Raw genomic sequence first — 72,089 nt, 5'->3', positions numbered from 1 at the left:
TGTCCAGGCTGTCCTGCCAATCGAGCTCGGCTTCTCTTTCTTCTTACATGCACACTCGAGGAGAGTCATGAATTATGTCGCAGGGCAAAACTGCCTCTGCACCGTACACCATAAAGAAGGGTGTATATCCGGTAGTGCGATTCGGCGTGGTCCGCAGCCCCCAGAGTACGGAGTCAAGCTCCTCTACCCAGTGCGTGTTAGACTCCTTTAAGGGCCGCACTAATCTGGGTTTAATGCCGCTCATGATAAGACCATTTGCTTGCTCAACATGGCCGTTGGTTTGTGGGTGATAGACGGAAGCATAATCGAGCTTGATGCCATGTTGCTGCACCAGAGTTTAACCTCGTCGGCTGTGAAGTTCGTCCTGTTGTCAGTGATGATGCTATGGGGGATGCCATAACGGTGTACAACCCCGGATATGAAGTCTATCACTGGCCCGGATTCAGCTGTTTTAACAGGTTTGGCTTCTATCCATTTGGTGAATTTATCTACCATGACCAATAAGTATCTTTTCTTATGGGTTCCCCCTTTAAGGGATCCAACCATGTCAAGCCCCCAGACCGCGAAAGGCCAGGTAAAGGGGATTGTTTGGAGGGCGGTGGGTGGCATATGGCTTTGGTTTGAAAACAGCCGGCAACTAGCGCAGCGTTTGACCAAGTCCTGCATGTCTGTCCGGGCCGTCGGCCAATAAAAACTTGTACGGAAGTCCTTGCTTACAAGGGTCGGGCTGTGGTGTGGTGGCCGCTGAGTCCGGTGTGAATTTCTGCCAAAAGCTTCCGCCCTTCCTCTCCGGAGATGCACCTTTGAAGGACTCCGGTAGTGCTTTTCTTATACAGCTCTCCCTCGTGGACCCTGTAGGCTTTAGATCGCCGCACTATGCAGCGTGCCTCATTTTGGTCCTCGGGAAGTTCCTGCCTAGTTAGGTAGGCCAGGAATGGTTCTGTCCATGGGGCGATGACGGCCATTATTACGTGGGCTGAAGGTGTTATTTCGGTGGCAGAGCCTCTGGTTATGTCAGAATGTTCGGTATCGGGTGTTTTGGCCGGGTCCGGACTATTGTTACCGGTGTCCCCTTCCCATAGCACTGATGGCTTAAAAAACCTCTCCAAAAAGATGTTGGGGGGGGGACCGCATCGCGTTTTGCACCGATGCGCGCGAGGATATCCGCCGCTTGATTGTTTTCCCGAGCCACATGGTGAAATTCGAGCCCCTCGAACCGAGCTGACATTTTTAGGACGGCATTTCGATAGGCCGCCATCTTCGGATCCTTGGCATCAAAGTCTCCATTTATTTGGGATATTGCAAGGTTCGAATCCCCACGCACCTCCAGGCATTGAATGCCCATGGAGACTGCCATCCGAAGACCATGCAATAGGGCTTTGTATTCGGCTGCGTTGTTGGAGTCTGTATACAGTATCTGCAGTATGTACTGAATGGTATCTCCATTTGGGGACGTCAGGACGAAGCCAGCCCCCAGACCGGCCAGCATTTTGGAGCCGTCGAAGTGCATGATCCAATTGGAGAATGCGTCGTACTCTTTAGGGAGTTCAGCTTCCGTCCATTCGGTGACAAAGTCGGCCAATACTTGCGACTTAATGGCTCGCCGAGGTTTGTATGTTATGTCGAACGGGAGGAGCTCAATGGCCCATTTAGCAATCCAGCCCGTGGCATCGCGTTTGTTTATAATATCATTAAGTGGTACTTCCGAGGCTACTGTAATTGAACACTCTTGAAAGTAGTGTCGCAGCTTCCGGGATGCCATGAATACCGCATAGGCTATCTTTTGATAATGTGGGTACTGTGATTTGCATGAAGTGAGGACAGTGGGTACATAGTATACCGTCTTTTGAAGAGAGAATTTATGTCCGTCAGCTTCTCGTTCGACGACGAGCACTGCGCTTACAACTTGATGAGTTGCCGCAATGTACAATAGCATTGGTTCGCCGATGTTTGGCGCGGCCAGGATTGGGTTGGTTGCCAGCATGGCTTTTATTTGTTCCAATCCGGCTGTGGCAGCGTCCGTCCACTCGAAGTGTTCGGTGCGCCGAAGGAGGTGATAAAGGGGTAATGCCTTTTCTCCTAAGCGGGAGATAAAGTGGCTTAGAGCCGCCACACATACAGTTAGTTTCTGGATTTGTTTAAGGTCCATTAGGATAGCCAACTATGAGAGAGCTCGGATTTTGGCCGGATTAGCTTCAATTCTTCTACTGGAGACAATGAATCCCAGGAGCTTTCCGGTTGGTACGCCGAAAACGCATTTTTCCAAATTGAGCTTCATGTCGTATGTTCGGAGGTTGTCGAATGTGAGCCTCAAGTCATCTATTAGAGAGTCGACGTGTTTGGTTTTAACGACCACATCATCTACGTATGCCTCTACTATTTTGCCGGTTTGTTTCTCCAGACATGTCTGGATCATGCGCTGATATGTTGTGCCGGCGTTTTTGAGCCCAAAAGGCATTGTGTTGAAACAGAAAGGGACATATGGTGTGATAAATGTCGTTGCAGCTTGGTCGGACTCCGCCATCTTGATTTGGTGGTATCCTGAGTATGCATCGAGGAAACACAATGACTCGTGTCCTGCGGTAGCATCGATAATTTGATCGATGCGGGGGAGGGGGAAGGGATCCTTTGGGCAAGCCTTGTTGAGGTCCTTGAAATCGACACATAGGCGCCAGGATTTGCCCTTCTTTGGTACCATCACCAGGTTTGCTAGCCAGTCCGGGTGTTTTATTTCTCTATTGAATCCAGCCTCCAATAACTTGGCTAGTTCCTCTCCCATAGCCTATCTCTTAGGTTCAGAGAAACGCCAAAGAGCCTCCTTGACTGGCTTGAGTCCCTTTAGGATATTGAGGCTGTGCTCGGCCAGCCTGCGTGGGATTCCTGGCATGTCTGAGGGGTGCCAGGCGAATATGTCCCAATTCTCATGCAGGAACTCTCGTAGTGCGGCGTCCACGGCGGGGTTTAACTATGCCCCGATGGAGGCTGTTTTTGTAGGGTCCGTTGGGTGGACTTGGAATTTGACTGTTTCGTCCACTGGTTTAATAGAGGTGGACTTGGATCTCTTGTCAAGTATTACGTCGTCCCTGTCCACCGTGGAGCGTAGCGCAGTTAATTCCTCGGCCGAGAGGGCTTCGGATAATGCCTCGAGGGCCAATGTGGCTGTTTTGTTTTTGGCGCAGAGTGTTCTGTCCGGATCACTAGCAAGAGTGATGATTCCGTTGGGCCCGGGCATTTTGAGCTTCATGTACCCATAATGGGGTATGGCTTGGAATATCATGAACGCCTCCCGTCCTAAAAGGGCGTGGTATCCACTACTGAACGGGGCCACTTGGAATGTAATTTCTTCGGACCTACTGGGGATGATTCCTCTGAAGGTTCTGCTTCTTTGCTCAATGCGGTTCCAGTCTATTTCCATTTTTTGAAGGGTTTCCTCATAGATGAGGTTTAATCCACTGCCTCCGTCCATGAGTACTTTGGTTAGTCGAAAGTCGTCCACAATTGGACTGAGGACCAGTGCAGCTGGTGCTCGGGCAGTTCAGAATTTAGGTTCCTCACTGGCATTGAAGGTAATAGCCGTGTCACTCCATGGATTCCTTGCCGCTGCGTTGCAGATTTCAGCGAGGCAGCGGAGTGTTCGCTTGCGCCTATTATTTGATGCGAAGGTTTCAAAACATGTTAATACTGTATTGTTATCCACGGGATGGTACTCTGTGGCATTTGGGATAAGAAGATCCTCACCACTTTTGGCCACCTGCCGGAGTATCCAACATGCTCTAAGGTTGTGCATTGTTATGGTATCCGATGTGCTATGAATTTTCCAGGGTCCGTTAAGCCATCCCTCCAATACGGTTCCATGCCCTGTAGAGGGTTTTTGTTTCTTTGTAACTAACTCGGGTGTCTTATGATAGTGCACCCTTTTACTTCGGACTGGGTGTATATTCTTAGCCGGATTATCCCAAAATTTTGTTTCGGTTTTCCAGGCGGTTTCCATCGCACAGTACTTTCGTACTATGGACGCCAAGTGAGCGAAGCGTGATATGTCACGGAGACTTAAGGCATTAAGGATTCCCTTGTCCGTGCAATTATTGCAGAAAAATGAGACTGCGTCTTCCTCGCAACAGTCCTTAACCTTGTTCATCACAAGGAGGAATCTGGCCCAATAATGATGTACTGTTTCATGGGGCTCTTGCCTAATGTGGGAAAGATCGTTTATGTCTGGGTGGGTGGGTGGAATTGAGTCCGGACCCCTACCCAATATGAGACCCAGGGGCCGAGGTGTTTCCAATATTGGAATTTCGGGTTTCGGTACGTTGCCCGATAAGTCTGGCCCGCTGCCTGACTCTTGGTTCAGGGCTTGGGTGATGTCCTCCCGTAAACGAGTATCCGGCTCGGAGAGCTCGGGAATCCGGACATGGTTAGTCCTCAAGATAGAAGAGGAATCGCTGCATTGTTCCTCCACCACCGCAACATGGTGGGTGACCGGTGGAGAGTTAATCTCCCTTTCATCGGGTTTAAGCCCAATCCGATCATAGTCCGTATCGACTCCCAAGGTGGCGATGCAATCCAAGAGCACGTTTAGGGAAGAGAGCTCTATTGGATCCATCTGCTCGGCGAATTCCGAGCCGGCGTGGAGGTTGTTTTCGATGACCCGAGAAGTCATCGTCGGGGCAGCAGCCGAACGGGCGGTCATGATGAAATTGCCTAGCCGGAGAGTTTGGCAGACAGCCAGGGCTACCCCGGCGGTGATGTTCTTCTTAACAACGAGACGAGGCATCCTTCCTTCTGGAGATGGCACAGAGGAACTCTCAATGAAAGCACCAATGTCGGTGTCAAAACTAGCGGATCTTGGGTAGGGGGTCCCGAACTATGCGTCTAAGGCGGATGGTAACAGGAGGCAGGGGACACGATGTTTTACCCAGGTTCGGGCCCTCTTGATGGAGGTAAAACCCTACGTCCTGCTTAATTATTCTTGATAATATGAGTAGTACAAGAGTTGATCTACCATGAGATCGGAGAGGCTAAACCCTAGAAGCTAGCCTATGGTATGATTGTATGTTGTCCTACGGACTAAAACCCTCCGGTTTATATAGACACCGGAGGGGGCTAGGGTTACACAAGGTTGGTTACAAAGGAGGAGATATACATATTCGTATTACCTAGCTTGCCTTCCATGCCAAGTAGAGTCCCATCTGGACACGGGATGAAGTCTTCAATCTTGTATCTTCATAGTCCAATAGCCAGCCAAAGGATATAGTAAGGCTGTCCGAAGACCCCCTAATCCAAGACTCCCTCATCCATCATTGGAATATACAAGCCAAGTTCTATAATGAAAGATGCCCGCTAGTATATGAAGTGACAACATAGGAGACTCTCTATCATGAAGATCATGGTGCTACTTTGAAGCACAAGTGTGCTAAAAGGATAGTAGCATTGTCCCTTCTCTCTTTTTCTCTCATTTTTTTGTTTTTTTGGGCCTTCTCTTTTTATGGCCTTTTTTCTCTTTTTATTTATTTTTCGTCCGGAGTCTCATCCCGACTTGTGGGGGAATCATAGTCTTCATCATCCTTTACTCACTTGGGACAATGCTCTAATAATGATGATCATCACACTTTTATTTACTTACATCTCAAAAAATTACAACTCGATACTTAGAACAAGATATGACTCTATATGAATGCCTCCGGCGTTGTACCGGGATTTGCAATGACTCATGAGTGACATGTATGAAAGAATTATGAACGGTGGCTTTGCCACAAAAATACGATGTCAACTACATGATCATGCAAAGCAATATGATAATGATGAAGCGTGTCATAATAAATGGAACGGTGGAAAGTTGCATGGCAATATATCTCGGAATGGCTATGGAAATGCCATAATAGGTCGGTATGGTGGCTGTTTTGAGGAAGGTAATGGTGAGTATACGGTACTGACGAAAGTTGCGTGGCACAAAAGAGGCTAGCAATGGTGGAAGGGTGAGAGTGCGTATAATCCATGGACTCAACATTAGTCATAAAGAACTCACATACTTATTGCAAAAACCTATTAGTTATCGAAACAAAGTACTACGCGCCTGCTCCTAGGGGGATAGATTGGTAGGAAAAGACCATCACTTGTCCCCGACCACCACTCATAAGGAAGACAATCAAAAATAAATCATGCTCTGACTTCATCACATAACGGTTCACCATACGTCCATGCTACGGGAATCACAAACTTTACCAAGTATTTCCCAAATTCACAACTAGTCAACTAGCATGACTCTAATATCACCATCTTCATATCTCAAAACAATCATCAAGTATCAAACTTCTCATAGTATTCAATGCACTTTTTATGAAAGTTTTTATTATACCCATCTTGGATGCGTATCATATTAGGACTAAATTCATAACCAGAGTAAATTACCATGATGTTCTAGAACACTCTCAAAATAATATAAGTGAATCACTAGAGCAAATGACAAACTATTCTGAAAGATATAAGTGAAGATGAATGATTAGTCGAATAATTACGCAACTATGTGAAGACTCTCTAAAATTTAAGAATTTCATATCTTGGGATATTATTCAAACAGCAAGCAAAATAAAATAAAATAAAATGACGCTCCATGCAAAACAAATATCACGTGGTGAATAAAAATATAACTCCAAGTAAAGTTACCGATGAACGAAGACGAAAGAGGGGATGCCATCCGGGGCATACCCAAGCTTAGGCTCTTGGTTTTACTTGAATGTTCCCTTGAGGTTCATTGGGAATCCCCAAGCTTAGGCTCTTGCCACTCCTTATTCCATAGTTCATCGAATCTCTACCCAAAACTTGAAAACTTCACAACACAAAACTCAACAGAAAACTCGTAAGCTCCGTTAGTATAAGAAAATGAAATCACCACTTTTGGTACTATTGTGAACTCATTCTTTATTTATATTGGTGTAATATCTAATTTATTCCAACTTCTCTATGGTTCATACCCTCCGATACTACTCATAGGTTCATCAAAATAAGCAAACAACACATAGAAAACATAATCTGTCAAAAATAGAACAGTTTGTAGTAATCTGGAAGTTTCAAATACTTCTGTCACTCCAAAAATTCTGAAATAAATTGTTGGACCTGAGTAATTTGTATATTAATCATCTTAAAAAATAATCAACCTAACCGCACTCTCCAGTAAAAAATGGCAGCTAATCTCGTGAGCGCAAAAGTTTCTGTTTTTTACAGCAAGATCGCAAAGACTTCAGCCAGGTCTTCCCAAAGGTTCTACTTGGCACAAACACTAATTAAAACATAAAAACACATCTAAACAGAGGCTATATGAATTATTTATTATTAAACAGGAACAAAAATCAAGGAACAAAAATAAAATTGGGTTGCCTCCCAACAAGCGCTATCGTTTAACGCCCCTAGCTAGGCATGATGATTTCAATGATGCTCACGCAAAGGATAAGAATTGAAACATAAAGAAAGCATCATGAATAATATGAATATAATATTTAAGTCTAACCCACTTCCTATGCATAGGGATTTTGTGATCAAACAACTTGTGGGAACAAGAATCAACTTGCATATGAAGGTAAAACAAGGATAACTTCAAGATTTTCAACACATAGAGAGGAAACATGATATTATTGCAACTCCTACAAGCATATATTCCTCCCTCATAATAATTTTCAGTAGCATCATGAATGAATTCAACAATATAACTATCACATAAAGCATTATTTTCATGCTACAAGCATAGAAAATTTACTATTCTCCACAAAAGCAAAATTCTTCTCATTCGGAATAGTGGGAGTATCATAAGAAACTCGAATACTATAAATTGTTTCCACATTAAAAGAGTAATGTTAAGAAAAAGGGTAATCATAATCATGACAAGTTTTATAAATATAATCATCATTACTTTTATAGCATAAGTTTCATGAAAATAATCATCATAAGTAGTAACTTTGTTCTAATCATAATCAATTGAAACCTCTTCCAAAATAGTGGAATCATTACTAAATAAAGTCACGATCTCTCCAAATCCACTTTAATAATTGTCACAATAAGATTCAACACCCTCCAAAATAGTGGAATCATTTCTTCCTAAAGTTGAAACTCTTCCAAACCCAGTTTCATCAATATAATCATCATAAATAGGAGGCACGCTATCATCATAATAAATTTGCTCATCAAAACTTGGGAGACAAAAAATATCATCTTCATCAAACATAGCTTCCCCAAGCTTGGGATAAACATTAATTGCAGCAAATAAATTCTCAAACATGTCACTCTCATCAAACATAGCATCCCCAAGCTTGGGCCTTTTCATATCATAAGCATAATCACTCTCATCATTAATACTATGTATAGCACCAATAGTATAGCAATTATCATCATCACAATTCATAATGAGTAATAGGAGCAACATCATTTGGGAGGGATACCTTTTTGCCTTTGCTTCTATGTCTTTTCTTTTTCTTCTTCGCATCATATGTGGGTTTAACCCTCTTTTTGGAGCTCCTTATTAATGAGATTGGGTTGATAGAAGGCTCCTCCTCGTTACCTTATTCATCATAAGAAAAAATAGGAGGATATTGGTAAATCTCTTCCCTTTCATTAGCATTCTCTTCATCTTCTAATTGTTTTCTTGACTTTATGTAATTGGAAATATAAGGATTTTCAATGCAATTCACCGCACAATACATATAAATTTCCTCTAGATCAAAATCAAGAACTTTATCAAGGGCAAATTCTGGAATATCCTTAGTTATATGTTTCATTTCTTCATAACCCAGAAGAAAACTAAGTTCATTATGATGCGTAAGGGAAATCAAGTCATCACAATTTTTGGACACGATTCAATCGTGAAACAATTTGCATTGGATATTTAAATGACCATGTTCATTGCAAAGTTCACAAGGATGGCTAAGAAATTTTAAATTTTCAGCACAAACATCTAGCCTTCCTTGCAACCATTTAGTTTCTAAGTACTTTTGCCTCTTGCAAAATCTATCTTCCCTATTTGGTGTGTACTTGCAAACCCTATGCACTCCACAAAAATTGACATGCTTATAACAGACAATTTCATCATGACTAGTGCAATCATCATTAGTACTATGGATATTCAAAGAGTTCGTACTAACAACATTGCAATCATGCTCATCATTGAAAGATTTAGTGCCAAACATTTTAATGCATTCTTCTTCTAGCATTTTGGCACAATTATAGGAATCCTTATTTTCATGAAAGATATTAAAAATATGAAGCATATGAGGTACCCTCAATTCCATTTTTTTGTAATTTTCTTTTATAGACTAAACTAGTGATAAACTAAGAAACTAAAAGATTCGATTGCAAGATCTAAAGATATACCTTCAAGCACTTACCTCCCCGGCAACGACGCCAGAAAAGAGCTTGATGTCTACTACACAACCTTCTTCTTGTAGACGTTGTTGGGCCGCCAAGTATAGAGGTTTGTAGGACAGTAGCAAATTTCCCTCAAGTGGATGACCTAAGGTTTATCAATCCGTGGGAGGCATAGGATGAAGATGGTCTCTCTCAAACAACCCTGCAACCAAATAACAAAGAGTCTCTTGTGTCCCCAGCACACCCAATACAATGGTAAATTGTATAGGTGCAGTAGTTCAGCGAAGAGATGGTGATACAAGTGCAATATGGATGGTAGATAAAGGTTTTTGTAATTTGAAAATATAAAAACAGCAAGGTAGCAAGTGGTAAAAGTGAGCGTAAACGGTATTGCAATGCTAAGAAACAAGGCCTAGGGTTCATACTTTCACTAGTGCAAGTTCTCTCAACAATAATAACATAATTGGATCATATAACTATCCCTGAACATGCAAAAAAGAGTCACTCCAAAGTCACTAATAGCAGATAACAAACGAAGAGATTGTTGTAGGGTACGAAACCACCTCAAATTTATCCTTTCTGATCGACCTATTCAAGAGTCTATAGTAAAATAACACGAAGCTATTCTTTCTGTTCAATCTATCGTAGAGTTCGTACTAGAATAACACCTTAAGACAGAAATCAACCAAAGCCCTAATGTCACCTAGATACTCCAATGTCACCTCAAGTATCCGTGGGTATGATTATACGATATGCATCACAAAATCTCAGATTCATCTATTCAACCAACACAAAGAACATCAAAGAGTGCCCCAAAGTTTCTATCGGAGAGTCAAGACGAAAACGTGTGCCAACCCCTATGCATAAGTTCACGAGGTCACGGAACTCGCAAGTTGATCACCAAAACATACATCATTAGATCACGTGATATCCCATTGTCACCACAGATAAGCACATGCAAGACATACATCAGGTGTTCTCAAATCCTTAAAGAGTCAATCCGATAAGGTAACTTCAAAGGGAAAACTCAATCCATTACAAGAGAGTAGAGGGGGAGAAACATAATAAGATCCAACTATAATAGCAAAGCTCGCGATACATCAAAATCGTGCCAAATCAAGAACACGAGAGAGAGAGAAAGATCAAACACATAGCTACTGGTACATACCCTCAGCACTGAGGGTGAACTACTCCCTCCTCATCATGGAGAGCGCTGGGATGATGAAGATGGCCACCGGAGAGGGATTCTCCCCTCCGGCAGGGTGCCAAAATGGGTCTAGATTGGTTTTCGGCGGCTATAGAGGCTTGCGGCGGCGGAACTCCCCATCTAGGTTTCTTTTTGGAAGTTTGGGTATATATAATAGGTGTTGGATGCGGGAACAAGTCAGGGGGGCCCCGAGGCGGCCACGAGGTAGGGGGCGCGCCCAGGGGTGTAGGGCGCGCCCCCACCCTTGTGGTGGCCCCGGGACTCTTCTGGCCCATCTCCGGTACTCCGTGGGCTTCCTCTGGTCCAAAAATGATGTCCGTGAAATTTCAGGTCAATTGGACTCCGTTTGGTATTCCTTTTCTGTAGAACTCAAAAACAAGGAAAAACAGAAACTGGTACTGGGTTCTAGGTTAATAGGTTAGTCCCAAAAATCATATAAAATAGCATATAAATGCATATAAAACATCCAAGGTTGCTAATATAATAGCATGGAACAATCAAAAATTATAGATACATTGAAGACGTATCGAAGTGATAAAGAAAAACTTCTACAAACTATGTTTGCTCTTATTTCTGTAAATATGTCAAGCCAGCATTCAAGTCTTCAGCAAAGATTATGAACTAAACATATTCACAATAACATTTAGGTCTCATGTTTACTCATATCAATGGCATAATCAACTAGCGAGCAATAATAATAAATCTCGGATGACAACACTTTCTCAAAACAATCATAATATGATATAACAAGATGGTACCTCGCTAGCCCTTTCTGAGACCGCAAAACATAAATGCAGAGCACCTTTGAAGATCAAGGGCTGACTGGAAATTGTAATTCATGGTAAAAGAGATCGAGTCATAATCAATGTAAACTAATAATAATACATGCAAATGACAACAGTGCTCTCCAACTGGTGCTTTTTAATAAGAGGATGATGACTCAACATAAAAGTAAATAGATAAGCCCTTCGCAGAGGGATGCGGGGATTTGTAGAGGTGCCGGAGCTCGGTTTTGAAATAGAGATATATAATATTTTGAGCATTATACTTTCATTGTCAACATAACAACCGAGAGATCTCGATATCTTCCATGATACACACATTATAGGTGGTTCCCAAGCAGAATGGTAAAGTTTATACTCCCCCTACCACCAACAAACATCAATCCATGGCTTGTCTGAAAAAACGGGTGCCTCCAACTAACAACAATCCTAGGGGATTTTTGTTTGCAATTATTTTGATTTGATTTGAGCATGGGACTGGGCTTCCCGGTTACCAGCCATGTTCTCGTGAGTGAGGAGCGGAGTCCACTCCTCTTGAGAATAACCCGCCTAGCATGAAAGATATAGACAGCCCTAGTTGATACATGAGCTATTCGAGCATACAAAACATAATTTCATTTGAAGGTTTAGTGTTTTGCACATACAAATTTACTTGGAATGACATGTAGATACCGCATATAGGAAGGTATAGTGGACTCATATGGAATAACTTTGGGGTTTATGGAATTGGATGCACAAGCAGTATTCCCGCTTAGTACAAGTGAAGGCTAGAAAGAGACTGGGAAGCGACCAGCTAGAGAGCGACAACAGTCATGAACATGCATTAAAATTAATCAACACTGAATGCCAGCATGAGTAGGATATAATTCACCATGAACATAAATATCGTGGAGGCTATGTTGGTTTTGTTTCAACTACATGCATGAACATGTGCCAAGTCAAGCCACTCGAATCGTTCAAAGGAGGATACCACCCTATCATACCAAATCACAACCATTTTAATAACATGCTGGCACGCAAGGTAAACCATTATAAACTCCTAGATAATTAAGCATGGCATGAGCAACTATAATCTCTAGTTGTCATTGCAAACATGTTTCATTCATAATAGGCTGAATCGGGAACAATGAACTAATCATATTTAAAAAACAAGATAGATCGAGTTCATACCAGCTTCTCTCATCACAATCAGTTCATCATATATCATCATTATTGCCTTTCACTTGCACAACCGAACGGTGTGGATAAAAATAATAGTGCACATGCATTGGACTAAGCTGGAATCTGCAAGCATTCAATAAAAGGAAGAAGACAAGGTAATATGGGCTCTTGGTAGATCAACAATAATGCACATGAGAGCCACTTAACATTTTCTTTAAGGTCTTCTCCTCTCGACCCCCAAAGAAAAGAAAAGAAAGGAAACAAAACTAATTACACGGGAAGGCTCCCAACAAACAAAAGAAGAACGAGAAATATTTTTGGGTTTTCTTTTAATTATTAGTACTACATGAATGGAAAGTAAACTAGCTAAGAGCTAAAACTAATTTTTTTGGTTTTTCTTATGGTTTTTCAAACACACAAGAAGAATGCTTAAAACAGAAAATAAACTAGCATGGATAGTACAATGATAAAGCATGAGCACCGAAAACTGGCATGAGTGTGTGAACATGAATGTAATGTCGGTGAGAAATACGTACTCCCCCAAGCTTAGGCTTTTGGCCTAAGTTGGTCTAGGGCCACGGCTGGCCTGGTGGATATCCGAAGTTGTAACCGGGGTGGTACTGAGATGCAACGACTATTGCCTCATGAGCTGCAGCTTGGAGGCGAGCTGCCTCTGTCCTCCTCTCATACTTGTTCGCCTCCTCCCTGGTTATAACATATCTCCTTTTTTCCTGAAAGTCAAAGAAAGCAGGAGCAGGGAGAGCAACATGGACGGTGCGCCTTTTCTTTTAATTATTTGTACTACATGCATGGAAAGTAAACTAGCTAAGAGCTAAAACTAATTTTTTTTTTGGTTTTTCTTATGGTTTTTCAAACACACAAGAAGAATGCTTAAAACAGAAAATAAACTAGCATGGATAGTATAATGATAAAGCATGAGCACCGAAAACTGGCATGAGTGTGTGAACATGAATGTAATGTCGGTGAGAAATACGTACTCCCCCAAGCTTAGGCTGTTGGCCTAAGTTGGTCTAGGGCCACGCCTGGCCTGGTGGATATCCGAAGTTGTAACCGGGGTCGTACTGAGATGCAACGACTATTGCCTCATGAGCTGCAGCTTGGAGGCGAGCTGCCTCTGTCCTCCTCTCATACTTGTTCGCCTCCTCCCTGGTTATAACATATCTCCTTTTTCCTGAAAGACAAAGAAAGAAGGAGCAGGGAGAGCAACATGGACGGTGCGCCGTCTAACAAAGATTAGTCGGTACTGGAAGAAATGTTCATTCCTCTCAACAAACTAATGACAAACCATAGCATTATAATCTAGATAAGCAGGAGGCAACTCCATATCATTTTCATGTACGGGTACCTCGAGAAAATTAGCTAAACGGGCTGCATAAATTCCACCGAACAAATCTCCACTTAAACCATTAAGATGCAACCTACGTGCAACAATAGCCCCCAAGTTATATTGTTTATCTCCTAATACAGCACTCTTGAGAACACTAAGATCGGGAACACACATGTGACATGCCTCATCCTTACCATTAATGCATCTACCTATAAGGAGAGCAAAATAATGTATGGCAGGAAAATGAATGCTCCCTATGGTAGCTTGTGTTATTTCTCTAGATTCCCCCACAGTGATACTAGCAAGAAATTCTTTAATTCAGATTTGTGAGGTTCACTAACATTACCCCACTGCGGGAGTTTACAAGTAGTATTAAAATCTTCTAAGTCCATGGTATAAGATTTATCATAGAGATCAAATAGGACAGTGTGAGAATTGCGTGATGATGTAAATTTAAACCTTCTCACAAGGGAATTAGTTAGGTGATAATATTGGGGGCACTTATTTGACATGAAGCTCTCAAGTTTAGCATTATGCACATACGTGTCAAATTCCTCCTTAATTCCTTCCTGGACCATAAAATCTTCTGACGGCCATTCACAAGGCCGCACTTGAGCTTGTCTTGGTAGTTCATAGTCAGGCTCATGTATCACAGGCCTGGGTCCTTGCTTCCTTGAGGAACCACCTTGGTACATTTTCCTAAACATATTTCTTCCTTTGAAAAATTTCTGAAAGTTTTAGTAACTCAAAATAAAAGTGAACTAAACTCAACAAGCTTGATAGAAACTACTCCCACAAGTGCCTAGAGGCCATATCATGCATTAAAACTACTTTTGACCACATAAATTTGACATGCAAGCTCAAGAACAAGGGTCACCTAAGCAGCAAAAATTTGCAATAAATAAAGCACTAGAAAAAAAACTAATTGGATCACTGGAAGAGTCACATACCAAAGAACAATCCCCCAAAGCAGTTTTCTGAATGGAGATTTGAGCAAGGAGATCGAAAATGGTAGCAAGATGAGCTAGAACTTGGGTTTGAGCTGGTGGAGCATTTTTTTTCTGGAGGAAGACGAAGTGTGTGGGTACAAGAATAAGTGGAGGGGGACCATGTAGGGTCCACGAGGCAGGGGCGCACCTAGGGGGTAGGGCGCGCCCTGCACCCTCATGGCCAAGTGGTTGCCCCCTCTGGTGTGTTCTCAATGCCAATAATTCTTAAATATTATACAAAAAATCATATTTCATTTTTGGGGTATTTGGAGAACTTTTGTTTTTGGGGTATTTTTTATTGCAAGGATAATTCAGAAAATAGACAGAAAATACTATTTTTGCTTTATTTAACATAAATAACAGAAACTAAAAGGAGGGTACATAAAGTTGTGTTTTCTAACTTCATCCATCGCATGCTCATCAAAAGGAATCCACTAACAAGGTTTATCAAGTCTTGTTAACAAACTCTTTTCGAATAACATGAAACCAGAGAATTTTCAAATAACACTAGGTTACCTCAACGGGGATATGCACATCCCCAATAATAAGAATATCATATTTCTTCTTGACAGAAGGAAGAGGAAATTCAAAACCTCCGATAATAATCGTTGAAATTTTCCCAATGACACCATGGACTTGAGGTTGTTTCCTCAGAAAGTGTACCGTATGCTCATTACCATTAACATGAAAAGTGACATTGCCTTTGTTTCAATCAATAATAGCCCCTGCAGTATTCACAAAGGGTGTACCAAGAATAATAGACATACTATCATCCTCGGGAATATCAAGAGTAACAAAGTCCGTTAAAATAGTAACGTTTGCAACCACAAAAGGCACATCCTCACAAATACCGACAGGTATAGCAGTTGATTTATCAGCCATTTGCAAAGATATTTCAGTAGGTGTCAACTTATTCAAATCAAGCCTACGATATAAAGAGAGAGGCATAACACTAACACCGGCTCCGAGATCACATAAAGCAGTTTTAGCATAGTTTCTTTTAATTGAGGATGGTATAGTTGGTACTCCTGGATCTCCTAGTTTCTTTGGTATTCCACCTTTAAAAGTGTAATTAGCAAGCATGGTGGAAATTTCAGCTTCTGGTATCTTTATTTTATTAGTAACAATATCCTTCATGTACTTAGCATAAGGGTTCACTTTAAGCATATCAGTCAAACGCATACGGAAAAAGATAGGTCTAATAATTTCAGCAAAGCGCTCAAAATCCTCATCATCTTTTTTGTTGGATGGTTTAGGAGGAAAAGGCATGGGTTTCTGAACCCATGGTTCTCTTTCTTTACCATGCTTCCTAGCAACAAAGTCTCTGTTATCATAACATTGATTCTTTGATTGTGGGTTATCAAGATCAACAGCAGGTTCAATCTCTACATCATTGTTATTGCTAGGTTGAGCATCAACATTAACATCATTATTAACATTATCACTAGGTTCATGTTCATCACCAGATTGTGTTTCAGCATCAGAAATAGAAATATCATTGGGATTTTCATGTGTGTCTACAACAGGTTCACTAGAAGCATGCAAAGTCCTATCATTTTTCTTTTTCTTCTTCTTAGAAGAACTAGGTGCATCAACATCAGTTCTCTGAGAATCTTGCTCAATTCTCTTAGAATGGCCCTCAGGATACAAAGGTTCCGCAGTCATTTTACCTCCTCTAGTCACAACTCTAACAACATTACCATTTTTCTTATTATTTAATTTATTGAGCAAATCATTCTGAGCTTTAAGAACTTGTTCTACTTGAGTGGTAACCATAGAAGCATGTTTACTAATAAGTTTAAGTTCACCTTTAACTCTAGACATATAATCACTCAAGTGTTCAATCATATAAGCATTGCGTTTGAATTGTCTACAAACATAAGCATTGAAGTTTTCTTGCTTAACAATAAAATTATCAAACTCATCTAAGCATTGGCTAGCAGACTTATAACAAGGAATATCACCTTCATCAAATCTATAGGGAGAATTGACCTTTACTACCCGTGTCGGGTTATCAAGATCGTGTATTTCTTCAATAGGTGGTAAATTCTTAACATCTTCAACTTTAATACCTTTTTCTTTCATAGATTTCGTTGTCTCTTGCATATCTTCAGGAGTGAGAAATAGAATACCCCTTTTCTTCAGAGTTGGCTTAGGAGTTTGTTTAGGAAGTGTCCAATCATTTTCATTACTCAACATATTATTCAATAGCAATTCAGCTTGATCAACAGTTCTTTCCCGGAAAACACAACCAGCACAACTATCTAGGTGGCCTCTAGAAGCATCGGTTAGTCCATTATAAAAGATATCAAGTATTTCATTTTTCTTGAGAGGATGATCAGGAAAAGCATTAAGTAATCGGAGAAGCCTCTCCCAAGCTTGTGGGAGACTCTCTTCTTCAATTTTCACAAAATTATATATTTCCCTTAAGGCAGCTTGTTTCTTATGAGCGGGGAAATATTTAGCAGAGAAGTAATAAATCATATCCTGGGGAGAACGCACACAACCAGAATCAAGAGAATTAAACCATGTTTTAGCATCACCCTTTAATGAGAACGGAAATAACTTAAGGATATAATAGTAGCGAGTTTTCTCATCATTAGTGAATAGGGTGGCTATATCATTTAATTTAGTAAGATGTGCCACAACAGTTTCAGTTTGATAACCACGGAAAGGATCAGATTCAACCAAAGTAATTAACTCAGGGCCGACAGAGAAATCATAATCCTTATCGGAAATAAAGATAGGTGAAGTAGCAAAAGCAGGGTCATATTTCAATCTAGCATTCAAGGATTTTTCTTTCAGCATAGCTAATAATTTCTTAAGATCATATCTATCATTGCAAGCTAAAAGGTCTCTAGCAGTTTCTTCATCCATAACATAACCCACAAGCACAACAGGCAATTCATATCTAGGGGGAGAATCTTCATCATCACTTTCATCAATATTATCAGTTTCAATAATTTCATTCTCTCTAACCCTAGCAAGTTGTTCATCAAGAAATTCACCTAGTGGCACAGTATTATCAAGCATAGAAGTAGTTTCATCATAAGCATCACGCATAGCAGAAGTGGCATCATAAATAACATGCGACATGTCACAATGAATAGCAGGAGTAGGTGTCGCAAATTTACTCATAACAAAAGGTGAATCAAGTGCGGAGCTAGATGGCAGTTCCTTACCTCCCCTCGTAGTTGAGGGATAAATCTTGGTTCTTTCATCTTTCAAGTTCCTCATAGTGATCAGCTGATATAAATCCCAAGTGACTCAAGGAATAGAGGTATGCTCCCCGGCAACTGCGCCATAAAATAGTCTTGGTAACCCAAAAGTGTAGGGGATCACAATAGTTTTCGAGGGTAGAGTATTCAACCCAAATTTATTGATTCGACACAAGGGGGGCTAAAGAATATAATCAAGTATTAATAGTTGAGTTGTCAATTCAACCGCACCTGAAAGACTTAATATCCGTAGCAAATTATTTAGTAGCAACGTAATATGGAAGTAACAGTAACGGTGGCAAACATAATAGTAATAGTTTTATAGTGATTGTAACAGTGGCAACATAAAAGTAACTAAGCAAATATCAATATGTGAAAAGCTCGTAGGCAATGGATCAGTGATGGATAAGTATGTCGGATGCGATTCCTCATGCAACAGTTATAACATAGGGTGACACAGAACTAGCTCCAGTTCATCAATGTAATGTAGGCATGTATTCCAAATATAGTCATACGTGCTTATGGAAAAGAACTTGCATGACATCTTTTGTCCTACCCTCCCGTGGCAGCGGGGTCCTATTGGAAACTAAGGGATATTAAGGTCTCCTTTTAATAGAGTGCCGGAACAAAGCATTAACACTTAGTGAATACATGAACTCCTCAAACTATGGTCATCACCGGGAGTGGTCTCGATTATGGTCACTTCGGGGTTACCGGATCATAACACATAGTAGGTGATATTGACTTGCAAAATAGGATCAAGAACTCACATATATTCATGGAAACATAATAGGTTCAAATCTGAAATCATGGCACTCGGGCCCTAGTGACAAGCATTAAGCATAGCAAAGTCATAGCAACATCAATCTTAGAACATAATGGACGCTAGGGTAAACTAACTCGATTACATGATAAATCTCATCCAACCCATCACCGTCCAGCAAGCCTACGATGGAATTACTCACGCATGGCGATGAGCATCATGAAATTGGTGATGGAGGAAGGTTGATGATGACGATGGTGACGGATTCCCCTCTCCGGAGCCCCGAACAGACTCCAGATTAACCCTCCCATTAGGGCCTGGCGGCGGCTCCGTATCATAAAACGTGATAAATCCTTCTCTCTGATATTTTTTCCTCCCCGAACGTGAATATAGAGTTGGAGTTGAGGTCGATGGAGCAACAGGGGGGCCACATTGCTGGGGGCGCGCCCAGGGGGTAAGCGCGCCCCCACCCTCGTGGACAGGGTGTGGGCCCCCTGGCCTTGATTCTTTCGCCAGTATTTTTTATATATTCCAAAAATATTCTTCGTTGATTTTCAGGTCATTCCGAGAACTTTTATTTCTGCTAAAAATAACACCATGGCAATTCTGCTGAAAACATCGTCAGTCCGGGTTAGTTCTATTCAAATCATGCAAGTTAGAGTCCAAAATAAGGGCAAAAGTGTTTGGAAAAGTAGATACATTGGAGACGTATCAGGGGCCTGGACCAGTCCGGCCCCCAGCCAAGCACTATTCTGGAAACCCAAGAGGCTTTGGAATCGAATAAGCTATCTCCCTCAAAGGAGGGGGGAGTACTAATGCCAGCGGCAACCTTCGCTAATCTAGAGGTGCCAAACACGTTGATGGAGGCACTACAATGTGCATCCATCGTGGAGGAGCACCGCACCCTGATGGGTGTGGTGATTGAAAAGGTTCAGTCTGCCAAGACCAGGCTGAACGAGGCCTTCACTAGCCTGCTAACAGGCTTCGAGGTATATAATGTAATATCCCTGACCGCTTTTCCAATGAAAAAGATGCCTATGTATAGATAGTAGTGTTGGGGAACGTAGCAGAATTTAAAATTTTCTACGCATCACCAAGATCAATCTATGGAGTCGTCTAGCAACGAGGGAGAGGGGAGTGCATCTACATACCCTTGTAGATCGCGAGCGGAAGCGTTCAAGAGAACGGGGTTGATGGAGTCATACTCGTCGTGATCCAAATCACCGATGACCTAGCGCCGAACGAACGGCACCTCTGCGTTCAACACACGTACGGTTGGGAAGACGTCTCCTCCTTCTTGATCCAGCAAGGGGAAGAAGAGGTTGATGAAGATCCAGCAGCACGACGTCGTGGTTGTGGAAGCAGCGGTGATCTCGGCAGGGCTTCGCCAAGCTCCAACGAGAGAGAGAGAGAGGTGTTACGAGGGGAGAGGGAGGCGCCAGGGACTTGGTGCGGCTGCCCTCCCTCCCCCCCACTATATATAGGGCCCCTAGGGGGGGCGCCGACCCTAGGAGATGGGATCTCCAAGGGGGGGCGCCGGCCAAGGGGAACTTGCCCCCCCAAGCCAAGTGGCGCGCCCCCACCCGTAGGGTTTCCAACCCTAGGCGTAGGGGGAGGCCCAGGGGGGGTGCACCAGCCCACCAGGGGCTGGTTCCCCTCCCACTTCAGCCCATGGGGCCCTTCGGGATAGGTGGCCCCACCTGGTGGACCCCCGGGACCCTTCCGGTGGTCCCGGTACAATACCGATTACCCCCAAAACTTTCCCGATGGCCAAAACTGGACTTCCTATATATAAATCTTCACCTCTGGACCATTCCGGAACTCCTCGTGACGTTCGGGATCTCATCCAGGACTCCGAACAACTTTCGGGTTACCGCATACTAATATCTCTACAACCCTAGCGTCACCGAACCTTAAGTGTGTAGACCCTACGGGTTTGGGAGACACACAGACATGACCGAGACGACTCTCCAGTTAATAACCAACAGCGGCATCTGGATAACCATGTTGGATCCCACATGCTCCTCGATGATCTCATCAGATGAACCACGATGTCGAGGATTCAATCAATCCCGTATTCAATTCCCCTTGTCAATCGGTACATTACTTGCCCGAGATTCGATCGTCGTTATCCCAATACCTCGTTCAATCTCGTTACCGGCAAGTCACTTTACTCGTACCGTAATGCATGATCCCGTGACCAAACACTTTGTCACTTTGAGCTCATTATGATGATGCATTACCGAGTGGGCCCAGAGATACCTCTCCGTCATACGGAGTGACAAATCCCAGTCTCGATTCATGTCAACCCAACAGATACTTTCGGGGATACCTGTAGTATACCTTTATAGTCACCCAGTTACGTTGTGACGTTTGGTACACCCAAAGCACTAATACGGCATCCGGGAGTTACACGATCTCATGGTCTAAGGAAATGATACTTGACATTGGAAAAGCTCTAGCAAACGAACTACACGATCTTTTGCTATGCTTAGGATTGGGTCTTGTCCATCACATCATTCTCCTAATGATGTGATCCTGTTATGAATGACATCTAATGTCCATAGTCAGGAAACCATGACTATCTATTGATCAACGAGCTAGTTAATTAGAGGCTCACTAGGGACATGTTCTGGTCTATGTATTCACACATGTATTACGATTTCCGGATAACACAATTGTAGGATGAACAATAGACAATGTAGCGACCAGACCATAAACAGTCTGATCTCTGTGCTCCGGTGTCATCCCTGGATCAGTAATGCTGACACTGCACAGTACTCGGAGGATTTATAGCAGAGTAGCAATCACACACTTATTACATCGAATGTCTCAAAAGAGAACTTATTACAATAAATATGGCTTAAGGCCATCTAATAACGATAACAACGGAAGGCTTGGAAGATAAGTGAGTCCATCAACTCCAACGGCATCACTGAGTATAGAACCACGACCTAAAAACTCCTTAATCGTCGTCTGAAAAGTCTACAACATTAACGTTGCAGCCCGAAAACGGGTCAGCACATGGAATATGCAGGCAAGGTAACACATAGAGAGTAATGGAATGAAACAGCTACACTATATGCATATTTGGCTGGTGGAAAGCTCTATGGTTACAGTTTTGCGTAAAGCCAATTTTTCCCTACTTCAAAGGAATAAAATTTTAATTACTATCAAGGTGGTTGTTAAACATTGATAATGGTTGACACCATTCTCAATCCCAATTAAGCATCTTCATTAAACAAAACCCAACAAAATTAATTTAGAGTAACATGTTGAGATTCACATGATAATCCAAGTACTAGATACTCAAGATGTCCATAACCGGGGACACGGCTAACCATGATTAGTTTGTTACACTCTGCAGAGGTTTGCGCACTTTTCCCCACAAGACTCGATCGCCTCCGTTTGTTTTCTCGCACTACATGGTGTTTGAGAAGACGGATGACAGAGACATAGTCTTTCAGAAGCGCTAGCACCTTACGATCGGGTAGACCGTACCACCTACATCCCCTACATCTGCTAGTCTACCACTGTAAGAGTTCGCACAACTTAGTCAACTATGCTAGAGCCCATAATAGCTTGTGGCTGCACACGGAAGTTTCTAGTATGAATAGTCTCATGATCCCTTTGAGCCTGGGTGGCGGTCCAAAGGAAAACAGGCAAGTCCTGGAATACCCAGGTGCCTCAATCCACCCAGATGTGTGTCTAAGTTGCCACCTTAGATAAACCATTAATTATCAATCTCACATCTGTCATGGATATCACTCACCCAATCCATGTCTACTAGCATAGCATGGCATAATAAGCAAACGTAGAAGTAACTCCCAAAGGTTTGATAATAAACAGGTAATAGGTACAACCTCATCTACTTCCCATCCCACAATTTAGTTAGATCCTAATCATGCAATGTGTGAGGATTGATCTAATTCAATAAAACTGGGTAGTAGAAAAGGTATGATCAAAGTGTTACTTGACTTGCTGATGATCCGGGAAACCTAGCGATTCGAAGTAACAGGCGGCGCACTCCGGATACTCTATCGTAGACAAACAAACAAGCATACAATAAGTACTCAACTAATGCACAGGTAAATCTCAAATAAGAGATCTAACCAGAAGGTTCAACTTAAGAACTCTGGTTGGCAAAAAGAATCAAATCGAACGAAGCGACGAAAGTCAAACGGCGGAAGAAAACAACTTCGTTCTAGTAACCTGGATCTAGGGCAAATTTTACAGTAGCAAAATCTTGTTTAAGTTTGTTAAACGGATAGAGGGTTTCGAGACGAAACTCTAGGCGCTTGAATCGCCTGATTCCGATAAACGAGCGAAAAGTTAAACTAAAACGAAAATCGGAAGAGGAATCGCGATCAGAAAAATCGCAGATTTAATCCGAGAAAAAGAAAAACGACGAACGCTCGCTAAAATAAATAAACCGGAAAAACCGATCTATTTAAAAAAACCGAATCTATTAAACCGACGAAAACCGCTCGGTTTTTTTTAAAAAAAACGAAGGCACGAAAAACGAGGCGCGGCGGCGAACCTCGGCGGCGGCGGCGGCGGCGTCCGGCGTCAGCGGCGCGGAGCGGCGCGGCGGCGGGCAGCGGCGGCGGCGCGGGCGGGTGGCGGCGGCGGCGCGGGCGGCGGGCAGCGGCGGTGGCGGCGCGGGCGGGCGGCGGCGGCAGCGGGACCGGGCGGCGGCTAGGTTTGGGGGTTGGGGCGGCTAGGGTTCCCGGGGGCTGGGCCTCGGCTTATAAAGCCTAGTCGGGCCAGAGTCCTAGTCGGACACGGCCCGTTAGGTCGGTTACTTTTTTTTAAAAATTTATTTCCGCTCGGAAAAAAAATAAAAAGAAATACCAAACGGACTCCAAAAATCCCGAAATAAATTTTCCCGGGCTTCTAAAATCAAGCCCGACAAAGTGAACATTTATTTGGGGCCTAAATGCAATTTTGAAAAACGCACATTTTTCCTAAATTCAAATAAAACACCGAAAAACTCCGAAATAAAATCTTGTTTGATTTTATTATTAAATCCTCAATATTTCTCTATTTTGGGAAAGTTATTTTATTCCCTCTCTCATATTTTTGTAATAGAAATAATTGATGATAAAATAAATAAAATCAAATGATCCTATTCTCAAAATTTGAAAAAACTCAAATATGAAAATAACGAAATCCCCAACTCTCTCCATGGGTCCTTGAGTTGCATAGAATTTTCTAGGATCAACCAAAATGCAAAAATAAAATATGATATGCAATGATGATCTAATGTATAACATTCCAAATTGAAAATTTGGGATGTTACAATCCTACCCCCTTAAGATGAATCTCGCCCTCGAGATTCGGGTTGGCTAGAAAATAGGTGAGGGTGGTCTTTGAGGAAATCTTCCTCTCGCTCCCAGGTGGCTTCATCCTCCGTGTGGTGGCTCCACTGAACTTTGCAAAACTTGATAACCTTGCTGCGAGTAACTCGGCTGGCAAACTGAAGGATCTTAACTGGTTTCTCCTCGTAGGTCAAATCGTTATCCAACTGAATAGTTTCCAAAGGCGCCGTATCTCTCAACGGTACGTCAGCCATCTCCGCGTGACACTTCTTTAACTGAGAAACGTGGAACACATCATGTACTCCTAACAATCCTTCGGGCAATTCCAACTTGTAGGCCACTTCTCCCATACGTTCCAAAACTCGATATGGTCCTACAAATCATGGCGCTAACTTCCCTTTAACTCCAAAACGCTTTGTTCCCCGAAGTGGAGATACTCGAAGATAAGCTCTATCTCCGACTTCGTAAACTGTCTCCTTGCGTTTAGAATCTGCATAACTCTTCTGTCTGGACTGGGCTATCTTGAGCCTATCGCGAATCAATTTCACCTTCTGTTCAGACTCTTTAATCAAGTCATGTCCAAATAACTGGCGGTCTCCGACTTCGTCCCACGACAGTGGTGTCCTGCACCTCCTTCCGTACAAAGCTTCGAAAGGGGCCATCTTCAAACTGGTTTGGTAACTGTTGTTGTAAGAGAACTCTGCATATGGCAAATTATCGTCCCAACTAGATCCATAATCTAGCGCACAAGCTCTCAGCATATCCTCCAAAATCTGATTTACTCTCTCGGTCTGTCCATCTGTCTGTGGATGAAAAGCTGTACTAAATTCTAGCCTGGTACCCAAAGTTTCGTGCAACTGCTTCCAGAACTTTGAGGTAAACTGGGTTCCTTTATCTGATATGATAATCCTCAGAACTCCATGCAGACATACTATTCTGGTCATGTATATCTTTGCCAACTTAGCACTGGTGTAAGTGGTCTTTACTGGGATGAAATGAGCTACTTTCGTCAATCGATCAACTACAACCCAAATTGAGTCATAGCCTGAATGAGTCATGGGCAATCCCGTGATAAAATCCATGCCTAACTTATCCCACTTCCATTCGGGTATCGGCAATGGTTGTAACAATCCTGCTGGCTTCTGATGCTCTGCCTTTACTCTGTGTCATACATCACAAACTACTACATACTCCGCAATATCCTTCTTCTTTCCCGTCCACCAGAAAATATCCTTCAAATCCAAATACATCTTGGTATTTCCTGGGTGAATTGAATACGGTGAATCGTGTGCCTCTTGCAAAATCAACTTCCTGATCTCCGGGTTATTGGGCACGTAAACACGGTCTTCAAACCATAGGGTGTCGTGCTCATCCTCACGAAATCCTTTAGCTTTTCCTTTGCTCAGTTTCTCCTTTATAGCGGCAATCTCTTTGTCAGTTTTCTGAGCTTCTCTGATTCTATCCATCAAAGTTGACTGAATCTCTAGTGCTGCTACATAGCTTCTCAGAACTATTTCCACACATAGTTCACGAAGATTTTCTGCTAACTCCTTGGGTATCCCTCCCATCATTAACGTATTGACATGGCTCTTACGGCTTAACGCGTTAGCTACTACATTAGCCTTTCCGGGGTGATATTGCAATTTCATATCATAATCTTTGATAAGCTCCAACCATCTCCTTTGTCTGAGATTCAACTCCTTCTGTGTGAAAATGTACTTCAAACTCTTATGATCCGTGTACACCTCACAATGGTTTCCAGTGAGGAAATGTCTCCATGTCTTCAATGCATGCACTACGGCTGCTAACTCCAAATCATGTGTGGCATAATTCAACTCATGGGGCTTCAGTTGTCTTGAGGCATATGAAACAACTCTCCCTTCCTGCATAAGCACTGCTCCAAATCCTCGACGTGAAGCGTCACAATACACCTCATAATCTTTGGTCTGGTCTGGCAAAATCAACACTGGTGAGGTAACCAAGCGTTTCTTCAACTCCTAAAAACTAGCCTCACACTCCTCCGTCCATATGAACTTGGTATCTTTCTTCAACAACTCCGTCATAGGCTTCGCAATCTTTGAGAAATTCTCAATAAACCTCCGGTAGTATCCTGCGAGTCCAAGAAAACTCCGGATCTCTCCAACTGTTGTTGGCGCTTCCCACTTGGTCACGGTTTCAACTTTAGCGGGATCTACTGCTATACCTTCTCCGGATATAACGTGTCCGAGGAATCCTACTTCCTTCAACCAAAACTCACATTTGCTGAACTTGGCATATAATTGGTGTTCTATGAGCTTTCCAAGTACCAAACGCAAATGCTCCTTATGATCCTCTTCATTCTTCGAATATACCAGGATATCATCAATGAACACTACGACGAACTTATCCAAAAACTCCATAAACACTTTGTTCATCATGTTCATAAAATAGGCAGGCGCGTTAGTCAGACCAAATGACATGACGGTATATGCATACAACCCATACCTGGTGGTAAAAGCTGTCTTCGGAATATCCTGTTCTCGAATCTTCAACTGGTGGTATCCTGATCGCAAATCGATCTTGGAAAATACTTTAGCTCCTTGCAATCGATCAAACAGATCGTTGATCATTGGTAGTGGGTACTTGTTCTTGATCGTTACTTCGTTCAATCCACGATAATCAACAACCATCCTTAACGATCCATCCTTCTTCTCCACTAGAAGTACTGGAGATCCCCAAGGCGAAGAACTTGGGCGAATATATCCCTTATCCAGTAACTCCTTAATATGCTTCTTAATTTCCACCAAATCCTTTGCTGGCATCCTATATGGTCTCTTTGATATTGGCCCAGTGCCTGGCAATAGCTCAATCAAAAACTCAATATCTCTATCTGGTGGCATGCCTGGCAACTCTTCTGGAAATACATCAGGGAAATCCCTTACCACTGGTACTTCCTCCTGCACAACTCCTATTAGGCAATTTACTTGGGTCCTCTTTGGCACATGCCAGGATACATACTTGATCCTTCTCCCTTCTGGTGTGGTAAGCAAAATTGACTTACTAGCACACTCAATATTCCCTTCATACTTTGATAACCAATCCATGCCTAATATCACATCCAATCCTTGGGATTCCAATACTATTAGGTCTGAGGGAAAAACATAGTTACCAATCCTTAATGGTAACCGATCACACCATAGACTAGCCACATACTCTGCTCCTGGCGAGGTTACTAACATGGTGACCTAAGGGCTTGGGTTGGTAGGTTATACTTATCCACAAATCCCCTTGAGATGTATGAATGTGATGCACCAGTATCAAAAAGAACGAGTGCAGTAAATGACTTAACCAAAAACTTACCTATTACTGCATCGGGCTGAGCTTCAACCTCCTCCACGCTAACGTGGTTCACCTGTCCCCTGTTGAAAGGGTTCGGCTTCTTCCCAGAACTTCCATTGCCATTTTGGCCTTCAGGAAATTCATTGGCATAATGTCCTGGCTTCGAACACTTATAGCAAGTGACTTGGCTCAAGTCCTTTGTTGGCTGGGGTTGATGGGTTGGTGCGGTTCTGGCCGTTGCTTCCCCCATTGCCATTACCATTCTTAGTGCCATTGTGATTGTGCGAGCTACCTCCCCCATGGGTATGCTGAAAATGTCCTCCCGGTCTAGGGGTAAAATGTGGCTTCTACTAAGCTCCTGAATTGTACTTTCCTTGTCCATACTTCCTCTTGCGATTCTCAATTTGCTGCTGCTTCCCTTCAATCATAAGAGCACGGTCTACCAACTCCTGGTAGTTGTTGAAGGTGGCTACCATCAACTGCATGCTCAACTCATCATTCAGTCCTTCCAGAAACTTCTCTTGTTTAGCTGCATCCGTAGCAACGTCATCTGGGGCATAACGTGCTAGCTTACTAAACTCCTCCACGTGCTGGCCAACTGTTCGTCCTCCTTGGCGCAAGTTACGAAACTCACGCTTCTTCATGGCCATAGCTCCTGCTGAAACATGGGCAGTACGGAAAGCCTGCTGAAACTGGTCCCATGTGACAGTGTCGATTGGGAAGGTGGCTGTGAAATTCTCCCACCATGATGCTGCGGGTCCTTCTAACTGATGTGCGGCAAACTTCACCTTCTCCGCATCTGTGCATCCTGCTGTGATCAACTCCCTAGCTGTCTTGCAGAGCCAATCATCTGCTACTATCGGCTCGGCGCAACTGGAAAACACCGGCGGATTCAGCCTAAGAAAACGGGCTAAGTGGTCAACAGGTGGTGGTGGTGGTGGTGGGTTGTTGTTGTTGTTCCCCTGATTCTGATTCTGGACTAGCAACTGCATCAATGTGTTCTGCTGCTGGATCAACTGGGTGAGCTCTGGTGGAAAAGAAAATCCGGGGTCACATCTCGGAGGCATCTGAGGGTTTAGAAAAGATGAGATATAAGAATAGAGAGGGTCTAAAGAGAAAACACTACCCATATGCACATGAGGCAAAAGCAAACACTTCACTTCAATCAGTCAAACAAAGGCATACAATCGATCTAACTATCGCAAAAGTGCTCGGACTACTATATTTACATGGTGGACTACTACTACTGATGAGGTGGTCTACTAGAAATATTCTACGGTTGTTGACTCCATAATTCTGCTCCAGCTTCATCAACATAGTCATCATCGCTACTATCTGCTTCCGAGTCGGTGCCGTCGATGATGATGTAGTCTTCCGGGCTAATCTCCTTGGGTTCTTCGTCTTCCTCTACTGGCGTAGGGCCTCCCATAAATATTCCAATCTTCTTTGTTAGGTCGGCATTCTTATCCACCAATACTTCAATTTCCTCTTCATAATCTTCACGTGTAGCCTTGAGTTCTTCCTCCAGTTCCTTGATTCTGGTCTTAGCCTTCTTCAGATCTATCATGTCGGTGCACATCTGGTTCTCCTGTCGTCGAATGTGCTGATTTAACTCCTGGATAAAAGCTGCGATTGACCTATCCTTCCTGGTGCTGATCCTCTCCCAGTGCTCATCTCGGCACCCACAAATCTGGTAGATAGTATCCCTGAGATCCTTGCGGTAGACTTCTCCAATGTGTCCCATGATGATGTAAGCTGCCATGCTCTTTCCTAGACTCCAAGTTGGTGCATCAAAAGAAAATTCTATGGGCTCAGTGACTGGCATGAACGTCCTTCCTGGAACTTGAACTTGAATCATCCAGCGCTCTTCTTCAGATAAAGTGGCGTTGTAGGTTCAGGTATCTAGTGACTTCCTTCAAGTGGCGTCCAAAGGGTGCATCTTCATCCGGTTGCGTAAACTTGTTCCTTGCATCCGCCATCCTAAAGAATAGAAAAGATGAGAGGTCAGAAGAGAAGAAAGTGAGTAGTGATCTAGGTCTTTAGCTTAGTGGTCATGTCCTACAGTCAGCGTATGCTCTGATACCATCTTTGTAGCGACCAGACCTCAAACAGTCTGATCTCTGTGCTCCGGTGTCATCCCTGGATCAGTAATGCTGACACCACACAGTACTTGGAGGATTTATAGCAGAGTAGCAATCACACACTTATTACATCGAATGTCTCAAAAGAGAACTTATTACAATAAATATGGCTTAAGGCCATCTAATAACGATAACAGCGGAAGGCTTTGAAGATAAGTGAGTCCATCAACTCCAACGGCATCACTGAGTATAGAACCACGACCTAAAAACTCCTTAATCGTCGTCTGAAAAGTCTGCAACATTAGCGTTGCAGCCTGAAAACGGGCCAGCACATGGAATATGCTGGCAAGGTAACACATAGAGAGTAATGGAATGAAACAGCTATACTATATGCATATTTGGCTGGTGGAAAGCTCTATGGTTACAGTTTTGCGTAAAGCCAATTTTTCCCTACTTCAAAGGAATAAAATTTTAATTACTATCAAGGTGGTTGTTAAACATTGAGAATGGTTGACAGCATTCTCAATCCCAATTAAGCATCTTCATTAAACATAACCCAACAAAATTAATTTAGAGTAACATGTTGAGATTCACATGATAATCCAAGTACTAGATACTCAAGATGTCCATAACCAGGGACACGACTAACCATGATTAGTTTGTTACACTCTGCAGAGGTTTGCGCACTTTTCCCCACAAGACTCGATCGCCTCCGTTTGTTTTCTCGCACTACATGGTGTTTGAGAAGACGGATGACCGAGACATAGTCTTTTAGAAGCGCTAGCACCTTACGATCGGGTAGACCGTACCACCTACATCCCCTACATCTGCTAGTCTACCACTGTAAGAGTTCGCACAACTTAGTCAACTATGCTAGAGCCCATAATAGCTTGTGGCTGCACACAGAAGTTTCTAGTATGAATAGTCTCATGATCACTTTGAGCATGGGTGGCGGGCCAAAGGAAAACAGGCAAGTCCTGGAATACCCAGGTGCCTCAATCCACCCAGATGTGTGTTTAAGTTTCCACCTTAGATAAACCATTAATTATCAATCTCACATCTGTTATGGATTTCACTCACCCAATCCACGTCTACTAGCATAGCATGGCATAATAAGCAAACGTAGAAGTAACTCCCAAAGGTTTGATAATAAACAGGTAATAGGTACTACCTCATCTACTTCCCATCCCACAATTTAGTTAGATCCTAATCATGCAATGTGTGAGGATTGATCTAATGCAATAAAACTGGGTAGTAGAAAAGCTATGATCAGAGTGTTACTTGACTTGCTGATGATCTGGGAAACCTAGCGATTCGAAGTAACAGGCGGCGCACTCCAGATACTCTATCGCAGACAAACAAACAAGCATACAATAAGTACTCAACTAATGCACAGGTAAAACTCAAATAAGAGATCTAACCAGAAGGTTCAACTTAAGAACTCCCGTTGGCAAAAAGAATCAAATTGAACGAAGCGACGAAAGTCAAACGGCGGAAGAAAACAACTTCGTTCTAGTAACCTGGATCTAGGACAAATTTTACATTAGCAAAATCTTGTTTAAGTTGGTTAAACGGATAGAGGTTTCGAGACGAAACTCTTGGCGCTTGAATCGCCTGATTCCGATAAACGAGCGAAAAGTTAAACTAAAACGAAAATCGGATCAGGAATCGCGATCAGAAAAATTGCGGATTAATCCGAGAAAAAGAAAAACGACGAACGCTCGCTAAAATAAATAAACCAGAAAAACCGATTTATTTAAAAAAACCGAATCTATTAAACCAACAAAAACCGCTCGTTTTTTTTTAAAAAAGAGGCGCGGCGGCGAACCTCAGTGGCGGCGGCGTCCGACGACGGCAGCGCAGGGCGGCGCAGCGGTGGGCAGCGGTAGCGGCGCGGGCGGGTGGCGGCGGCGGCTGGACCGGGCGGCGGCTAGGGTTGGGGGCTGGGGCGGCTAGTGTTCCCCGGGGCTGGGCCTTGGCTTATAAAGCCTAGTCGGGCCAGAGTCCTAGTCGGACACGGCCCGTTAGGTCGGTTCGTTTTTTTTAAATTTATTTCCACTGGGAAAAAAATAATAAGAAATACTAAACTGACTACAAAAATCCCGAAATAAATTTTCCCGGGTTTCTAAAATCAAGCCCGACAAAGTGAACATTTATTTGGGGCCTAAATGCAATTTTGAAAAACGCACATTTTTCCTAAATTCAAATAAAACACCGAAAAACTCCGAAATAAAATCTTGTTTGATTTTATTATTAAATCCTCAATATTTCTCTATTTTTGGAAAGTCATTTTATTCCCTCTCTCATATTTTTGTAATAGAAATAATTGATGATAAAATAAATAAAATCAAATGATCCTATTCTCAAAATTTGAGAAAACTCAAATATGAAAATAACGAAATCCCCAACTCTCTCCATGGGTCCTTGAGTTGCGTAGAATTTTCTACGATCAACCAAAATGCAAAAATAAAATATGATATGCAATGATGATCTAATGTATAACATTCCAAATTTAAAATTTGGGATGTTACAGACAATTACCATGAATAAGGAAATATAATAATAACCATTTTAGTATTGCCTCTGGGGCATATTTCCAACAGTCTCCCACTTGCACTAGAGTCAATAATCTAGTTACATTGTGATGAATCGAACACCCATAGAGTTCTGGTGTTGATCATGTTTTGCTCGCGGAAGAGGTTTAGTCAACGGATCTACGACATTCAGATCCGTATGTACTTTGCAAATATCTATGTCTCCATCTTGAACATTTTCACGAATGGAGTTGAAGCGACGCTTGATGTGCTTGGTCTTCTTGTGAAACATGGGCTCCTTGGCAAGGGCAATAGCTCCTTTCTTGTCACAGAAGAGAGTGATTGGCCCCGACACATTGGGTATGACTCCTAGGTCGGTGATGAACTCCTTCATCCAAATTGCTTCATGCGCTGCCTTCGAGGCTGCCATGTACTCCGCTTCACATGTAGATCCCGCCACGACGCTTTTCTTGCAACTGCACCAGCTTACTGCCCCACCATTCAAAATATACACGCATCTGGTTTGTGACTTAGAGTCATCCAGATCTGTGTCGAAGCAAGCGTCAACTTAACCCTTTACGACGAGCTCCTCGTCACCTCCATATATGAGAAACATATCCTTAGTCCTTTTCAGGTACTTCAGGATGTTCTTGACCATTGTCTAGTGTTCCATGCTGGGATTACTTTGGTACCTTCCTACCAAACTCACGACAAGGTTTACATCAGGTCTGGTACACAGCATGGCATACATGATAGACCCTATGGCTGAGGCATAGGGGACGACACTCATCTTTTCTCTATCTTCTGCCGTGGTCGGACATTGAGCTGAGCTCAATTTCACACCTTGCAACACAAGCAAGAACCCCTTCTTGGACTGATCCATATTGAACTTCTTCAATATCTTATCACGGTACGTGCTTTGTGAAAGACCTATGAGGCGTCTCGATCTATCTCTATAGATCTTGATGCCTAATATGTAAGCAGCTTCTCCAAGGTCCTTCATTGAAAAACACTTATTCAAGTAGGCCTTAATACTGTCCAAAAGTTCTATATCATTTCCCATCAAAAGTATGTCATCCACATATAATATGAGAAATGCTACAGAGCTCCCACTCACTTTCTTGTAAACGCAGGCTTCTCCATAAGTCTGCATAAACCCAAATGCTTTGATCATTTCATTAAAGCGAATGTTCCAACTCCGAGATGCTTGCACCAGCCCATAGATGGAGCGCTGAAGCTTGCATACCTTGTTAGCATTCTTAGGATCGACAAAACCTTCCGGCTGCATCATATACAATTCTTCCTTAAGAAAGCCGTTAAGGAATGCCGTTTTGACGTCCATTTGCCATATCTCATAAACATAGTATGCAGAAATTGCTAACATGATTCGAACGGACTTCAACTTCGCGGCAAGTCAACCCCTTGAACTTGTCGATAACCCTTAGCGGCAAGTCGAGCCTTATAGATGGTAACATTACCATCCGCGTCCGTCTTCTTCTTAAAGATTCATTTATTCTCTTTCGCTCGCCGATCAACGGGAAAGTCTGTCAAAGTCCATACTTTGTTTTCATACATGGATCCTATCTCAGATTGCATGGCTTCAAGCCATTTGTTGGAATCTGGACCCGCCATCGCTTCTTCATAGTTCGAAGGTTCACCGTTGTCTAACAACATGTTTTCCAGGACAGGGTTGCCATACCATCCTGGTGTGGAAAATGTCCTTGTGGACCTTCGAAGTTTAGTAGCAACTTGATCCGAAGTACCTTGATCATCATCATTAACTTCCTCTCTAGTCGGTGCAGGCACCACAGGAACATCTTCCTGAGCTCCTCTACTTTCTGCTTCAAGGGGCAGTACTTCAACGAGTTCTACTTTCCTCCCACTTACTTCTTTCGAGAGAAACTCTTTCTCCAGAAAGGACCCGTTCTTGGCTACAAAAATCTTGCCTTCGGATCTGAGGTAGAAGGTATACCCAATGGTTTCCTTGGGGTATCCTATGAAGATGCATTTTTCCGACTTGGGTTCGAGCTTTTCAGGTTAAAGTTTCTTGACATAAGCATCGCATCCCCAAACTTTTAGAAACGATAGCTTAGGTTTCTTCCCAAACCATAAGTCATACGGTGTCGTCTCAACGAATTTAGACGGTGCCCTATTTAAAGTAAATGTAGCTATCTCTAGAGCGTATCCCCAAAATGATAGCGGTAAATCAGTGAGTGACATCATAGATCACACCATATCCAATAGAGTGCGATTACGACATTCGGACACACCGTTACGCTGAGGTGTTCCAGGCAGCGTGAGTTGTGAAACGATTCCACATTTCCTTAAGTGCGTACCAAATTCGTGACTTAAATATTCTCCCCCATGATCTGATCGTAAGAATTTTATCTTTTGGTCACGCTGATTCTCTACCTCATTCTGAAATTCCTTGAACTTTTCAAAGGTCTCAGACTTGTGTTTCATCAAATAGACATACCCATATCTACTTAAGTCATCAGTGAGAGTGAGAACATAACGATAGCCACCGCGAGCCTCAACGCTCATTGGACAGCACACATCAGTATGTATAATTTCCAATAAGTTGGTTGCTCGCTCCATTGTTCTGGAGAACGGAGTCATGGTCATTTTACCCATCAGGCATGGTTCGCACGTGTCAAATGATTCAAAATCAAGAGACTCCAAAAGTCCATCTATATGGAGCTTCTTCATGCATTTGACACCGATGTGACCAAGGAGGCAGTGCCACAGATATGTGGGACTATCATTATCAATCTTACATCTTTTGGTATTCACACTATGAATATGTGTAACATCACATTCGAGATTCATTAATAATAAACCATTGACCAGTGGAGCATGACTGTAAAACATATCTCTCATATAAATAGAACAACCATTATTCTTGGATTTAAATGAGTAGCCATCTCGTATTAAACGAGATCCAGATACAATGTTCATGCTCAAAGATGGCACTAAATAACAATTATTGAGTTTTAAAACTAATCCCGTAGGTAAATGTAGAGGTAGCATGCCGATGACGATCACATCGACCTTGGAACCATTCCCGACGCGCATCGTCACCTCGTCCTTCGCCAGTCTCCGCTTATTCAGCAGCTCCTGTTTTGAGTTACAAATGTGAGCAACCGCATCGGTATCAAATACCCAGGAGCTACTACGAGTACTGTTAAGGTACACATCAATTACATGTATATCACATATACATTTAGTGTTGACGGCCTTCTTGTCCACTAAGTATTTGGGGCAGTTCCGCTTCCAGTGTCCCTTTCCCTTGCAATAAAAGCACTCGGTCTCAGGTTTGGGTCCATTCTTTGACTTCTTCCTGGGAACTGGTTTATCGGGCGCGGCAACTCCCTTGCCGTCATTCTTGAAGTTCTTCTTACCCTTGCCTTTCTTGAAACTAGTGGTTTTATTGACAATCAACACTTGATGTTCCTTTTTGATTTCCACCTCCGCCGATTTCAGCATTGAAAATACTTCAGGAATAGTTTTCACCATCCCCTGCATATTGTAGTTCATCACAAAGCTCTTGTAGCTAGGTGGGAGCGACTGAAGGATTCTGTCAATGACCGCCTTGTCCGGGAGGTTAATGTCCAGCTGGGACAAGCGATTGTGCAACCTAGACATTTTGAGTATTTGCTCACTGACAGAACTATTTTCCTCCATCTTACAACTGTAGAACTGGTCGGAGACTTCATATCTCTTGACCCGGGCATGAGCTTGGAAAACCATTTTTAGCTCTTCGAACATCTCATATGCTCCGTGTCACTCAAAACGCTTTTGGAGCCCCGGTTCTAAGCTGTAAAGCATGCCACAATGAATGAGGGAGTAATCATCAGCACGTGACTGCCAAGCGTTCATAACGTCTTGGTTCTCTGGGATGGGTGCATCACCTAGCAGTGCTTCTAGGACATATGCTTTCCTGGCAGCTATTAGGATGATCCTCAGGTTCCGGACCCAGTCCGTATAGTTGCTGCCATCATCTTTCAGCTTGGTTTTCTCTAGGAACGCGTTGAAGTTGAGGTTGACATGAGCGTTGGCCATTTGATCTACAAGAAATTTTGCAAGGGTTTTTAGACTACGTTCATGATAATTAAGTTCATCTAATCAAATTATTTAATGAACTCCCACTCATACAGACATCCCTCTAGTCATCTAAGTGATACATGATCCGAGTCAACTAGGTCGTGTCCGATCATCACGTGAGACGGACTAGTCATCATCGGTGAACGTCTTTATGTTGATCGTATCTTCTATACGACTCATGTTCGACCTTTCGGTCTTCCGTGTTCCGAGGCCATGTCTGCACATGCTAGGCTCGTCAAGTCAACCTAAGTGTATTGCGTGTGTAAATCTGGCTTGCACCCGTTGTATTCGAACGTTAGAATCTATCACACCCGATCATCACGTGGTGCTTCGAAACAACGAACTTTCGCAACAGTGCACAGTTAGGGGGAACACTTTCTTTAAATTATGTGAGGGATCATCTTATTTAAGCTACCGTTGTTCTAAGCAAATAAGGTGTAAAACATGATAAACATCACATGCAATCAAATAGTGACATGATATGGCCAATATCATTTTGTTTCTTTTGATCTCCATCTTCGGGGCGCCATGATCATCATCGTCTCCGGCATGACACCATGATCTCCATCATCGTGTCTTCATGAAGTTGTCTCATCATCTATTACTTCTACTACTATGGCTAACGGTTTAGCAATAAAGTAAAGTAATTACATGACGTTTATGTTGACACGCAGGTCATAAATAAATTAAGACAACTCCTATGGCTCCTGCCGGTTGTCATACTCATTGACATGCAAGTCGTGATTCCTATTACAAGAACATCATCAATCTCATACATCACATATATCATTCATCACATCCTTTTGGCCATATCACATCACATGGCACATGCTACAAAAACAAGTTAGACGTCCTCTAATTGTTGTTGCAAGTTTTTTACGTGGCTGCTATAGGTTTCTACCAAGAACGATTCTTACCTACGCCAAAACCACAATGTGATATGCCAATTTCTATTTACCCTTCATAAGGACCCTTTTCACCGAATCCGATCCGATTAAAGTTGGAGAGACAGACACCCGCTAGACACCTTATGCAACTAGTGCATGTTAGTCGGTGGAACCAGTCTCACGTAAGCATACGTGTAAGGTCGGTCCGGGCCGCTTCATCCCACGATGCCGCCGAATCAAGTAAATTGACAAAATCAACGCCCACAACAACTTGTGTTCTACTCGTGCATAGAAACTACGCATAGACCTAGCTCTGATACCACTGTTGGGGAACGTAGAAGAATTTCAAATTTTCTACGCATCACCAAGATCAATCTATGGAGTCATCTAGCAACAAGGGAGAGGGGAGTGCATCTACATACCCTTGTAGATCGTGAGCGTAAGCGTTCAAGAGAACGGGGTTGATGGAGTCGTACTCGTCGTGATCCAAATCACCGATGACCTAGCACCGAACGGACGGCACCTCCGCGTTCAACACACGTACGGTTGGTAAGACGTCTCCTCCTTCTTGATCCAGCAAGGGGAAGGAGAGGTTGATGAAGATCCAGCAGCACGACAGCGTGGTGGTGGAAGCAGCGGGGATCTCGGCAGGGCTTCGCCAAGCTCCAACGAGAGAGAGAGAGAGGTGTTACGAGGGGAGAGGGAGGCGCCAGGGACTTGGTGCGGCTGCCCTCCCTCCCCCCCACTATATATAGGTCCCCTAGGGGGGCGCCAGCCCTAGGAGATGGGATCTCCAAGGGGGGGCGGCCAAGGGGAACTTGCCCCCCCAAGCCAAGTTGGGCGCCCCCACCGCTAGGGTTTCCATCCCTAGGCGCTGTGGGAGGCCCACGGGGGGGCGCACCAGCCCACCAGGGGCTGGTTCCCCTCCCACTTCAGCCCATGGGGCCCTTCGGGATAGGTGGCCCCACCCGGTGGACCCTCAGGACCCTTCCGGTGGTCCCAGTACAATACCGATTACCCCCGAAACTTTCCTGATGGCCGAAACTGGACTTCCTATATATAAATCTTCACCTCCAGACCATTCCGGAACTCCTCGTGACATCCGAGATATCATCCAGGACTCCGAACAACTTTCGGGTTACCGCATACTAATATCTCTACAACCCTAGCGTCACCGAACCTTAAGTGTGTAGACCCTATGGGTTCGGGAGACACGCAGACATGACCGAGATGACTCTCCAGTCAATAACCAACAGAGGGATCTGGAAACCCATGTTGGCTCCAACATGCTCCTCGATGATCTCATCGGATGAACCACAATGCCGAGGATTCAATCAATCCCATATTCAATTCCCTTTGTCAATCAGTATGTTACTTGCCCGAGATTCGATTGTCGGTATCCCAATACCTCGTTCAATCTCGTTACCGGCAAGTCACTTTACTCGTACCATAATGCATGATCCCGTGACCAAACACTTGGTCACTTTGAGCTCATTATAATGATGCATTACCGAGTGGGCCCAGAGATACCTCTCCGTCATACGGAGTGACAAATCCCAGTGTCGATCCGTGTCAACCCAACAGATACTTTCGGAGGTACCTGTAGTATACCTTTATAGTCACCCAGTTACGTTGTGACATTTGGTACACCCAAAGCACTCCTACGACATCCGGTAGTTACACGATCTCATGGTCTAAGGAAATGATACTTGACATTGGAAAAGCTCTAGCAAACGAACTACACGATCTTGTGCTATGCTTAGGATTGGGTCTTGTTCATCACATCATTCTCCTAATGATGTGATCCCGTTATCAATGACATATAATGTCCATAGTCAGGAAACCATGACTATCTATTGATCAACGAGCTAGTTAACTAGAGGCGCACTAGGGACATGTTGTGGTCTATGTATTCACACATGTATTACGATTTCCGGATAACACAATTATAGCATGAACAATAGAAAAATACCATGAACAAGGAAATTTAATAATAACCATTTTATTATTGCCTCTAGGGCATTTTTCCAACAAGTAGCCCCTGAGACTCTGATCGTTCCGCTTAAAAAAAGGGGGACGAACAGGGGATCAATAATTTTTGTAGGAGATAATATCCGTTTTATATGTCGAAATGCAGGCTTCACTATTAGCGGCGACCGCCCAGGCCGCCAAATTATCCGAACTTAAGCGTAAGCTGGGGCTGGCCGATGAGGATCTCATCTGCATCAACAAAAGATTTGATGAGGCGCACGGTATATTTTGGAATATTTCATTCATGCCTGTATTAATACACAGATCTCGAGTCAAAGCCCATGCGCTGCTATGTGTATGATTACATTCAGCGCGGCTATGGTTGAGGCTCTTAGGGGTGAACTTGCCCTGACCCAGGAGCAGGCGAGGGTGAACAAGGCGGCCGCTGATAAAGCCGCCGAGGACTTGAAGTCCGAACAGGTTGTCCGCTACCAATACGAGGAGCGGGTGACCAAAGTAGAGCAAGCGCTCAAGGATGCCGCCGCAAGTACAAGTCCCTAGAGGAGAAGTGTAGAGCCCATGCGACCGACCTTGCCAAGGGCCTTAAAGAGGCTGAGGAGGCGCGTGCCGAATCCCGAGCCGCACGCGAGGAGATTAAGCAGGCCGGTCAAATACCTGCTGGTAAGCCCTATCTTTACAGAGTAAATTCGGCAATCAGATGTATATTTTACTCATGGGACTATGGTGTGCTCCAGATGTCTTTGCGGATCTTCTGAGGAGCGCCGCCGATGCCGCGCAGTTCTTCCAGGAGGGGCACGCGACGGAGAAGCTATTATGGTCCTAGTTCGGGGCGTGGGAGTGCCCCGCGCTGCTAAATGACCAGATGGCATAGTGGGCCGAGCTGCATAGGATGTCTGGATTGGCCATGAGGGACGTCATAGTCTAGCTGTGGCCAACCGAAGTCATTCCGAGCAGCTATTTTGTCCTAGTGCAGCGACTTGTTGACGCACTGCCCTGTATTGACACCGTCAAACGATCATCATGTATAGAAGGTGCGCAGCTGGCCTTTGCCCGTGTCAAGATGCACTGGGCCAAAATGAAGGTCGCCATCGTGGCCGTCGAAGGTCCGCCCGGGGGCAAGGACCATCGTACGCCGGAGCGCTACTTTGAAGACGTCTTGGAAGGTGCTCGCTTCATAGAGGGCCAGTGCTCAAAGGACATCATGTTCGAGTGAATGTGTCCGATCTGCCCGGATGTTGTATAAACCAAAGCTTTGTAATATAAACCAAGGCCTTGTAATATATTTATGTTATTTGTCTTTTGAAGTGGTTTTCCTCCTGTGCGGCTGTTTATATCCCTGAGAGTTTGCCAGTCGTCGGCTTCAGCCCCCATGTAGATACTACGGGAGTGTTCGGAATAGCACATGACCACCCGTTGACCCAACGTCTCAGTCCGTAAAGGAGGTGTCAGTGCACCAAACCAGGCAATCGGACTATGCGGCTTTACCACTCTCACTTAGCAATAGGAGTTTGAAAATGGGGTTATAAGGTACCCCCCTGGTGCGTATCCGGCTATCTGAACTTGGGTACCTTACACGTGTGACTGGGAAAAGCCAGCCCTTCGTGTAATATGAAAGAAATCTCTAGAGATTTAGTAAGTCGCCAAATTGCTGACCAGCTCCCGCCGCATCACGACAGTCAGCTTTCGGCTTTCTCGACTAAGGTGTTTGACCAGGCCAGCCGGGAACACAATCACAATAGTTCTCCCTTTACTACCTTAGCCTAAAAACGAAACATAAGGTGGCAAGCACAGGAGCCGGGCAAACCAACTATTGACCAAAACCGTGATTCGGAGCCGATGCATATAATGCAGTATTCGGGACGCCGAAGTATACTCTGAGAGTGTTCGGACATTCTATTGTTTAAAACATATATATGCCTTGAAATAGAGCCCCTGGTGATTTAAGTCGTACCAAGGTGTATATGCTAATTCGAACATATAGTGGGAAAATGGATTAAGCAATAAGCCAATACTGAACAAGGTTGGGCGAAACTGTTTCCATTATAGTCTGATTGGTACGTCAAAACGTATTTTACAGAAGATGCCATAAGAATCAAGGCCATTTTACATGCCGAGAACAAGGGAAAGTTGTATAGATGTCCTAAATTTGAAAAGATGATCTTGAAGATCCTTTGGACACTCTACCACACGTCTGCGTCGCTTTTCCTTATAGTGCAGGGTCCTTTGAGAGGATCAACAATCGAATGTATATAATGGGCCTAGAAAAGGGCCCTTAGTACCATCGAAAGTTATGTTGGTTGTAAACAACCTGAAAAAGAAAACCAAGAAGAAAAAGAAGGAAGAATATAAGGTCCGGATAGGGTCGAGCCATGTTGTCGACCATGTTTTCCGTATGCCTCCATCCGCGCCCATGGAATCTTTAGTGCATAGTTTTGTACGCGTGATGTCTACTACACAACCTTCTTCTTGTAGACGTTGTTTGGCCTCCAAGTGCAGAGGTTTGTAGGACAGTAGCAAATTTCCCTCAAGTGGATGACCTAAGGTTTATCAATCCGTGGGAGGCGTAGGATGAAGATGGTCTCTTTCAAGCAACCCTGCAACCAAATAGTAAAGAGTCTCTTGTGTCCCCAACACACCCAATACAATGGTAAATTGTATAGGTGCACTAGTTCGGCGAAGAGATTGTGATACAAGTGCAATATGGATAGTAGATAATGGTTTTTGTAATCTGAAAATATAAAAACAGCAAGGTAACTAATGATAAAAGTGAGCGTAAACGATATTGCAATGCATTGAAACAAGGCCTAGGGTTCATACTTTCACTAGTGCAAGTTCTCTCAACGATAATAACATAATCGGATCATATAAATATCCCTCAACATGCAACAAAAGTCACTCCAAAGTCACTGTCGGTGTCAAAACTGGCGGATCTCGGGTAGGGGGTCCCGAACTGTGCGTCTAGGCGGATGGTAACAGGAGGTAGGGGACATGATGTTTTACCCAGGTTCGGGCCCTCTTGATGGAGGTAAACCCTACGTCCTGCTTGATTTATTCTTGATGATATGAGTATTACAAGAGTTGATCTACCATGAGATCGGAGAGGCTAAACCCTAGAAGCTAGCCTATGGTATGACACCGGAGGGGGCTAGGGTTACACAAGGTCGGTTACAAATAAGGAGATATACATATTCGTATTGCCTAGCTTGCCTTCCACGCCAAGTAGAGTCCCATCCAGACACGAGATGAAGTCTTCAATCTTGTACCTCCGTAGTCCAACAGTCCAGCCAAAGGATATAGTCTGGCTGTCCGGAGACACCCTAATCCAGGACTCCCTCAGTAGCCCCTGAACGAGGCTTCAATGACGATGAGTCCGGTGCGCAGTATTGTCTTCGGCATTGCAAGGCGGGTTCCTCCCCCGAATACATCATGGAAGAATTTGAATACAAGGATAGTGTCCAACCCTGCAAAATAAGTTCCACATACCATCATAGAGAGAATAATATTTCCACAAATCTAATCTGCTGACACGTTTTGGCAACATGACATTATGCCATGGCCCGGTAATTATTCGAACCGTTTTTCTTCAACCAGCTCCACACATAACGCCAGGCGGTTTCTTGACACGTCTTCTCAAAGCAGAGATCGTGTTCCCCTAATTACGAGATTCCCATCAATACAGTCGTGGGTAACCCAACCGCGCCATCGATTATGTTGCTTGGGGGATAAGCGAGTTTTACTAGGCTGGTGGGGGCGCATAGTTTCGTCCATCCATATAAAGGGACAAGGATTCACCTTTTCATCCACGCCTTCTTCCTCCTTTGCTCATCCATTTTCGCACACTCGAGCTCCAGCGCCCAAGTTTGCATTTCCCACCTCAACCTTCTCCAACCATCTCCGGAGCGGGAGGCAGGTGGATGGTCTCCTCCGTCACGGAGGGACACATCAAGAAGCTGAGGAGAGCCGGATACCTGCCCGATGACATCGCGCACCGGCTCCCAGATGAGGGGCAGCTCATCCCCACCCCCAGGCCCCATGAGAGGGTAGTGTTCCTTACCCATTTCCTCCGCGGACTAGGATTCCCTCTCCACCCATTCGTCCGGGGGCTCATGTTCTACTACGGCCTGGATTTCCATGATCTGGCCCCGAACTTCATCCTCAACATCTCGGTGTTTATCGTCGTGTGCGAGGCCTTCCTCCGCATCAAGCCCCACTTCACCTTATGGCTGAAGACCTTCAATGTCAAGCCGAAGGTAGTGAGCGGCCGCCAGGCGGAGTGCGGAGGCGCCATGGTGGGCAAGATGCCCAACGTCACATGGCTCGAGGGCTCCTTCGTGGAGACCATAAAGGGGTGGCAATCGGGGTGGTTCTACATCACCGAGCCGCATGACCCTGCATGGGCAGCGGCCCCCGAGTTCCGATCTGGAATTTCCACGCGGCTTACCTCCTGGCAAGAGAAGGGCCTGTCCTGGGGTAGTTCAGGAGAGCTGACCGGACTCCAAACATGTATCCAAAACATGGTGAGCAAGAAGCTCAAACTCGTCAACGTAGTCCAGGTCATGTTCATCCATCGGATCCTCCCGTGTCAACAACGGGCTTTCAACTTGTGGGAGTTCGACCCGGCCCAGCACGAAACTCTGAACAGGCTCTTCGACACAACACACGAGGATGCCTGGAAGGTGCTATTCAAGGGCACCGAGGTTCCCCCTCCCACTATTGAGGATCGCGGATTCTGCACGAAGCGCCAAGCCAACGCGGTAAGTTGTTTTACCTCTTACAAGATACTTGTTTTTCATAGTTTGACTCTATGTGGGATCTAAGCTCCCGTACCTTTGACAGAACTGGCAGGAGACGGTCGGACAGATCGACTATCCGGCTCCTTTGCCCGAAGGCCCAGCAGACGCTCTCCTGACGGAGATGCTGACTCCGGCTCCTTACAAGGTGCCGGAGAAGACCAAGAAGGCCAAGGGAACCTGAAAGAGTTCCCGGCGCCAGGTGATATCGGACTCATCGTTCGAGGACTCCTTGGCGCACTCCTCCCACGAAGACGAGGAGGAAGATGAAGATGTTCCCCCTCCAGTCGGGGGAGACAGGAAAAGGAAGGTCGCCCCTACTGGGTGGCCGAAGGGTCCAAGAAGGGAAGGACTCTCCTTCCGGACTACTCCACCACCGCCGCCGAAGGCGAAGACGAGTGGCTGCTCAGGGACAAGCCCCTGGCGAAGTCGTAAGTATTTGGATACCAGAGTAACTCATAGCATTCCTTTGTCGCACTGCTTCTCCTAACGCCGAATTATGATTTTGTAGACCGCCACGAGCCCGTATCGACGTATCGTCGGATGGCTCCCTAGGTTCGTCGGATATGGATAGCGATCCACTTCCGACCGCCACCTCCGCTTGCCCTACGGACAATGCCGAGGTATTGTCTCAAGAGGCACCGGGTCGAGGGGAGACAGTCTCGGAGGCGCCTCAAGGTGACCATCCGGACTCCGGAGCAGATTGAGCAAGGCTCCCAAGGGCTCCGAGTTCGGCCATCAGCCGAACACCGCGCCGGAACCTCCAATGGTTCCGGACTCAGGCAGGCGGCCTCCTTCCAAAAGGGGCAAGACGCCTGTGCCGGTGACCTCTGTCCAACCAGAGGCACCAGACAATCTGCTCGGAGCGCTTCGCAGCGCTTCCATCAACGAAGAGCACCGCACTATTATGAGTGCGGTGGTCCAGAAGGTTACTCTGCCAAGAGCGGATTGACTGAAGCATGTGCCAGCCTTCTAACAGGATTTGAGGTAAGTTTTTGAAATATAGGAAAAATATTACCGCATAGATAGTAGCCCCTGATGCTCTGTTCGGTGTTCAAAAAGAAAAGCTGAATAGAGGATCAAACAATATCGCAGGAGTCTAACATAAGCATTGGAGCGTGACTCGAAGATGCGAGAGTCCGAGCTTGCCACGGCCCTCGAAAGCACGAAAAATGCCAAGGCTGTGACACTCCAAAAATTTTAATTGGTTTTTCATCAAAAACTTTGTTGGATTTTTTTAAAAAAGAGGGCATTTAAAATTTCTTTTCCAGAAATCCTTCCTCTTAAAAAACTTCCTTTTCTTTGGCAAGGATTTTATTTTTCTTCAAACTATGGTGTTTGATCTTTTGAAACTTCTTCTCTGTTGGTTCCCTCTCAAATTATTTTTGGAGTTTAATCTTTTTCTTTTAAAAAGAAACTGTATGAAAATTTGGGATTTTCATATCTTAGGAACCACCCATGACTTTGTATTTTGCCCATGTGGTAAAACCCCTCCAAAACCTCCCCTCCTCCTTGTAATCAACCTAAGTTCACTGTCCCAACTAATCCAAGCAAGTTTTGGATTTTATTCTAATTATTTTTCCCCTCAAATCATTTCTGCAAATTATTTGGAGCCTGAGAGATTTTCAAAGCAAGTACCCTTTTGCATTTGAGTTTTGACCTCAAACCAACTCTCCTGGATAGTCCTTTGTACCCACAACCCAGAACCATCTTGATCCACTCCTCCACTTTTCAAAATTTTCAAATTTCAGTCTCTGGAAGTTTGGACCAGATTTGCCAAATTTGGTGAAATTCATATCTACACTTCTCCAAAAATTCCACCAAAATTCAGGCAGCCTACTGGAGCAATGAGTAGCCAATCCACCAAAAATCAGCTCAAGGAAAAATCCCCAGAGGCAAAATTCATTCTGTCGAACACTTGGCGTGCACTGTTGCTGTTCATATTCAGAAAAATTCAGAGTTCAGTGTCGATCTTCGTCAGAAGTTCAGTCACATGCTCACAGTGCCCTTGGCACGTTCCTCGCCGCCCCTTCTCCCTGGCCAGCACCCCCGCACGCGCGCTTGGCATCTTCCTGGCGTCGGTGGCGCCCTGAGCCGCCCGCGCCGGCGTGTCTTGCGGCGGCCGAACCACCGTAGCGGCTGACAGGGAACAGAACGGCGGCTCAACGTCGTTCGGCGCCGCCCAACGCTCCTCTGCTCTCCGCGTGGCTCATGCATGCAAGCGCATGCCCGTGGCACCGTCGCCGTGGCCCGGCAAGCACGGAACGTGCTCCCTGCCGCCGACGGGCCCGCGCCGCCCCGTTCTGTCGAGCTCGCCCATAGCACCAAATCCAAGCCTGGTTATCACCTAAATGGATCCAGTAGACCTCCACGATGACGCCCAACTCCCTAATCTCCCCCGACCAAGCACTGCGCTGCCGTAACCTTCACCGGAGATCCCCGTTCCCGGCCACCGCCTCGGATCGCCTATAAAAAGGACCCCGAGCTCGCTCACGAGCCCCACACCTTCACTGCACCTCTCCAAGACCCTGCCAGGCCACCAGGAGGACCTCGAGGAGGTCTCCTCCCCCGACTCCGGCCGCCCCGTTCCGCCTCAGCCTCCACCTCGATTAGCTCCGGTGAGGCCGTCCCCGGTGCCCAAATCTCGTCTATAGCCCCCTCTAGCACCCAGTAAGCTAACACCCGCATCAATTTGGCCTTCGCAGCTCTCTCCGACGAAGTCCGCAACCACCCGAACCGCCGTCCGCCGGAGCAAGGCTCGTCGTCGACGTGGTACCCGCCGGCGACCACCACCACCACCAACCGACGCGGAAGGGCGCCCTGAACACGGAGGTACTCTCCGATCTCCCTGCCTCGCCGGCGGTTGTGACACTCCAAAAATTTTAATTGGTTTTTCATCAAAAACTTTGTTGGATTTTTCTTAAAAAGAGGGCATTTAAAATTTCTTTTCAAGAAATCCTTCCTCTTAAAAAACTTCCTTTTCTTTGGCAAGGATTTTATTTTTCTACAAACTATGGTGTTTGATCTTTTGAAACTTCTTCTCTGTTGGATCCCTCTCAAATTATTTTTGGAGTTTAATCTTTTTCTTTTAAAAAGAAACTCTATGAAAATTTGGGATTTTCATATCTTAGAAACCACCCATGACTTTGTATTTTGCCCATGTGGTAAAACCCCTCCAAAACCTCCCCTCCTCCTTGTAATCAACATAAGTTCTCTGTCCCAACTAATCCAAGCAAGTTTTGGATTTTATTCTAATTATTTTCCCCTCAAATCATTTCTGCAAATTATTTGGAGCGTGAGAGATTTTCAAAGCAAGAACCCTTTTGCATTTGAGTTTTGACCTCAAACCAACTCTCCTGGATAGTCCTTTGTACCCACAACCCAGAACCATCTTGATCCACTCCTCCACTTTTCAAATTTTTCAAATTTCAGTCTCTGGAAGTTTGGACCAGATTTGCCAAATTTGGTGAAATTCATATCTACACTTCTCCAAAAATTCCACCAAAATTCAGGCAGCCTACTGGAGCAATGAGTAGCCAATCCACCAAAAATCAGCTCAAGGAAAAATCCCCAGAGGCCAAATTCATTCTGTCGAACACTTGGCGTGCACTGTTGCTGTTCATATTCAGAAAAATTCAGAGTTCAGTGTCGATCTTCGTCAGAAGTTCAGTCACATGCTCACAGTGCCCTTGGCACGTTCCTCGCCGCCCCTTCTCCCTGGCCAGCACCCCTGCACGTGCGCTTGGCGTCTTCCTGGCATCGGTGGCGCCCTGAGCCACCCGCGCCGGCGTGTCTTGCGGCGGCCGAACCAGCATAGCGGCTGACAGGGAACAGAACGGTGGCTCAACGCCATTCGGCGCCGCCCAACGCTCCTCTGCTCTCCGCGTGGCTCATGCATGCTAGCGCATGCCCGTGGCACCGTCGCCGTGACCCGGCAAGCACGGAACGTGCTCCCTGCCGCCGACGGGCCCGCGCTGCCCCGTTCTGTCGAGCTCGCCCATAGCACCAAATCCAAGCTTGGTTAGCACCTAAATGGAACCAGTAGACCTCCACGATGACGCCCAACTCCCTAATCTCCCCCGACCAAGCACTGCGCCGCCGTAACCTTCACTGGAGATCCCCGTTCCCGGCCACCGCCTCGGATCGCCTATAAAAAGGACCCCGAGCTCACTCACGAGCCCCACACCTTCACTGCACCTCTCCAAGACCCTGCTAGGCCACCAGGAGGACCTCGAGGAGGTCTCCTCCCCCGACTCCGGCCGCCCCGTTCCGCCTCGGCCTCCACCTCGATTCGCTCTGGTGAGGCTGTCCCCGGCGCCCAAATCTCGTCTATAGCCCCCTCTAGCACCCAGTAAGCTAACACCCGCTTCAATTTGGCCTTCGCAGCTCTCTCCGACGAAGTCCGCAACCACCCGAACCGCCGTCCGCCGGAGCAAGGCTCGCCGTCGACGTGGTACCCGCCGTTGACCACCACCACCACCAACCGACGCGGAAGGGTGCCCTGAACACGGTGGTACTCTCCGATCTCCCTGCCTCGCCGTGGATCGCCGCCGGCGACCACCGCGGCTCTCGGGCGCCGACGAGCTTCGTCCCCCGTTTGAAAGTTTAAACCTAACGAGTGGGACCCGCCCGTCAGCCTCTCAGATCTTTCTAAACGAATCATTTTCTGAAAACGCCTTCAGGCAAAATACTCTTTCCCTCTGGGCTGGCGTATTCAAGACTGGAACGTTTTCTGTTTTTATAAGCTAGCCCCTGGAAACTTTCTGTTCCATTACAGATGAGTCCCTAGACAAAAACCTTTATAACTTTTAAACAGAAAAGTATTGTTGATTGATTCTTTTTCTGTCCTCTTTCAAATTTTGTCTAGTTTTTTATCAGATTTAGTTGAAAAATATTTGGAATACTTTTTGTGCACCTCTTGGTATTTACGATAGCGCATATATTTTCTTTATACCGTAGATACCGAAGGAGGTGACAGAGCCGCGAACTTCACCGAGCTAGGCTCCGACTACTCCGAACCAGGCAAGCATGTTTGAACTTTTGATATGATGAGTGTCTTGGCATGTTTTGCATTTAGTTAGTCTCATGGCATGTTGTTGAGCATACCGATGAACGTTATTTCCATACATTGTTGAGTTAAGTGAGTTCGATGATCCATAAGTGGATGGATGTGAGTATGAATGGCCATGTGTTGGCATGAAGATGGGTGAGATGGCAGTGTTGTAGCATGCCAGTCTTATATTCCTTGAATCGGCTTAGTAAGTTGCAAACCGCTTTCCTGGTACACACCAAAAGGAGAGGCCGGGATGATGGTTCCATGGCCCTGGATTAAAGCCAGTCATCCGGTCAGGGGGCATGGGTGTTTCCGGTTGGGACCGAGAGGGGGGCACCCCTTAGAGCGCGCGTATATAAATTTGATCCCATGCTATTCGAGATTGTGATCTCCCCATCTCAAAAGTTTTTCATGGACGATGTCTAGGGTGATTCCTAGCATCGAGAGGTAGGATGGGTGTGTACTGGTTAGCTGTGTTTTCTTCCGAAATACCGTAAACGGAACTAGTCCTTCGTGACTACGGAAATCCGTTGGCTGTGGGAAATTTTTGTACAAGCTCTGCAGAGTCATATATTCCTTGAATCATCTATTCCATGCCCAAGCTCAGTATTATCTTATCCTGACAAGTGCTAGTTTGATGACAGAGACTCCGGTGAATCACATGAATGCTAAGTCCGGTTAAATGATTATTCCTGTGGATGGACTAACCCGTTTATCTTCATGAATTGAATGTTTATTATGAGTATTATTTACTTGTGAATAAAAGCCCTTTCTGCGATGTCGCTCAGACGTCCGACTGTGGCATTTCTTTTAAAGCCCTTTATGTGGCGTCGCTCAGATGCCCGACTGTGGCATTTCTTTTAAAGCCCTTTATGTGGCGTCGCTCAGACGCCCGACTGTGGCATTTCTTTTAAAGCCCTTTATGTGGCGTCACTTAGACGCCCGACTGTGGCATTTCTTTTAAAGCCCTTTATGTGGCGTCGCTCAGACGCCCGACTGTGACATTTCTTTTAAAGCCCTTTCTGTGGCGTCGCTCAGACGCCCGACTGTGGCATTTCTTTTAAAGCCCTTTATGTGGTGTCGCTTAGACACCCGACTGCGGCATGATTTATTTATTTATCTTCCTATCGAGGTGTCGCTTCCGACCCTGATTGGGTTTACAGTTATTTTATTGGGTTTTCGAGCAGACTACCGCCGGCTCCCTTTTTACCTGTCTTGTTTTTACGATTTAATGTGCCACTGTTAAAAGTTAAACATGACGCATCCATGCATGCATTTGTTATATCTTACGTCCGAACTGTCTTGCGAGTACTTTCAAAGTACTCACCTGGCTTGTTGATTTGGCCAGATGCTGACGAAGGCGATCTCATGGATGAAGATTTTGATAGCGAGTCCGACGCCTAGAGGAATCCCAGTCAGTCGCGTACGACCCTGGATTTGGTCACTGTATCATATCCGCTTCCGCTACCAAATAAATTCATCGAGCCTCACCTCGACGCTCGATGAGATGCCTGTTTTAGAGTCTTGTATCTCTCTCCCCGCTGTATTTTTCCACCACCGCCCTATCCTCGAGTCTGTAGTATGCCTCCACACCACTGTGTCATACCTGCCATTATGTATAATTATTGGCGTGCTTGTAATATTTTGGTTGAGCAACCGTAGTTCGACCCTATAATATATTTTATGCTACTGTCTTATTGTATCAAGAATTTGTCTACTGGTAAGGAGAATTTTTCTCATACTGGACTCAAAAGATTGGTTTCTCAATAAATATTTTTATTGGAAAACCGGTCGTGACAAGCTTGGTATCAGAGCCGGGCTGACTGTAAGAAGCCACTAGGAGCGATCGCTAATTGGTTATTAGCATGATTGAGCCTTTTCATATTTTCTTGATTGTAGTCATTTTCTGTCAGTCAGCATAAATTTATGATCTGACCATGCAGAATTTTTGCCTACTTTTGTAGATGGCCGACAACAGCTGCGAGTCTCAGACCTTCGCCAACGTGCCCGATGGGTTCGTCAAGCTCCTTTCCTTCATCGTTCAGGTCGCGATGGGGCCATTTGTGCGCCCAGTCTTCACACTCTGCCAGCACCAGGTCAACGACAGTCTGACCATGCACCAGGCCGCGGTGCAGTTCAAGGGAGGGCGTGGTGAGTTACGCCGCTTCCGGTTCTTGGGAAGAGCCATGCCTACGGAGAGGCATGCTATGCAGATGGCAGCCCGCGAGGCGATAGCTCGTCTCAGGGATGTCCTCCCCGTGATGAAGACTCGTCGTTACCGTTATCTTCCATGCCATGTGCCTTACACCTGTCACTACGCATTCTCCTGCCCCAGAGGAGAACGAGACGAGGCTTTTGAGATGCTCATTGAGTATCTCCAGGCCCTGGAGGCAGCCTTCGACAACCTGGTGGACGACTTCGTGGCTGCCCGCATGGACTCAGTTCATGGCTGTGCTGCCAACAGGAGGGAGCTCCTACCCACCGCACCGCCACTGACTTTGGTCTCGTCCTCAGCATCTTATGCACCTACTCGCCGCCTGCCTTCTACCGAAGAGTTCAACCAAGTTATTGCGCCCACTCCAGCGCGCACTGCACCACCCTGCGCGCCCACTCCTATTCGTGTTGTTCCGCCCCTGGCACCCGCTCCGTCCACCCAGCGCAACTCTACTCGTATGGAGCCTATCAGTGAGGAGGAAGTCGAGTCCCCAGCCTCGCTACGCCTCACCCTCGGCAGGGCAAAGGAGGTCGTCAACATCTCCGCCTGAGTACGCTTAGCCGCCATGCAATGTACCGCTTTGTATGATATGTTTATATGTACATAGGTTGTGAGAAGTAGCTTGTTTGCGCATCATGTAGGATCTGGAGGAGTGCACTAGCCTAAATAACATGTCAGGATTATGTACGCATATCCTGAGTGATGTATTGTATAATTACCGCTCGCATGTAAGATATGTAATGAGCAGTCCTTCTCCGTGCGCAAATAGATTTGTTTTTCCTAAGTAAGCTTGGTTATTTAATTTTTATTTGCCAGCTTTATGCATTTATGGTATTGTTTTTGCGACTCTTTTCGCTTTTCTTATGGGTTTTACAAAATATATCCCCAGAGTGAAAAATGTCTCGTCCTTGGACTCGTTCCATGCCAACTCCACCAGAGGAAAATTATGATACACAACCCAGCAACAAGTTCACACAAGGACAGTCAAGCCAACAGGGCAATGAATCGGCACTTTCACAAATGTGCCGCCTTTATGAGCAGAGTCAGCAACAACATCGGGAAATGATGAACCAAGTCATCAACATGGGAAATCACCATGGACAGTATCAGCAACATTCCAAGTTATCTGAGCTATAGAAGACACGTCCCCAAACATTTTCTCATACTGACAAACCTCTTGAAGCCGAGGATTGGCTTCGAGATATGGAGAGAAAATTAATTATTGCAAAATGTTCAGATCTCGAGAAAGTACTATATGCTCCACACTATCTCACAGGAGCAGCTTCATCATGGTGGGAGAATTTTCTGCACATGCACCCCAACGAACATGATATAACCTGGGATGATTTCAAGGAAGGTTTCCGTGGTGCACACACTCCCAAGAGTATTATGAAAATCAAGAAGAGGGAGTTCGATGACCTTAAACAAAGGAACATGACAGTGTCAGAATACAACGGTCAATTTACTCTATTGTCCCGCTACACCAATGAAGAACGTATGACTGAAAGCAAGAAGATGGAGAAATTCCTTGATGGTCTGGCGCCCGCGCTTAAATGCCAACTGGTCGTTCACACTTTTCCAGATTTTAAGACACTAGTGGACAAAGCTATTACTCTGGAAAATGAGAGACGTAGCTTGGAGGATTTACGCAAGCGAAAAAGAGACCAGACTACTCTTGCGCGCAACCACCGAAGCAGGACAGATTTTCAGAAAGGTGGGACACACAAACCTATGACAAACATCTCACGCCCAACCAAGAATTTCCATGCAAGGGACAAAGAGTTCACATATCGCCCAGGCGTTACTTCCTACGCTTGTGGAGAAGAAGGGCACTACGCCAAACAGTGCCCCAAGCCAAGGAACTCGACCCCGAAGCCAAACAATGCTGGAAATAATTCAGCGCCCAAGCGCAACAATTTCAACCTCAACAACAACCACAGGAAGGGTCATCTAAACCATGTGACCAAAGAAGAAGCACAAAACGCTCCGGATATCGTACTCGGTACGTTTCCTGTCAACACAATACCTGCAATGGTTTTTGTTTGATTCTAGAGCTTCTCACTCATTCATTTCGAAAAGTTTTGCTTTGCAAAATAATTTTTCGATGTTTCCCTTGGAAAAATCCATGATCATCAAGTCCCCTGGGATTCAGCAAGTTACTCAGAGTTACTATCAGAATGTGGTTATTGAGTTCGAAGGATTGAAATTTTACGCCAATCTTATTGTGTTGGAAAATAAAGGACTGGATGTCATCCTAGGGATGGACTGGTTAACCACCAACAAAGGTTTTATTGACTGTTTCAACCGGACCGTAATTCTCACGCACCACCACGGGAAGACAATAAAAGTATCAGCCAAGGAAAGAAAAATACCCCGGCAGCCGAGATTGAATAAGGTGGACGTTTCTGATTTAAGCAAGGTTCCAGTGGTATGTGAATTTCCAGATGTATTTCCCGAAGAACTACCAGGCATGCCACCAGATCGAGAAATAGAATTCACCATTGAGCTAGCACCAGGAACCACCCCCATATACAAGAAACCATACAGAATGGCACCATCCAAATTGATTGAGTTGAAGAAACAAATAAAGGAATTACTGGACAAGGGATACATTCGAGCCAGCTCCTCACCTTGGGGGTCACCAATTTTATTTGCCAAAAAGAAGGATGGAACACTAAGATTGTGCATAGACTACCGAGCACTTAACATGGTCACAGTCAAGAACAAATACCCGATGCCATGAATAAATGATTTATTTGATCAGCTCGCTCAGGCCAAGGTATTCTCAAAGATTGACTTAAGGTTAGGATACCATCAATTAAAAGTGCGAACAGAAGATATCCCCAAAACAGCCTTCACCTCCAGATATGGACTATATGAGTTCATAGTTATGCCTTTTGGATTAACAAATGCCCCCGCATATTTTGTTCACCTCATGAACAAAGTATTTATGAAGTTTATGGACAAGTTCGTTGTGGTATTTATCGACGATATTCTGATATACTCCAAAACACCAGAAGAGCACGCGGAACATCTTAGGATTGTGCTAGGAGAACTCAGGAAACATCAATTGTATGCCAAGTTCAGTAAGTGCGAATTTTGGCTAAGACAAGTAGGCTTTCTAGGTCACGTGCTGACCCAAGACGGTATCGCAGTGGACCCGGAGAAAGTCAGGGCCATACTTGACTGGAAGGCACCAGCCAGCGTAACGGACGTACGAAGTTTCTTGGGAATGGCAGGATATTACCGCAGATTTATTGAAGGATTCTCCACCCTAGCCAAGCCAATGACGCAGTTGCTCAAGAAGGACGAGAAGTTTGAATGGACAGAAGCCTGCGAAAAAAAGTTTCCAAGAGTTAAAACGGAAATTAACCACGGCACTGGTATTAATTGTGCCAGACATACACAAAAACTTTGAGGTGTACTGTGGCGCATCCCGAAAAGGTCTCGGGTGCGTGTTGATGCAAGAAGGCAAGGTTGTCGCATACGCTTCACGACAACTCCGCAAGCATGAGGGAAATTATCCCACTCATGACTTAGAAATGGCAGCAGTCATTCATGCACTTAAGGAATGGACGCATTTCTTACTTGGGAATCGATGTGAAATATACACGGACCATAAAAGTCTCAAATATATTTTCACACAGCCAGAACTAAACTTGCAGCAATGACGCTGGTTGGAATTGGTAAAGGATTATGATGTTGGTATCCACTATCATCCAGGGAAAGCAAATGTAGTGGCCGATGCTCTTAGTCGGAACCCCAGCTCCGACGAAAACAGTCTGCAAAGCTTGAGACCTGAATTCCAACAAGAATTTGCCAAACTCAACTTGTTAATGATCGCGGAACGCACCATATCAAACTTGGAAATAAAGCCCGACCTTGTGGAGAGAATTAAAGAAGCTCAGCCTGGTCACCCCAGCATTGAAGGAATTAAAAGAAAGGTGAGTATGGGCAAAGCCTCGGAGTTTGTCATAGGCGATGATGGAATATTACGGTACGGGGACAGACTCTGCGTGCCAACCATAGAGGACCTCAGACAACAAATCCTAGCTGAAGCACACACCACTCCATATTCAATCCACCCTGGAGGAACCAAAATGTATAAGGATATTCAGGAAAGATTTTGGTGGCACGGTATGAAGAGGGACATAGCCACATTCGTTGCATGTTGCGATTCTTGTCAACGCATAAAAGTTGAGCATCAAAAACCAGCCGGACTACTGCAACCAAACAAAATACCTGAGTGGAAATGGGATGAAATAGGGATGGATTTTATTGTCGGACTACCTCGGTCACGACACGGGAATGATGCCATATGGGTCATCACCGATAGATTAACCAAGGTGGCACATTTCATTCCAGTAAAGACAACCTACAACACTCAGAAGCTTGCCAGGATTTATCTCTCCCGTATAGTTTGTCTGCATGGAGTCCCGAAGACTATAATATCCGACCGAGGCACTCAATTTGTCTCGAGATTCTGGGATCATTTACAACAGGCTCTGGGAACTCAATTGGCCTTCAGTACAGCCTACCATCCCCAGACTGATGGACAGACTGAACGCGTAAACCAAATTTTAGAAGACATGCTGAGAGCATGTGTCCTCACCTATGGAACCAGTTGGGAAGAAAGTCTGCCATATGCCGAGTTCGCATACAACAACAGCTACCAGGCCAGCCTGCAAATGGCACCTTTTGAAGCCCTATACGGACGGAGATGTCGTACCCCGCTAAATTGGTCAGAGACCAGAGACAGCCGTATCTTCGGCCCAGACATGCTCAAAGAAGCCGAGGAAAAAGTCAAGCTAATCAGGGACCGACTCAAGACCGCTCAAAGCCGACAGAAGAGTTATTACGATCAGAAACATCGTGGGGTCAATTTTGAACCCGGTGAATTTGTGTACCTACAAGTATCACCTATGAGGGGACTGCAACGGTTTAAGATTAAAGGGAAGTTAGCACCAAGATTCATTGGACCATTCTGCATAGTGGCACGAAGAGGCACTGTAGCCTACCAGCTAGACTTACCAGAAGACTTGTCCGACATTCACGACGTATTCCACGTCTCTTAATTAAGGAAGTGCGTAAGCAAACCAAAGAAGCAAGTATCCCATTAGAACATTGACGTGCAGCCAGACCTCACATATCGGGAACGCCCCGTAAAAATATTAGAGGAGTCTGAAAGGAGGACCCGACAGAAGGCCATCAAATTCTTCAGAGTTCAATGGAGCAATCACACCGACAGTGAAGCAACTTGGGGAAAGAGAGGATTTTCTTCGGATAGAGCATCCACACTTATTTGAGGAACAGCTGAAATCTCGGGGACGAGATTTTTCCTAAGGGGGTAGGTGTTGTGACACTCCAAAAATTTTAATTGGTTTTTCATCAAAAACTTTGTTGGATTTTTTTTTAAAAAGAGGGCATTTAAAATTTCTTTTCCAGAAATCCTTCCTCTTAAAAAACTTCCTTTTCTTTGGCAAGGATTTTATTTTTCTTCAAACTATGGTGTTTGATCTTTTGAAACTTCTTCTCTGTTGGTTCCCTCTCAAATTATTTTTGGAGTTTAATCTTTTTCTTTTAAAAAGAAACTCTATGAAAATTTGGGATTTTCATATCTTAGAAACCACCCATGACTTTGTATTTTGCCCATGTGGTAAAACCCCTCCAAAACCTCCCCTCCTCCTTGTAATCAACCTAAGTTCTCTGTCCCAACTAATCCAAGCAAGTTTTGGATTTTATTCTAATTATTTTTCACCTCAAATCATTTCTGCAAATTATTTGGAGCCTGAGAGATTTTCAAAGCAAGTACCCTTTTGCATTGAGTTTTGACCTCAAACCAACTCTCCTGGATAGTCCTTTGTACCCACAACCCAGAACCATCTTGATCCACTCCTCCTCTTTTTAAATTTTTCAAATTTCAGTCTCTACAAGTTTGGACCAGATTTGCCAAATTTGGTGAAATTCATATCTACACTTCTCCAAAAATTCCACCAAAATTCAGGCAGCCTACTGGAGCAATGAGTAGCCAATCCACCAAAAATCAGCTCAAGGAAAAATCCCCAGAGGCCAAATTCATTCTGTCGAACACTTGGCGTGCACAGTTGATGTTCATATTCAGAAAAATTCAGAGTTCAGTGTCGATCTTCGTCAGAAGTTCAGTCACATGCTCACAGTGCCCTTGGCACGTCCCTCGCCGCCCCTTCTCCCTAGCCAGCACCCCCGCACGCGCGCTTGGCGTCTTCCTGGCGTCGGTGGCGCCCTGAGCCGCCCACGCCGGCGTGTCTTGCAGCGGCCGAACCACCGTAGCGGCTGACAGGGAACAGAAAGGCGGCTCAACACCGTTCGGCGCCGCCCAACGCTCCTCTGCTCTCCGCGTGGCTCATGCATGCCAGCGCATGCCCGTGGCACCGTCGCCGTGGCCCGGCAAGCACGGAACGTGCTCCCTGCCGCCGACGGGCCCGCGCCGCCCCGTTCTGTCGAGCTCGCCCATAGCACCAAATCCAAGCCTGGTTAGCACCTAAATGGAACCAGTAGACCTCCACGATGACGCCCAACTCCCTAATCTCCCCCGACCAAGCACTGCGCCGCCGTAACCTTCACCGGAGATCCCCGTTCCCGGCCACCGCCTCGGATCGCCTATAAAAAGGACCCCGAGCTTGCTCACGAGCCCCACACCTTCACTGCACCTCTCCAAGACCCTGCCAGGCCACTAGGAGGACCTCGAGGAGGTCTCCTCCCCCGACTCCGGCCGCCCCGTTCCGCCTCGGCCTCCACCTCGATTCACTCTGGTGAGGCCGTCCCCGGCGCCCAAATCTCGTCTATAGCCCCCTCTAGCACCCAGTAAGCTAACACCCGCATCAATTTGGCCTTCGCAGCTCTCTCCGACGAAGTCCGCAACCACCCGAACCGCCGTCCGCCGGAGCAAGGCTCGCCGTCGACGTGGTACCCCCCGGCGACCACCACTACCACCAACCGACGCGGAAGGGCGCCCTGAACACGGAGGTACTCTCCGATCTCCCTGCCTCGCCGTGGATCGCCGCCGGCGACCACCGCGGCTCTCGGGTGCCGACGAGCTTCGTCCCCCGTTTGAAAGTTTAAACCTGACGAGTGGGACCCGCCCGTCAGCCTCTTAGATCTTTCTAAACGAATCATTTTGTGAAAACGCCTTCGGGCAAAATACGCTTTCCCTCTGGGCTGGCGTATTCAAGACTGGAACGTTTTCTGTTTTTATAAGCTAGCCCCTGGAAACTTTCTGTTCCATTACAGATGAGTCCCTGGACAAAAACCTTTATAACTTTTAAACAGAAAAGTATTTTTGATTGATTCTTTTTCTGTCCTCTTTAAAATTTTGTCTAGTTTTTTATCAGATTTATTTGAAAAATATTTGGAATACTTTTTGTGCACCTCTTGGTATTTACGATAGCGCATATATTTTCTTTATACCGTAGATACCGAAGGAGGTGACGGAGCCGCGAACTTCACCGAGCTAGGCTCCGACTACTCCGAACCAGGCAAGCATGTTTGAACTTTTGATATGATGAGTGTCTTGGCATGTTTTGCATTTAGTTAGTCTCATGGCATGTTGTTGAGCATACCGATGAACGTTATTTCCATACATTGTTGAGGTAAGTGAGTTCGATGATCCATAAGTGGATGGATGTGAGTATGAATGGCCATGTGTTGGCATGAAGATGGGTAATATGGCAGTGTTGTAGCATGACAGTCTTATGCCAGGCTGTATGACTACTGTGTCAAACCGTATCGGTCCAGTTCCTCCCATTTCCTTCCCTGTACTACCACATGTTTTCCGCAAGGAATATGGCTTAGTAAGTTGCAAACCGCTTTCCTGGTACACACCAAAAGGAGAGGCCGGGATGATGGTTCCATGGCCCTGGATTAAAGCCAGTCATCCGGTCAGGGGGCATGGGTGTTTCCGGTTGGGACCGAGAGGGGGGCACCCCTTAGAGCGCGCGTATATAAATTTGATCCCATGCTATTCGAGATTGTGATCTCCCCATCTCAAAAGTTTTTCTTGGACGATGTCTAGGGTGATTCCTAGCATCGAGAGGTAGGATGGGTGTGTACTGGTTAGCTATGTTTTCTTCCGAAATACCGTAAACGGAACTAGTCCTTCGAGACTACGGAAATCCGTTGGCTGTGGGAAATTTTTGTACAAGCTCTGCAGAGTCATATATTCCTTGAATCATCTATTCCATGCCCAAGATCAGTATTATCTTATCCTGACAAGTGCCAGTTTGATTACAGAGACTCCGGTGAATCACATGAATGCTAAGTCCAGTTAAATGATTATTCCTGTGGATGGACTAACCCGTTTATTTTCATGAATTGAATGTTTATTATGAGTATTATTTACTTGTGAATAAAAGCCCTTTCTGCGATGTCGCTTAGACGTCCGACTGTGGCATTTCTTTTAAAGCCCTTTATGTGGCGTCGCTCAGATGCCCGACTGTGGCATTTCTTTTAAAGCCCTTTATGTGGCGTCGCTCAGACACCCGACTGTGGCATTTCTTTTAAAGCCCTTTATGTGGCGTCGCTCAAACGCCCGACTGTGGCATTTCTTTTAAAGCCCTTTATGTGGCGTCGCTCAGACGCCCGACTGTGGCATTTCTTCTAAAGCCCTTTATGTGGCGTCGCTCAGACGCCCGACTGAGGCATTTCTTTTAAAGCCCTTTATGTGGTGTTGCTTAGACGCCCGACTGCGGCGTGATTTATTTATTTATCTTCCTATCGAGGTGTCGCTTCCGACCCTGATTGGGTTTACAGTTATTTTGTTGGGTTTTCGAGCGGACTACCGCCGGCTCCCTTTTTACCTGTCTTGTTTTTACGAATTAATGTGCCACTGTTAAAAGTTAAACATGACGCATCCATGCATGCATTTGTTATATCTTACGTCCGAACTGTCTTGCGAGTACTTTCAAAGTACTCACCTGGCTTGTTGATTTGGCTAGATGCTAACGAAGGCGATCTCATGGATGAAGATTTTGATAGCGAGTCCGACGCCTAGAGGAATCCCAGTCAGTCGCGTACGACCCTGGATTTGGTCACTGTATCATATCCGCTTCCGCTACCAAATAAATTCATCGAGCCTCACCTCGACGCTCGATGAGATGCCAGTTTTAGAGTCTTGTATCTCTATCCCCGCTGTATTTTTCCACCACCGCCCTATCCTCGAGTCAGTAGTATGCCTCCACACCACTGTGTCATACCCGCCATTATGTATAATTATTGGCGTGCTTGTAATATTTTGGTTGAGCAACCGTAGTTCGACCCTGTAATATATTTTATGCTACTGGCTTATTGTATCAAGAATTTGTCTACCGGTAAGGAGAATTTTTCTCATACTGGACTCAAAAGATTGGTTTCTCAATAAATATTTTTATTGGAAAACCGGTCGTGACAAAGGCTGAGGCCCAAAGATCCCTCCAGGAGATTGAGGCGATGAAGAAAATAGCGGTGGGTAAGGCATTCCTTATGCAGAGCAAGGATGTGAAAGTAAACTACTTGTTACTTACCCGAATCTGGAGCTCTCCAGGAGCGTTCGCAGATTTGCCCCGCAGCATGTCGGATGCCGCACAGTTTTACCAGGCCAAGGAGGGAAGCTCATCAAAGAAGTTGTTCTGGTCTCAGTATACTGGGGCCGAACACCCTGTGCCCATGAGCGACCAGCTAAAGCAGCTGGTCGAGCTACACAAGGCGGCCGAACAGGCCATGAAGGGCTTTATAGTCCGGATGTGGCCTGGCGACGCCCTTCCCAACAGCTACTTCGGCCTGGTGTGGCGGCTTGTGGATGCCTGCCCACGGCTGGAAGTCATCAAGCGGTCCTTCTGCATCGAAGGTGCACGCCGGGTGTCGGTGTCAAAACCGGCGGATCTCGGGTAGGGAGTCCCGAACTGTGCGTCTAGGATCGATGGTAACAGGAGGCAGGGGACACGGTGTTTTACCCAGGTTTAGGCCCTCTTGATGGAGGTAAAAACCTTACGTCCTGCTTGATTTATTCTTGATGATATGGGTATTACAAGAGTTGATCTACCACGAGATCGGAGAGGCTAAACCCTAGAAGTTAGCCTATGGTATGATTGTTGTATATGTTCTATCAACTAGCCTGGCCTCGGTTTATATAATGCACCAGAGGCCTAGGATAACAAGAGTCCTAGCCGAATACGTCGGTGGGGAGGAGTCCTTGTCTTGATCACCAAGTCTAGTGGAATCTTCCATGTATGCGGCAGTTGTCTGAACTGGCCCATGAGTATGTGGCCATGGGGGGTCCTCGGCCCAATCTAACAGATCGGGAGACGACGTGGTGAGTACCCCCTAGTCCAGGACACCGTCAGTAGCCCCCTGAACCGGTCTTCAAGTTTAGGGACGCTCCTCAATTCTTCCGAACTGTTCTTCATCTTCGATTGTCGGTCTTGAAAACTTGTTCAACAAATCTTCTCATCTTCGATCTTGAGGATCGCCGAAATGCATTCAATGAGTTTACACGTCAAGTATCCGAGGAACCCCTTTAAGTTTCCGGCCTTTATCAATGCCTGGTTATTTTTATGCCACACCTTGGGTTTGAAGTTGTTCTCGGGAGGCAGTGTCCTCTTGCGTCCGAGATCCATCGCCGGACTGCATTCGAGGTATCTTTTGCAGCCGAGCACCAACACGGACCACTTTCCGAGCTCCAACGCCGGACTATGTCCAATCTCCAACACCGGACTATGTCCAAATTCCAATGCCGGACTGTATCCGGGCTCTAACGCCGGACTATATCAGAGGTGTCATATCACCTTGGTTCCAAAAAGTTGAAGGAGTTCAGCCAAGCTTAATGCTGTAAATGCTCTCTATGGATCCAGCCACTAGCGCCTGAGCTTTATGCCGGACTGCTTCCGAGGTGGTGCACCACCCCGTTTGTGGGCCAATTTTTTGTCAATATTTTTGATTGGTGCAATTTATTCTCTGCCGAGATATATAGCCAGTAGCCCTCAAGGCGTGTATCGGTTTAGAACCCGAGATGCACTTGAAGGATGATGTAAGACCACTGATTCCAGTAGTCACTGAGACTCAGGTTGATTTGCAAAATCGGCCTGAGGATCAAGTCCTAGCTCGGCAGAATACTTTGGGACACAAAAAGCGGCATGCTCAGTCCTCGAGACTCAGGTTGGGTGCGGCCGACCAACCTGAGGATCAAAATCTCCTCGGAAACTGTATTACACTTAAAATTTTCTGCACTGGACAGGTAATGCCGTAGCCCCGGAGAGACTGGTCAGGTGGCAACACCGGATCAAGGATCGATGTGCCCCTTTAATATTTGTAAATAATAAGCCCGAAGTCCATTAGCCCCCGAGCCTTAATGTGGGCATGGGTGGCCGAATTAAGGATCGATATCCATAGTAAAATCACAAATTATGTGTAATGACTCTATGTATCCACGTACTTTATGTCATTAATGCTCGGATCCGCATTGTACAAAACTTTGTTGTCCGACCATCGGCTTCCACCTCCTCGGGCAGTAGCCGAGGAGTGTTTGTCCTACTTTATAAAGCCATTATGAGGGCAAAAATTTACCACAAACAAGTCAAACTGGCCATACGGTTTTATAAACAAAGGTACGCAGAGAGATATGTTATATTATTGTTTAACATAAGAAATGTCTTACAAAGAAAATAGTCCCGCTAGCGGTTCCTTTCTTTGGGTTGTCATGCTAAGCATGATCATGAAACCTCAGCTCTAATGTAAGAGAAAAATATTGAGGATTTAGTTTGGGAGGCCAGTTACTAGCCCCCGGTAGTGTTCGGCGACAATCGAGGTCAAGTCGTAAACACTTCGGCCAATGTTATGAATGGCCCGGCATTTAACATAGTCATCGGATCGCTCACCAGTTTACGCCTATTATGACAGTCAGTTTTCGGCTTTCTCCACTGAGGTACTTAACCATGTGAGCTGGAAGCACAATCGCAGGAGGCAAGCACAGGAGCCGGGCAACCCAACTATTGACCGAAGACACAATTTGAAACGAATGCATATATAGTGAGATCCGAGAATGTTTTTGCCGAATCTATAAAGGTGTCCGGCATTGCACTGCAAGGCTTGTGCTGAAAACACACAAATAGTTTAAATGTGCCAAAAGCTTGGAAAACCAAAAAACGTCAGTAAAAACATGACGTCCGAACAAGATCAAGTGTTCGGTGCCAATCCGAAAATTGGTCTTAGAAAAAAGGAGTGCTTCTGTCGTGCTTTAACATGGCACATCCTATCTCAAGACTCCAAGCAGGTCAGCCTACAGCTTCAACCTCCTATCCCGAAGGCGGAGTACTTCTCATTAGGCCAGTTTAGCAAACTAAACTCTAGCAGCTTTGAGAGAGAAATTAGGCTCCCCGACTAGTGACCACACACTCGTGTCGAAAAAAGGAGTGATGAATAATAATAGTAATAAAATTTTTGCAACAACTAAGAAGAAGAATACTTATTATAAGACGGCTCATATAAATTTAAGAGCCCCCAAGTGACTTGGGTAAAAGAATTTATGTATAATGATTGTATGTACCGAAGTACTAATATCATATCTTTGTTCACCCGAACTTTAAACATGTCTTAACCGACCGTCGTCTTCTCCCTCTTCGGTCAAGGACCGAAAAGTGTTATGTACTTCACCTGTCGAGAATATAGACAGTGTTTCCGATAACCAGGCAACCGGGCCATAAGGCTGTAACAGACAAAGCGCGCTCAGGGAACTTATGCTATATTACAGACAAAGTGTAAGAAGCATCTTCGAAGAAAATAGTACCCCCACCGATACCTTTCTTAGGTGCTCATTATTACTATGAGACTTGTGCAATAGATTTTTTGTACTCATGAGTTCCGTTGTCTGCCGACCATGATTGAAAACAATGAGAGCGCTAGCTTTCGGCTTCACCCAGTCTGAGGTCAGAGCTCGGAGGACCCGGTCATGAAAATCATAGAGGTGCTCCCTTAACTCCCTAGCCGAACAATCAGGAACGTAGGAGTAAGCACAGGAGCCAGGCAACCCAGCTTGCAAATCGCTTAAGTCAATATGGTGCATATTGTGGCATAATACACGAACAAGGAACGAAGCCGTACAAGTATAATCATATGCAAGAGGAAAAGCTTCATAAAGGAAGCCCTCAAATAAACGGGGTATTTGAATTTGTGCGTCAGAAACAAAGTTTGGACAAGGAAATTTTTTACAAGCAACTTTTTTCCAAAAAAGTATAATGCTTGGTCGAACCGAACACAAGTTAAAAATTTAAAACTTTGAGCATGAAGGCAACTTAGCTGGTTAGTGTGTTCGTTATTGATGACACGGCCCGAGCTTGATGCGGGAAAAGGTTCCATCCCCCAAGCCGGTCCCGACATGGCAGAGCAGAGAGCTCGACACGCCGAAATGGTGACATAGCACGGTCAATGCAGACCGGCAGAGTGATGACGAGCTCCCCGGATCATTTTCCTGTGCACACAAAATAGTGCAAACCGGAGATAATAGTAATAATAATAATTAAAAAAACCGTTGCATAATAAATAATTTATGCAAAGTGAGTAATAAAATAAATATGGCCTTGCGCCGAAGTCAATGTCGATGCAGGGCGTCGGCGTGATGCGGTAAAGGCGTGGCAAAGCCTGAATTCACAGGTCGGTCTGAGTTCCGGATGCGGCGTTCGCCGGACTATGTATGGAAACTGACCGAACCACCACGCGAACGTCGTTAATGCGGCCATCATTTGATAGACCTATGTACAGATGATGGCCAAACCAGAGTAATAATTCCTTGGGAAAAATAAACCCAAACAAGCAAAAAATACTAGGATTAATAGCACCTGGTTTATTTGTTGTGGTAATTCAAAGAAAGGTGATTCCCAAAATTGGGACTCGATCCGCACACTCATTGCCTGATGGGCGATAAAGATATGGTATGGTGATGCTGGTAAAGGTTGGCTCGCCGAGGCAAAGCCCTCGGTCCAGCTAACGTGACGGAGCTGGTCGGCTAGTGACGTCGAAATCTCCCGAGTAGGTTGATGAAGAGATGGCGAAGCCCCCGGTCCAGCCGAGATGTCGAAGCCTGGATGTCAGCCGATGAGTCGAAGTAGGTCGGTGTGATGGACACCAGCTTGAAGAAGCAATAGTGCGGCCCTGCCGATGCAGGTCGTGACGTGGTCGATGCCGGCTTGATGAAGTGACTGTGCGGCGATGCCGGTATGCCCGCTCCGTGTAATCCGTGGGGCGGCGATGTTGGTGATGATTTATATTTCGCGATGCCGAACTCTTGTTCGGCTTGCCGAGATGATGATCGAAGGAATTGAGCTCGGCTCAATAAAGCGGCGACGTGTCTAGCACAGGTCGGCAGCCGTGGAGCAATATTACCGGACTGGTTTGACACCAGCATAATGATGAAGACGACCTCAGGGGAGGCTTAAAAATTTACGGGCACATGTTTAAAAACAACACACAGTACCCTAGAAGAGAATTCCTCTAAAAAGGTTGTCCAATATCACGTTCACAAACAAACATGAATTCGGGTCGGATCCGTATTCGCGCAGAAAACAGATCCGAAAATTGGTCCACTCATCGGAAGGTTTCCGGAGCTTGAACCGTCGGGTCTAGCTGAAATTTGGAGGTGTGGTAGATATGAGAATTCCGCAGTAGATGAACGGTTGGATCTTCCAAAGGACCTCCGAGCTGGGCTCTGGAGACCACGCCCTAAACTCGTCCAGATTCCCGTCCAGATTTGACGTGGCTCCGGTATATCGTAGATTGTCGGAGATTCCTCCATCGGAACTCGACGAAATTTTGCATGACTATTTTAGACGTGATTCTGCACTATTCCACTGAAGCAATCATCAAACCGACGCTCGAGGAGGTGGTGACGGCGAATACAAGTTCCCTGTCCATAAAAACAGCACGGCCGCCCGAGGGCAATGTTGACGTTTAGCCCTCGAGCTCCATGGATGACTCCTCTATGATAATGATAGAGATCGGAGTTGATGTTGAAGAAGGTCCCCGTCCGAACATGACGATCGGAGATGGAGCACGGTCCTCGGTCAAGCCAAGGTGACCAGTCAAGCCGGCGACGAAGATGCTGGCGTCGCAGTTGACCTGCGGGCGAGCCATTGATCCTTTTGACGATCACACAACGGAACTCTCAATGAAAGCACCAATGTCGGTGTCAAAACCGGCGGATCTCGGGTAGGGGGTCCCGAACTGTGCGTCTAGGATCGATGGTAACAGGAGGCAGGGGACACGGTGTTTTACCCAGGTTCGGGCCCTCTTGATGGTGGTAAAACCCTACGTCCTGCTTTATTTATTCTTAATCATATGGGTATTACAAGAGTTGATCTACCACGAGATCGGAGAGGCTAAACCCTAGAAGCTAGCCTATGGTATGATTGTTGTATATGTTCTATCGACTAGCCTGGCCTCGGTTTATATAATGCACCAGAGGCCTAGGATAACAAGAGTCCTAGCCGAATACGCCGGTGGGGAGGAGTCCTTGTCTTGATCACCAAGTCTTGTGGAATCTTCCATGTATGCAGCAGTTGTCCGAACTGGCCCATGAGTATGCGGCCATGGGGGTCCTCGGCCCAATCTAACAGACCGGGAGACGACGTGGTGAGTACCCCCTAGTCCAGGACACTGTCACCGGGTTTTTGCCCGTGTGAAGGTGCAATGGGCCAAGCTGGATGCCGTCAAGCTGATTAAGGAAGGGCCGCCGGCGGGCAAGGAGCATCGCCACCCCGAGATGTACTATGAGGGTGTCCTGAAGGGTGCCCGTCTCATAGCGGACGAATGTACGAAAGATGTAATATTTGAGTAAACTCGCTCGTGTAATCCTGTAGTTATAAAAACTTGTTCATATGCGCTATGCAACGCTTGTTTGAATTTAAAATATTACCTTTTGTTCGGCTGTTTATCAAATCTGAGAGATGGCTAGTCGTCGGCTTCTGCCCCCATGCCACGAGTGCTGGGGTGTTCGGGATAAACCTGAGCACTCTTGGTCCCATTGTTGGGTCCTTCGAGGGAGGTGCTCAGCACAATGAATAAGGCAATCGGACTATAATGCGTTATCACTCTCACTTAGCCATAGAATTCTATAATTTTAAATTTCCGCGAAGCCCCTAGTATTCATAAGGCCGAATCTGGGGTGTGATACACGCCTTAAGCCGGACAGGGCCGGCTCCTCGCTCTAAGCGGCATAAGTCTTTAAGGACTCGAAAACCTCTCGAACAATGACCAGTCTCTCGCCTTATCATGACAGTCAGTTTTAGATTTCTGTACTGAGGTGCTTAGCCCAGCTAAACCGGGGCAGAATCGCAGTAGTTCTCCCAGTGCTACCTTAGCCGATATAGCGGAAGGTAAGGTACCAAAACATGGGAGCCCGGCAAACCCAACTATTGACCAAAGACATGATTCGGAGCTGATGCATATAATGTTATAAGTTCGGGGTGTTGCACTTGTGAAAGTGTTCGGACTTCTTACACCATATTGTGGGGTACTTAAGCCCCTGGTGTTTTGGCCGTACCAAAGTGTACGGTTGCAAGGTGTCATTAATGAACACATATATATATAAAAAGAAGAATGCAATAAAAGCATTAATGCAATGCATTGTTTATTAAAAAACGTGTGTTAGAGAAGAATGATACAGGTAGTGCGATAAGCAAAAAGTAGGACTATGTCCCTTCCAAGGGCAAGCTAAGGAATAATATTAAAGCAAGTATTTCACTCGTTATCGTAATCCACCTGGGAGTTCCGTGGTGTGATGTAGCTTTTTGCCTCCTTGGTTGCTGCATCATGTTTTTGGCAATCATGCTGCCGGACAAGGTTTCCAGAGATTAATGTCCTGAAAGAGAAAAAAAACAAAGCAGGAAGCCCCTAGTGCGGTTTAAGCCACGCCTTGGGGCGTGTCGTAGTCGTGCCCCCTCCCTACCTGTGCCCATGGTATTTTTAATGCGTAATTATGTACGCGTGGCATGAGTTTTGCCGTTTGGCTTGGGCCGGGGTGGGGCCGCCTTGCTATGCGAGCTCGGAACATGCCAGGCGGTCATGTTGCCGATTACTCCGGGCGTGCTTGAAGGTGTTCGGGTCCTTAAACGCCGAACTAGTGGATTGCCTTACAGAGGCTGCTTTGCGCTTCCGCTGCGAGGGCCACAGTGTGCTCCTCCGTTCGGAGAGAGCACTATGTGTTTCCATTAACTGTAATGACCCCCTGAGGTCCTGGCATCTTGAGCTTTAAGTATGCATAATGCGGTACGCATTGAATCTCGCAAATGCGGTTCGCCCGAGCAGTGCATGATAACCACTTCGGAATGGGACTATGTCGAAGATTAACTCTTCGCTTCAGAAGTTATCCGGGGATCAGAAGACCACTTCCAATGTGACTGAGCCTGTGCAATGGGCCTCTACACCTGGTATGACGCCTTTAAAGGTCGTTTTTTTGTGGGTTTGATCCTTGAGGGGTCTATACCCATTTTGCTCACCGTGTCCGGGTAAAGCAGGTTCAGGCTGCTGCCGCCATCCATAAGGACTCGAGTGAGGTGAGATCTGTCAATAATTGGGTCTAAGACCAGTGTGACGAATCTGCCATGACGGATACTAGTGGGGTGGTCCCTGCGATCGAAGGTGATCAGACAAGAGGCCCATGGGTTGAACTTTGGGGCGACTAGCTCCAACTCATATACGTCCTTGAGCGCATGCTTCCACTCCCTCTTGGGGATGTGGGTTGCGTATATCATGTTCACCGTCCGCACTTGTGGGGGGAACCTCTTCTGTCCTCCGGTATTCGGCTACCGGGGCTCCTCCTCGTCATCGCTATGTGGCCCCTTACCTTTGTTTTCGGCAATTAACTTGCCAGCCTGCTTGAACACCCAACAATCCCTATTGGTGTGGTTGGCTGGCTTGTCGGGGGTGCCGTGTATTTGACACGAGCGATCGAGTATACGATCCAAACTGGACGGGCCCGGAGTGCTTCTTTTGAATGGCTTTTTCCGCTGACCAGGTTTAAAGCCTTTGAATCCGGCATTAACTGCCGTATCCTCGGTATTGTCGCTGTTAATGTGGCGCTTATTTTTGTTGCGACATGACCTGCTACTGCCGTCCTTGGTATCTGAAATACCATGGTTCTTTGATATGTTGTTACTGCGAGCTAGCCAGCTGTCTTCTCCCGCATAAAAGCGGGTCATGAGTGTCGTGAGGGCTGCTATAGATTTCGACTTTTCCTGACCAAGGTGCCGGGCTAGCCACTCGTCGCGGATGTTGAGCTTGAAAGCTCCTAGAGCCTCTGCATCCGGACAGTCGACGATTTGATTTTTCTTTGTTAGGAACTGTGTCCAGAATTGCCTGGCCGATTCCTCTGGCTGCTGAATTATGTGGCTCAAGTCATCGGCATCTGGTGGTCGCACATAAGTGTCCTGAAAGTTGTCGAGGAATGCGGCTTCCAGATCTTCCCAACAGCCAATGGACTCTGCTGGCAAACTGTTGAGCCAATGTCGAGCTGGTCCTTTAAGTTTGAGTGGGAGGTATTTGATTGCGTGTAGGTCATCACCGCGGGCCATGTGGATGTGCAGGAGGAAATCCTCGATCCATACCACAGGATCTGTCGTGCCGTCGTATGATTTTATGTTTACGGGTTTGAAACCCTCTGGGATTTGATGATCCATTATTTCATCTGTGAAGCATAAGGGGTGTGCGGCACCTCTGTACTGGGCTATATCACGACGCATATAGCACCCCGGATGTAACTTTCCCAATTTGTACTCCAACTCTTGCCGTTGTGGCGTTAAATTATTTTGTTTTCTCGGGTTCGGGTCTTTGTCTCCGTGTGTTGTTGTCGTTGTCATGCATCTCATATCATGTCATCATGTGCATTGCATTTGCATACGTGTTCATCTCATGCATTCGAGCATTTTCCCCGTTGTCCATTTTGCATTCCGGCGCTTCGTTCTCCTCCGGTGGTCTTTTCTACCTTTCTTTCGTGTGTGGGGATTAAACATTTCCGGATTGGACCGAGACTTGCCAAGAGGCCTTGGTTTACTACCGGTAGACCGCCAGTCAAGTTTCGTACCATTTGGACTTCGTTTGATACTCCAACGGTTAACCGAGGGACTGAAAGGCCTCGTGTGTGTTGCAGCCCAACACCCTTCCAATTTGGACCAAAACCCACCTAAGCCTTCTCCATCATCTAGATCGTTCGATCACGATCACGTGGCTGAAAACCGCACCTCATTTGGACTCTCCTAGCTCCCTCTACCTCTATTTAAAGACCCCCACTCGAAATCACGGACGAAACCCTAGAAAAACTCCATCCGCCGCCGCCGGACGAAATCCTGCCGGCCGAACACGTCCGGATCCACCCCGCCGCCGCCACATGTCGCCTCCTCATTCGTCGCCGCCTGCGCCCACTTCGCCAGATCCGCCAGGGCCCGCGGGCCCGTCCCCGGCCCTCCCGGCCTGCTCCCGGGCACAGCCGCCGCCGCCCTTCTCCTCCCGAGCCGGCGCCGCGCTCCGCCGCCTCCGCCGCGGATCCGCCACTCCGGCCGCCGCGCGCCAAGGCCGAAGCTCGCCGCCCCGCGGCCGCAGCGCGCCACCCCCGCCGGCGCCTCCCTCCTCCGGCCAAATCCGGTCGAGGAGCTACCGGATCCGGCGACCTCGACCTCGCCGGCCGCCGACTTCGTCATCTCCGGCGAGCAGCGCCACCGCCTCGTTTTGCATGCCGGGTCAAACCCTAGATCCGGAGGTCGAAATTCTATGAAGTCCCCGTGTTTTTCAGCTTCAAGTGCTCCTATTCATGGCATCGTATCTTTGCATTCGTAGCTCCGATTTGGACATATAGCATATCAAAATGTTCATCTCAGAGAGTACATCATTTCATTACATTGCATCATTTTCATTTGAGTTCATCTTGATGCCCGAAATGCTGTTAGAAGAGGGCTACTTGAGATAATTGTCAGATCTGCTACTCCATTTAGATATTTGTCATTTTTTGCCATGATTATTGTGTGCATGTTATGCCCATGAGTTCTACATATGTTTTGTTAGGGTTTTGTCATCTTTCCAGTGGTGCAACCCACGTATTTTTGTGATGTGTGTGGTGACTAGCACAAGCTTACAAAGTGGTGCACTTGGTAATTCTGTTTTCAGGGACTTAGCATTTCCACCAAGTCCTTGAGCTGTTTATCTCATATGGCCATATGTTCATGTTGTTTCCTAGTGATCCGTGCCTCTTTTGGGGATGATCAGTAAGGATGTTTTATTAATCTTGTAGTGCTCTATCCATCCATGCCTTTGTTTGCAATTATGGAGCACCCTAGCTTGAGTCAATCGAGCTCTACTTTTGCTACTTTGTGGATCTGGACAGATTGTCAACTTGTTTGCAATTTTGCCGATGATGTTGTAGTTGATCCGTGCATGCCATGTTGTGGTTCTTGCCATGTCTAGCTTGCATTTTGTGTATTCTTGATGGATGTATGCTTAGCTTGTCATGACTTGCTCTGTATTGAGTGCATCGAGCTCGTAAACATGCCTACTTGAGATATGTTTCAGCATGTGCCAGTTTTCACCAAGTCTGAAAACTGATTATGTTTTTGCCATGTTCGCATGCTTGCAATTGTATTTTCTGATCCCTTTCGGCTCAAGGTCACTAAGGGACTTTTTTTAAGATCTTTGAGTAGCTCCATGCCATGCTTTACTTTTCCATGTTCAGGTCCTGTACCATGTAGTTTTGTTGCTCCGAAGAGTGCTATCTGATCTGAAATTCCAGACAAGTGTTAATTTCACTAAGTCTGAAATATGTTTGCCATATACATTTTTGCCATGCTTCTTTGAACCTGTTAATGGATGAATTGGCCGTAGCTCAATGCTAGAATTTTGTTAAGCATCATGAATTCATCCCTTCCATGTATTTTGTTGTCATGTTTGAGTGCTGTAGCATGTTCATCTCATTGCATTTAGATGGCTACTTG

Source organism: Triticum urartu, chromosome 3A (assembly GCF_056163025.1).
Source record: "Triticum urartu cultivar PI428250 chromosome 3A, HENAU_Tu73, whole genome shotgun sequence".
Lineage (NCBI taxonomy): Eukaryota > Viridiplantae > Streptophyta > Magnoliopsida > Poales > Poaceae > Triticum > Triticum urartu.
This window is presented reverse-complemented; position numbering follows the sequence as displayed.